Genomic DNA, 72,089 nt, shown 5'->3' on the forward strand with positions numbered 1-72,089 from the left:
TGAAAACATCTGGTAAACCTCATCCACATTATCTCATATTCATATTCGTAATCCCTAAATCAAAAATCATCCCAATAAATATCAGAAAAATAGCTCAACCAAAGACATGTAGTGAAGAAAACATGAAAAACATCCCAAAGATAAACATCAAACACAAACCAAAAATAGGCAAAAACAAAAAGCTGCCGAATTGGCAAGCCCCTAAATCAAAATAGGTTAGAAATTACCTAATTCGAAAAGCACAAAGAGAAAAGTAAGCAGAGTTCGAGAGAAGTTTGAGAAAGGGGAAACTTTGTCCGCCCAAAATTTTGGCCTCAGTACTATAAACATATCCCCGTGTCTGAGTGCTTTTTCATTAAATTTATTTATTTATTGTATAGTTTAAGTATAAGTAATGCAAAAGAAACACACTAACTAAGTTGGTGCAGTGGTTGAGAACATGTGTGGTGAGGTGGGAGGTCTTGGGTTCAATTCCCTTGGCTAGCAAATATTCTTGACAAATTTTTATTATTAATATTAAGTGAGGGAATGTGAAATTCACGTTATACGGTAGCGCCTCTGATAAATCAGAGAGTGCTTCTGACTCGTTAGAGAGCGCTTCCGTATAAAATGGGTATTCGCAGTTTCCTTTTTTTGAATTTTATATTTTAATTAAATGTAAATTTTTTTATATTTTAATTTAGTTTTTTGTTTAAGTCGAAGGTGTTGAGTTCGATTCTCTGGTCCCACAAATTAGGGTCTACCTGTGCATGGGTTCCACGATTCTCCTGGTCTTAATGTATGTGTAACGTATGTGGGACCGAAGTCCCCCTTTTTGCATTGGTCCCACAAAGTGGGGTCCACCTATGCATGGGTTCCACGATTTTCTTGGTCTGATAACGAATGTTGGACCAAAGTCCCCCTTTTTGCATTTATATATTTCAATAGAATATAAAAAATATTTTGCCTTTTATATTTTAGTTGAAAGTAAACAATATAAAAATATAAATTTATTAAATATAATATTATGAAATTTAAACCAAAAATTTAAAATTCAAATTAATACTCATATAGGATTTGGGGTTTTGGGGTTTTGGGGTTTAGGGTTTTGGAGTTGGGTTTGGGGTTTGGGGTTTAGACTTTTGACCGTTTTGACCATTATAAAAGTAATCACATTGTTGAAATTAATAGTTTTTAACCTCATTACAAAAATCGTCACAAAACAGGATTTAAAAAATAAAAAATTTCAATTGAGAGAAAAACTGTGATTTATGTAAGAAAAACTATGACTATTTAAAAATTACATCAAATAAAGCATATATATATTTTTTATATAAAAAATTATAATTATAATTAAAATAATTATAATATAATTTTATCTATTATGAATTTTCAAAAAATAAAATAAAAAATTGCTAAAGAATTTGTCTAATTTAAAGAAAATATAAATATTTGTAAGGGTTAATTATCAACTAGGTCACTTTTTACGCTAGAAAATATCAAGTGGATTACTAAGAAATTTTTGGTCTCATTTGAATCATTAAAGTCATAAAAAATATCAAATAGATACCTCTAGTATTTATGATAATATATTTAGATTTTAATAAATTTATTTAGTATTTATTTGATATAAATTAAACAAAATAATTATAAAACTAAAAATAAATAGTAAATAAATTTTTTAAAATCTGAATATATTATCATAAATACTATATTTTATGGCCTTTCATTTGGTTATACTAACAACCAAGAAAAATGTGTGGAACTCAATGAAAAATAAAGTTTACCTCTTGAAAATATATTAGAGGTATCTTTTTGATATTTTTTATGATTTTAATGATTCAAATGAGATCAAAAAATTTCGAGTGATCCACTTGATACTTTTGAGTGTAAAAAGTGATCTTCTTGATAATTAACCCATATTTGTAATCCTTCATGTACTAGTTATGCAATATAAAACACAAGTACAAGGTTGGTGTAGTGGTTGGAAGTATGATCTCACAAGTTAAAGGTCAAGGGTTCAATTCCCATGGGCAGCAAAAGTTTGTTGAAATTTTTAAAATCTCATTCAACATTGTCAGCACTGTGGGCCCCGCAGTGCCACGTCAGTATTTTCTGTCCATGTCAGCATTTTTAAATTTTTGTAAAATATCTAATGCAACACCAGTAACTCTAGTGTTGCTTGTTGCACAACACTATCAATAACTAGCAACAGTAACTTAACTATAATGCAACGCTTATTATACTCCGTTGCAAAAAATCAAAAATTTAATAGATAATGAAACGCTTTTGGTGCAACGCTTGCTAAAAGGGATTGCATATTGTTCGCACTAATTCACGCAAGCGTACGCGGTCACAAGTAATATAGATTTAGAAGTCGAGATCATTCCCACAGAGACAAGGTAATTCAATTATATGCACTTATGCAACAATGTATGGCTATTATTCACTGCTTAGACAAATCACAAATAGGGGTTTTGATTAACTAACTAACAAGAAACTAGATCTGAAACAATTAAACTAAGAAAACAGAAAACAAGAGAATTGAATTGATTTAACCTTATAATAAAAAAACATGGGATTCTAACTTCATTAATTACTTCCTTCAACGTCTTATGCCCTTAATCATCTACACATGCGATGTTCTTGATTACTGATCAGACAACACGAAACTGATACACGCCCTCTCTCAAGCGTACGTACACCATACTACTCTTGATCCACAATTAAGATAGAACGCAAGTAGACACCAATTTTTCTTAGACTCTGTATGTCTATAGAATTTGAAAATATAACGGTTGAAGAACAAGTCATCCATAAAGATCACATAAGGTAGTGTTCTACGGTTAGTGATACACCACGAAACATGTAAACATGAACATATGCTAGCATGGCAAGTTCTAAATCTCAAGATCCACTCTCGCTTCACAAGAGATTAACAAACGACTTAGATGTTGATGAGGCACCCAAGAAGAATAAGTACAACCATACTAGGTAATCAATTATACATCACACATAAGACTTTAAGGCAATCAACAATTGAAATCCATAAGAAAATTCGTTAGAATCCCATGACAGCGCTTAGTTCCTCATTGAACTATTCGCAACCATGGGATCTATGGAAAACAAGAAACAAGACATGATATAAAATAGATCTAAGAACAACAGATTGAATATATTAAAGAGAATATAAAACAAATCCGGAACAAGCATCCAAAGGTGTCACCAAGGTGAAGAATACAGAAAAACCGAACATAGATCTAGATCTTCTTCTCCTATCCTTCTCGTTCTCTATCCTTAGCTTATTACAAACTTGAAAGAGATATAAACTATGATAATTATGATAGATGATGTGTTTATGAATGTAATAACCCCAAAATTTTCAACTTTTTGTAACCCTTGTGAATAGTGTTTTAGCTGAATGAAGAAACTTTTCATGCCACACTATGTAGGGGTTCTGTTATGGATATTCTGGGATATTATTAGTACTCTATGAAGTATATAAGTGTATGTAAAGATCGTCAGAATCCAATTCCGAACACTTTGGTTTTTCCCGGAAATCCACAAGATACGGAGAGAATTGGGTATAAGGTAACAGGATAAAAAGGATTTAAATTAAAGGATTATAATAGAGGATCATAAAAAGGAATATAATGTATTGAGAAAGGTTAAGGGAACCTAAGTAATAAGATCCCGGGTATGATCCTTCAAACGATAAACGAGAACGAAAGTTAAGCAAACCGTATAACAGATCAGCGGTCATTAGGCAAACGATTAGGAAGTTAATCAAAGGGATTAGGGGGAATGATGTCATCCAACCAATAGAAAGAGGACAAGGAAGGGAGGATGACATCATGAGGATGACATAAGCATGACATGGGAAGGAAGGAGGTGTGGTAGCTTTGTAACCACACAATTTCAAGGGCAAGAAAGTAATTGACTAAATCAAATACAAAACAAGTCAACCAAGCCAAGTAAAAATCATTCTCATCAAAAATCAAAAGCAACCAAGGCTTTGTTCTTCATTGCTCACGGCTTTTCACTATTCAAAAGGCAAGAGAAATTCAAAATCCAAGATCCAAGCTTCCTAAATTGGTAAGATAATTCCCTAATCATCTTCATGCTTAGTTAGGACTATATCATGAGTTTAAGCCATTAATTCTTTCTCAATCTTCTTCATTTAATCAAAGAAGAAGACAATGAATAGTGTTTTCAAGTTTTTAACTTGAACTTTTTCTTGTTTTTCTTGAAGATCCAAGCATTCTTAAGACTTCTCAAAGCTTCTTAAGGCTTCCTAGCTCCACCCACCACTTCAAGGAAGGTATACCATCTCCAAACCCTAGATTCCTATATATTATAAGATGATTTTGATTAGTGGGTTGATATTGTAGTTTGTTGTTATGATTTAGAGTTTGGGATTTGGAATGGTAATGAAATGGAATGGTAATTGTTGTGGTTTTGATTTAAAGGAACTTAAGTATGATTAAAGTTAAGTTTAAGCATAAGTATGAATGATTAAATTGAATTGGTTGGGGTTGTTATGATGTGATAAGGATGGATGTTTGTTGTGTGTTGGATTTGAGGTTGGTTTGTGGTTGGTTTTGTATGGTTTAAAATTGGGAAATCGCGTAAACATAGCCGTCGTAACGTCCGATTTTCTTTGGACTGTTTTTGTGCATAGCATTAGGACCCGAGAACCCCCTGCTAGATTATGACCACTGCCATTTTTAGATAGCTCATGTTACGAGCTTCGTTTTGATATGTATTTCGTTCGATTCCGATGCACGGTTTAGGAGAAACGACCGTTTCAAGTAACGGCGTTTCGCGAACGAAACTTTTTCCCTCGCCTTACTTTGAAATGTAGGTTAAAGACCAAAAGGGTTAATTAATGTATGAAACATTTATGGTAAGTGTGTTAGCCAGTTGGTAAGACATTCGCGAAGGAATCGCTTTAAAACTCGTAAAGATTAAATTATAAAAAATGGTGGAGCCGAGGGTACCCGAGTGACTTAAGCAAATCAGTGAGCGCAAAACAAGCGTTAGAGTCTAAGTTAGTTAAAGTATAGATTTACAAGTGATTTTGGTTTAATTCCAACTTACTTGTTGTTTATAGGTTATCAGACTCGTCCCGAGCCTTTCTCACCCCCAAGTCGCTCAGGCAAGTATTCTATCCGTTATACTGTTGTTGTGATGTATACATTTGTATATGCATGATCTTGCGATAAATGCATATTGGTTATTTAGCAAATTCTTGCGATATATTGTAGCATGTGATATGGTATATATGCATGCCTGTTTCATATTCTTGAAATATATATCTGTTGGTTCAGTTGATAATACCTATGCTAGAGGATAGCGGTAACTTGCATATACCCTTAGTATAGGGACCCAAAGGTGAAAATATTTTCTAAAACCGGGAGTCGAGGATCCCGAGTAGATTTTTGTATATATGGATATGGATATATATATATATATATTTATATATATATATGGTTATAGTTTTTCCAAACTATTAACCGAATAAGGTTTATTCGATAACTTTATTTTATTTAATGAATATTATTACGAATATTCATTCGAGGACTTATGACTCCTTTTATTTATTATTTGAATATTATTCGAATATTCATTCGAGGACTTATGACTCCTTTTACATTATTTATTGAATATTAATTGAATATTCATTTGAGGATGTATGACTCCTTTATTTTATTTAATGAATATTATTTATAATATTCATTCGAGGTATTATGACTCAGCTTATTTTATTTATTGAATATTATTTGAATATTCATTTGAGGATCTATGACTCCGATTATTTGCTGAGATATATTCTTTATTGTATTAAAGAATAAGGTGTCAATAATCAAACTTATTTTTGATTATTCAAATAAAGATATTACTTTCGTATAAGTATATCTTTGATTATTTGCTATTCATTTCAAGTATAAGTTTTAATACTTCTACTTCAATTATTTTATAAAGATTATTTTTTTATGGGAATATTATTTAAATAATAATATTCAGACATTTTCTAAATATTCTGGGGACTGATTTACTTCATTAAATCAGTTTTACTCCAAACACTCTTTAAAGTGTTTTCGAGTCTTTAAAATGATTTTCAAAAGTTAGAGCGGATCCCAAAACTATTTTTATATTTAAGATCTTCCTTTTAAAAAGGGGATTTAAATACTCGCTCAAAACCTGGGGGATCCGGCTCGGTGGTGTGTTTTATATTCGCAACAAGGTTGCTGTCTTGGTAAAAGAGTTTTTGATTACTTACCCAATATTCGGGAAGTAAAATTCTTGGAACAAGTTAATCCATTAATAGGCATCGCCTGGGAAATATCGGTGAGTTTTCCTTTCCAACTAGGTACGACTTCTTGGTGGAGCCGTATCAACAAGTTTCTACTTGGGGAAAGGGGGAAACGAGCTTTACGTTTCAGAGTCATGGATTTCATCTGAACTAGGAGTGGCATAAGTGGCCGAGTAGCGCCGGCCCAGCCTTATTATATTGGCCCAAATGGCCTGGAAGTTCCGCTAAGGCGTTCCATTCCTTAGGAGTTCAGTGTTCGGTTGACAAGTAAATCCAACAGGTTCTCCTCTACATGTAGAAAATGGTGGGGTTGTACTACTACGACTGATCATCGTAAGTGGTCTTCCTGGCGCGGTAAACTCCCGTAATGAGTTCATCATCCATTTGGATAATTCTGCAACACTACCCGTAGCATTTCGATCGAAAGGCTACTAATAGGTGGTTGCCGAAGCATTGACAGGGTCAAACATTTTTATTGGGGTATCCATTGAATGAAGTATCTCGTAACTTCATCTCTTTTCAAAATATTTCAAAGATCAAATATTTTCAAGTTTTATTTGTGGTCTCATCTATGGGATGACCTCGTGAATCTTATCATACTTTGAACGGTGATAGTTCAAGCAGCTTTATAAATGATATAAGTGTGGGGAAGTATTGGTAACTTCATTCTTTGTTTTTACTTATATCTAGTAAGTAATTATCTTACACACGATAAAGATTCTAGTGAGTATCCATTTAGATACTTGTATTATTGTTATCACTACATATTATCTTGCGAGCTGTAAGGCTCACTCTTGCTTTATTTCTTCATCACACAACAACAGTTAGGAGAGATGGCCAGACTCCAGCAGACCCAGCGCAAGCGCGTGGGAAGCGTCCCGCGTCTTCCCGATGATGTTGTAGCTGCTATAGCTGCAGAGGTAGATCCATTGTAGTTCAGACCATCTACTTTTGATAATTAAATTATGTATAATTATAACTTGTGGCAGATAATGGCAATTAACTGTAAATTATCAAGTAATCATTTTGGGTTGTAATAATTTTAAATTGTGGATTCAAAGACTTGTACTTATTTCAATTTCATCTCTGAGACTATAACGGGTTGTGGTGTGTGTTAGTGTGGGGTCACAGCATGAGGTTATTTATTATTAATTAAGTGAAGTGATATTGTGGAAAGAAAGACCGTGACAACCCGGATCCCCGACCCCGTATCTGGGGGTGTTACAGAAATGGTATCAGAGCTAAGCGTTATAAACCTCAGAGATGATGCGACGATATAATAATAAACTCACAAAGATAATAAGAACTCTTGCCAAGTTCATGGTCGGACTACTTAAAGTAGTGCTGACAGTTAAAACCCTTACGGGAACCCTTATAAGTATCATGATAGTAACTTAGCTCGTTTAATGTGTAGGCGCCTGAGATAGAGGACCCAGAGATGTTCGAGCGTGAGCATGATGAGGCATTGCTAGATGTTGAGGATCAGGAGGAGCCTGAGACGGAGGTCATTGCTGTTTCAGATGAGGAGGACCCCTCAGAGGAGTCAGAGACAGAGGTTATTGCTATTCCAGATGAGGAGGACCCGGATGAGGTCCCAGTAGCTGAGGAGCGTGTTGGACCTATGGTAGTGTATGCTGGTATCCCTTTACCCACACTTCCGGTGGTCAGAGCCCCTACCCCTCCACCACTATCTTGGATTCCTGATGATGACAGCTCAGAGACCCATACTTCCGAGCCTAGGCAGACCGAGGAGGCACCCTCAGCGGCTCCGGATTCACCACCTCTTGACCCTGCCCACAGGCAGTCTTCGTTAGCTCATGGATATGTTCAGGATGTATTGAGGACCCGAGTGGCTATTGCCGAGGGCCGACTAGATGAGGCCAGGAGGGAGTTGGATGCAGAGAGGGCGGGTAGGCGTACCCGAGCTTATGAGACCAGGGCTTCTATACCCCGATCCTTGAGGAGGGAGCTTACGGGGATAGAGCTCACATCCCGAGCGAGGCTCAGAGCGCTCCAGGGGGACAGGCATGGTAGGATCTCCAGGCGGCAGGCCGACTATATCTTCCGTCGTGCGATGGAAAGGGTTTGGGAGCTGACCCGCTCCGGTGTGTGATTCAGGATTGATGATGGAATAGTCTAGTTGTCTAGTTAGCCGAGGCCTTAGTAAGAGCCAATTTTCCGGGATAGTTGACTTGTATATAGCATCCCTTTTTCTGACTAGACAGATAGACTCTTGTGTATCACTTTTGGGACAGATGACTGTAGCACTGTTGTACTTTTGACCAGATCAAACTATGTATTTCTCGCATTATGTATATATTTGTTTCCTTTCGGTTCAGCTCCATAGTGACGGAATCACTGTTTTTATCATTATTATTATTACTGCACTTCGTATTAGAACTTTCTTAAAATAATAGAATTGCGATATACGTTCTCCCCATTATAAGAGCTGTGCAAGGCACAATGTTGTATATGATTGTGACCTAACGTTGAATTTTCCCAATGATTGTTTTTATTATTATCAGAATCATGCCGCCAAGAAAGATTGGAACTAGGGCGAACCCTGGATCTGAGGACCAGGGAAGCCATAATCAGGACAATAGAAACCAAGAACACAGTGAAGAGGAAGATGAGGATTATGTGGAACAGGATGACTCCCTGTATGAAGAGGAAGAGGAAACATATGATGTTGAGGGATTTGAGATAGAGGCTGAAGAAGGAGAAACCGAGGTTGAGCAACCAGTACCAAACCCAGGCATGGATCCCATGAGCCAGTTCATGCAACTCCTAAGGCAGAATTTGGAACGTCAACCCAACCCACCCCCTCAAGGAAGTAACAATGCTGTGGCAAACTCTTTCAGGGCTTTTAAGTCCCTTAAGCCCCCTGAGTTCCACGGATCAGCCGACCCAGTTGAGGCAAGGGCATGGTTAAAGGAGATGGAGAAATCTTTTGAGATTTTGAGTATCGATGAGGCACAGAAAACTGTATTTGCTACCTACCTTCTGAAAGGAGAAGCTAACTACTGGTGGGAGGCCAAGAAAAACATGGAGACAGATGCTATTATAACCTGGGAGAGATTTAGTCAGTTGTTTCTGGGAAAGTATTTCCCGAGGTTTATGGAAAACCAGATGGAGCTCAAGTTCTTGGAGCTAAAGCAGAATAACTTGTCTGTAGCAGAGTACGAAGCGAAATTTACTGAGTTATCAAGGTTTGTGCCGGAGTTTGTGAGCACCGAGGAAAAGAAAGCTAGGAGGTTTCAGCAGGGACTGAAACCATAGATTCAGAATAGGGTGGCAATCCTTGAGCTTACGGACTATGCCACTCTGGTGCAAAAGGCAACGATTGTAGAAGTCGGAAGTGAACAGATGCAGAAGGAAAGAGAGAAGAAAGGAATAAAGAGGAAAAGTATGAGCATGGGTGGAGGTTCCGCAGGAAGGAGCTTCCCAACTAGATTTAATCGAGGAGCAGTGTCCCTGCCAGGAAGGAACACTGGGTTTAAGCGACCAATGAGTGTGAGTGTGAGCCAGGGCGGCCAGAAGTCAAGAATATCCTATTCCAACCAGTCTCGACCCCCATTGCCAGCCTGTAACATATGTGGAAGGAATCACACTGGGGAGTGTAAAGGAAAGCCAGTAACCTGCTTTAAGTGTGGGCAAGTGGGCCACTATTCTCATAAATGCCCTTCGTCAGCCCCTGCCGTCATTCCAACCACCACTTGTCATCAGTGCGGACGCCCAGGTCATTGGAAGAGAGAATGCCCAATGAACAAACCAGCAGCTTCGGGAGCAAGCAGGGCTGCTTCTAATAAGCCACCTACTGCGAGGACTTTCAACATGACAGTCCAGGATGCTATGAAAGATCAGATGTGATAGCAGGTACCCTTTCTCTAAATTCAGTCAGTGCAAATGTTTTATTTGATTCGGGAGCAACTAAATCCTTTATATCAAGGGACTTTGCGCGTAAGTTAAGACTTAAGGTTAAACCCTTGATAGAACCCTTACAAGTAGAAATAGCCAATCATGAAATTATTCCTGTTAACCAGATTCACCCCGCCTGTGAGATAGGCATAGGGGAGCAATCTTTCAGTGTTGATCTGATTCCTTTTAAATTAGGGGAGTTTGATGTGATTTTGGGAATGGACTGGCTATCTAGCAACGATGCTCAGATAGACTGTAAAGGGAAGAAAGTTAAGTTAAATGTCCCAGGGAAGAAAGAAGTTATATTTAGAGGAAAGAGGCAGACGCAGAAATTTTTGACTATGGCCCAGGCCAAAAGGATGCTACGAAAAGGAAGTGAGGCTTACCTAGCCTATGTGGTGGACACGCAGAAGGAGGTGCCCAACTTACAAGATATTCCAGTAGTCAACGAATTTGAAGATGTATTCCCACAAGACCTTCCGGGATTACCACCCGATAGAGTGATAGAATTTGCTATTGAGTTGGCCCCAGGGACGGCGCCAGTTTCAAAAGCACCTTATCGGTTAGCCCCGTTAGAAATGAAGGAATTAGCTATCCAATTACAAGAACTCTTGGATAAGGGTATGATAAGACCCAGTGTGTCTCCGTGGGGAGCACCAGTTTTATTTGTTAAGAAGAAAGATGGGAGCATGAGGTTGTGCATCGACTATAGAGAGTTGAACAAGCTAACCATAAAGAACAGGTACCCATTACCTAGAATAGACGATCTGTTCGACCAGCTAAAGGATGTTGTTTATTTTTCCAAGATCGACCTGAGAACTGGATATCACCAACTAAAGATTAAACCCGAAGATATTTCCAAGACAGCGTTCCGTACCAGGTATGGGCATTATGAGTTCTTGGTAATGTCCTTTGGATTAACCAACGCCCCAGCGGCTTTCATGGATTTAATGAATAGAGTATTTAAGAAGTACTTGGACAAGTGTGTGATAGTTTTTATTGATGATATTTTGATCTACTCAAGGACTGAGGCAGAACATGCAGAGCATTTGAGGATAGCTCTAGGAATACTCAGAGAGGAGCAGTTATATGCCAAATTCTCGAAGTGTGAATTCTGGCGGAATGAAGTACAGTTTTTAGGACATGTGATCAATAAAGAAGGAGTATTGGTCGACCCCTCCAAGATAGAGGCGGTCTCAAATTGGGAAAGGCCAACCACACCCACAGAGGTAAGGAGTTTCATAGGATTGGTCGGCTACTATCGTAGATTTGTACAGGACTTTGCGAAGATCGCAGCCCCTTTGACACGACTTACTCGTAAGACAGAGAAGTTTGAATGGACGGAGAAATGCGAGAACAGTTTTCAGGAATTAAAGAAAAGGTTGATAACGGCTCCGGTATTGGCATTGCCGGACGAAAAAGGAGATTTTGTGATATATAGTGACGCGTCGCACAAAGGATTAGGATGTGTGCTTATGCAGCACGGTAAAGTTATTGCGTATGCGTCGAGACAACTGAAGGAATACGAGGTTAGATATCCTACTCATGACCTTGAGCTCGCGGCAATAGTATTTGCTTTAAAAATTTGGAGGCACTACTTGTATGGAGAGAAGTGCGAGATTTTCACAGACCATAAGAGCCTCAAGTACATATTTACGCAGAAAGAGCTCAACATGCGCCAGAGGAGATGGTTAGAACTAATCAAGGACTATGATTGTGAGATTCTCTATCATCCAGGGAAAGCCAATGTGGTGGCTGATGCCCTTAGTAGAAAGGAAAGACTCAGAATGATAACGACTTCGGAAGAGTTGATAAGGGATTTTGAGAAAATGGAAATAGAAGTAAAGGTAACCGGAACCGGAACTGAAAAGCTTTTTGAGATCTCAATGCAGCCAGAGTTATTGGAAAAGATCAGATTGTGCCAGGAGAAAATAATGAATGAAGGCAGAGAGTCAATGACTGGAGAGGAGATCCATACTGAGAAAGATGATAAAGGGATAATGAGGTATTCCTACCGAATTTGGGTTCCGAATGTTCAAGAACTTAAAGATGAGATTTTGGATGAAAGCCATAGTTCAAGGTATTCCATTCACCCGGGAAGTACCAAGATGTATAGGGATTTGAAGGAATATTACTGGTGGCCCAACATGAAGAGGGACGTAGCAGAATGGGTAAACAAGTGTTTGACTTGCCAAAGAGTAAAGGCAGAGCACCAGAGACCCAGTGGACTTTTGCGACCCCTGGAGATTCCCGAATGGAAATGGGAACATATAGCGATGGATTTTGTTGTAGGCTTGCCAAGGACGAAAGCCAATCACGACGCCATTTGGGTAATTATAGACCGACTGACAAAGTCAGCTCATTTCATTCCTATCAATGAGAGATACACAGTCGATAGACTGGTGGACATTTACCTTAAGGAAATAGTGACGCGACATGGAGTCCCAGCGTCCATTGTCTCAGACCGAGACCCTAGGTTCAACTCCAGATTTTGGAGGAGCTTTCAGGAATGTGCGGGGACCAAGTTAAATATGAGTACCGCGTACCATCCCCAAACGGATGGACAGAGTGAAAGGACCATCCAGACACTAGAGGATATGTTGAGAGTCTGTGCAATAGACTTTAAAGGAAGTTGGGATGATCACTTGTCGTTGATCGAGTTTTCTTATAATAATAGCTTTCATGCTAGCATCGGAATGCCGCCTTATGAGGCCCTGTACGGAAGAAGGTGTCGATCTCCCTTATACTGGGATGAAGTAGGAGAGCGGAAGATGCTCGGACCCGAAGTGGTCCAAAGGACCAAAGATATAGTGGATCTTATCAGAGGGCGACTTGTAGCAGCCCAAGACAGACAAAAGAAATACGCAGACCTAGCCCGAAAGGACAAGGAATATGAAGTAGGGGACTTAGTACTGTTGAAAGTATCCCCTTGGAAGGGATTAATGAGGTTCGGAAAGAAAGGAAAACTAAGCCCAAGATACATTGGACCTTTTGAGATATTAAGACGGATTGGAAAGTTAGCTTACGAGCTAGCCCTACCCCCTAATTTGCAACAAGTTCATAATGTGTTCCATGTGTCAATGCTAAGGAGGTATCATCGGGATGCCAGGCACATAGTGGAGTACGAGCAGGTGGATATGCAGCCAGATCTAACTTACGTGGAGAAGCCAGTAAGGATTATGGATAAGAAGGAGCAGGTGCTTCGGAACAAAGTGATCAAGCTAGTCAGAGTACTATGGCAGAATCATAATGTGGAAGAATCAACTTGGGAACTAGAGAGCACAATGCTAGAAAAGTACCCCCATTTATTTTCTGTTTGATTCCGGGACGGAATCCTTTTAAGGAGGGGAGACTGTAATAACCCCAAAATTTTCAACTTTTTGTAACCCTTGTGAATAGTGTTTTAGCTGAATGAAGAAACTTTTCATGCCACACTATGTAGGGGTTCTGTTATGGATATTCTGGGATATTATTAGTACTCTATGAAGTATATAAGTGTATGTAAAGATCGTCAGAATCCAATTCCGAACACTTTGGTTTTTCCCGGAAATCCACAAGATACGGAGAGAATTGGGTATAAGGTAACAGGATAAAAAGGATTTAAATTAAAGGATTATAATAGAGGATCATAAAAAGGAATATAATGTATTGAGAAAGGTTAAGGGAACCTAAGTAATAAGATCCCGGGTATGATCCTTCAAACGATAAACGAGAACGAAAGTTAAGCAAACCGTATAACAGATCAGCGGTCATTAGGCAAACGATTAGGAAGTTAATCAAAGGGATTAGGGGGAATGATGTCATCCAACCAATAGAAAGAGGACAAGGAAGGGAGGATGACATCATGAGGATGACATAAGCATGACATGGGAAGGAAGGAGGTGTGGTAGCTTTGTAACCACACAATTTCAAGGGCAAGAAAGTAATTGACTAAATCAAATACAAAACAAGTCAACCAAGCCAAGTAAAAATCATTCTCATCAAAAATCAAAAGCAACCAAGGCTTTGTTCTTCATTGCTCACGGCTTTTCACTATTCAAAAGGCAAGAGAAATTCAAAATCCAAGATCCAAGCTTCCTAAATTGGTAAGATAATTCCCTAATCATCTTCATGCTTAGTTAGGACTATATCATGAGTTTAAGCCATTAATTCTTTCTCAATCTTCTTCATTTAATCAAAGAAGAAGACAATGAATAGTGTTTTCAAGTTTTTAACTTGAACTTTTTCTTGTTTTTCTTGAAGATCCAAGCATTCTTAAGACTTCTCAAAGCTTCTTAAGGCTTCCTAGCTCCACCCACCACTTCAAGGAAGGTATACCATCTCCAAACCCTAGATTCCTATATATTATAAGATGATTTTGATTAGTGGGTTGATATTGTAGTTTGTTGTTATGATTTAGAGTTTGGGATTTGGAATGGTAATGAAATGGAATGGTAATTGTTGTGGTTTTGATTTAAAGGAACTTAAGTATGATTAAAGTTAAGTTTAAGCATAAGTATGAATGATTAAATTGAATTGGTTGGGGTTGTTATGATGTGATAAGGATGGATGTTTGTTGTGTATTGGATTTGAGGTTGGTTTGTGGTTGGTTTTGTATGGTTTAAAATTGGGAAATCGCGTAAACATAGCCGTCGTAACGTCCGATTTTCTTTGGACTGTTTTTGTGCATAGCATTAGGACCCGAGAACCCCCTGCTAGATTATGACCACTGCCATTTTTAGATAGCTCATGTTACGAGCTTCGTTTTGATATGTATTTCGTTCGATTCCGATGCACGGTTTAGGAGAAACGACCGTTTCAAGTAACGGCGTTTCGCGAACGAAACTTTTTCCCTCGCCTTACTTTGAAATGTAGGTTAAAGACCAAAAGGGTTAATTAATGTATGAAACATTTATGGTAAGTGTGTTAGCCAGTTGGTAAGACATTCGCGAAGGAATCGCTTTAAAACTCGTAAAGATTAAATTATAAAAAATGGTGGAGCCGAGGGTACCCGAGTGACTTAAGCAAATCAGTGAGCGCAAAACAAGCGTTAGAGTCTAAGTTAGTTAAAGTATAGATTTACAAGTGATTTTGGTTTAATTCCAACTTACTTGTTGTTTATAGGTTATCAGACTCGTCCCGAGCCTTTCTCACCCCCAAGTCGCTCAGGCAAGTATTCTATCCGTTATACTGTTGTTGTGATGTATACATTTGTATATGCATGATCTTGCGATAAATGCATATTGGTTATTTAGCAAATTCTTGCGATATATTGTAGCATGTGATATGGTATATATGCATGCCTGTTTCATATTCTTGAAATATATATCTGTTGGTTCAGTTGATAATACCTATGCTAGAGGATAGCGGTAACTTGCATATACCCTTAGTATAGGGACCCAAAGGTGAAAATATTTTCTAAAACCGGGAGTCGAGGATCCCGAGTAGATTTTTGTATATATGGATATGGATATATATATATATATATATTTATATATATATATATATGGTTATAGTTTTTCCAAACTATTAACCGAATAAGGTTTATTCGATAACTTTATTTTATTTAATGAATATTATTACGAATATTCATTCGAGGACTTATGACTCCTTTTATTTATTATTTGAATATTATTCGAATATTCATTCGAGGACTTATGACTCCTTTTACATTATTTATTGAATATTAATTGAATATTCATTTGAGGATGTATGACTCCTTTATTTTATTTAATGAATATTATTTATAATATTCATTCGAGGTATTATGACTCAGCTTATTTTATTTATTGAATATTATTTGAATATTCATTTGAGGATCTATGACTCCGATTATTTGCTGAGATATATTCTTTATTGTATTAAAGAATAAGGTGTCAATAATCAAACTTATTTTTGATTATTCAAATAAAGATATTACTTTCGTATAAGTATATCTTTGATTATTTGCTATTCATTTCAAGTATAAGTTTTAATACTTCTACTTCAATTATTTTATAAAGATTATTTTTTTATGGGAATATTATTTAAATAATAATATTCAGACATTTTCTAAATATTCTGGGGACTGATTTACTTCATTAAATCAGTTTTACTCCAAACACTCTTTAAAGTGTTTTCGAGTCTTTAAAATGATTTTCAAAAGTTAGAGCGGATCCCAAAACTATTTTTATATTTAAGATCTTCCTTTTAAAAAGGGGATTTAAATACTCGCTCAAAACCTGGGGGATCCGGCTCGGTGGTGTGTTTTATATTCGCAACAAGGTTGCTGTCTTGGTAAAAGAGTTTTTGATTACTTACCCAATATTCGGGAAGTAAAATTCTTGGAACAAGTTAATCCATTAATAGGCATCGCCTGGGAAATATCGGTGAGTTTTCCTTTCCAACTAGGTACGACTTCTTGGTGGAGCCGTATCAACAAGTTTCTACTTGGGGAAAGGGGGAAACGAGCTTTACGTTTCAGAGTCATGGATTTCATCTGAACTAGGAGTGGCATAAGTGGCCGAGTAGCGCCGGCCCAGCCTTATTATATTGGCCCAAATGGCCTGGAAGTTCCGCTAAGGCGGTCCATTCCTTAGGAGTTCAGTGTTCGGTTGACAAGTAAATCCAACAGGTTCTCCTCTACATGTAGAAAATGGTGGGGTTGTACTACTACGACTGATCATCGTAAGTGGTCTTCCTGGCGCGGTAAACTCCCGTAATGAGTTCATCATCCATTTGGATAATTCTGCAACACTACCCGTAGCATTTCGATCGAAAGGCTACTAATAGGTGGTTGCCGAAGCATTGACAGGGTCAAACATTTTTATTGGGGTATCCATTGAATGAAGTATCTCGTAACTTCATCTCTTTTCAAAATATTTCAAAGATCAAATATTTTCAAGTTTTATTTGTGGTCTCATCTATGGGATGACCTCGTGAATCTTATCATACTTTGAACGGTGATAGTTCAAGCAGCTTTATAAATGATATAAGTGTGGGGAAGTATTGGTAACTTCATTCTTTGTTTTTACTTATATCTAGTAAGTAATTATCTTACACACGATAAAGATTCTAGTGAGTATCCATTTAGATACTTGTATTATTGTTATCACTACATATTATCTTGCGAGCTGTAAGGCTCACTCTTGCTTTATTTCTTCATCACACAACAACAGTTAGGAGAGATGGCCAGACTCCAGCAGACCCAGCGCAAGCGCGTGGGAAGCGTCCCGCGTCTTCCCGATGATGTTGTAGCTGCTATAGCTGCAGAGGTAGATCCATTGTAGTTCAGACCATCTACTTTTGATAATTAAATTATGTATAATTATAACTTGTGGCAGATAATGGCAATTAACTGTAAATTATCAAGTAATCATTTTGGGTTGTAATAATTTTAAATTGTGGATTCAAAGACTTGTACTTATTTCAATTTCATCTCTGAGACTATAACGGGTTGTGGTGTGTGTTAGTGTGGGGTCACAGCATGAGGTTATTTATTATTAATTAAGTGAAGTGATATTGTGGAAAGAAAGACCGTGACAACCCGGATCCCCGACCCCGTATCTGGGGGTGTTACAATGAAGGTTACATCCTTTATTTATACTAAAACGGTGGGCCGATGGTTCCGAATATCCAAAACAACATCAGAATTTGAGTTTCAGCCCAAACGAAGACCTCTAGTTGACTTTTCAACACCTAGAAATCGAGCCTGGGCAGGCCATGGGCGCGGGCGTGCCAGGTATGGGCGTGGGCGCCCCCAACCTCTGTCCCGGAGTTGCTCCGTTTCTTCGGTTGCTCGCCGTTTCGCCGTCCAAACTCCGAATTCGCTGAAACGAAGACCGTTGCGAATCTTATTTTGACGCGCACCTCAATTTATCCATTCTAACACTTAAATATATCATAAAGTACATGGAAATGGAATCCTTGATTCCACCTAGTAACCTTGCAAAACGCTCAAGAAACAGGTTAAAAATAACGGAAACTGGAGCACCGAGCGTCAACTTAAGCCGATTTGAAGCGTTATAAGTAGATATAAAATCCACTTATCACACCTCCAAACTTAAATCGATGCTAGTCCTCGAGCATCAAGAAAATAAATAGATAGAAAGATAGAGATAGATAAATGCAATGCAATGCATGAATGCAACTGAAATGAATGCAGTGATCCCCTTCAGAATAACCATAACCAATTCAACAAGCAAACGCCTCTAATCATGCAAAGACTCAAAACAGAGTTCGATCAAGATCCAGTGTACTAACTAAACATGCCAGAGTATACGTGTGTGCATGCTCATCAAATATACCTTCGAAACTAGACCAATACCATGACTCATTCTCGCCAAAACAATCACAAGTTTATAAACAGAATAAACTCTAAACTCAATATGACCTTAACCACTTCAACCGTATCACCAGAGTTAACTCAATGGAATCATGCTATAGCATAAAAAAAACAAATATATATGCTTATTTGACCGTGCAATGGATAAGGTCCCACAAGACTTATACAATAATACCCATGTAGCGAGCGTTAGGTTAGTGGATCCCAGATCGGCAAAGTCTTAGGTCACTAGGCACAAAGTCCCCTAGAACTTAGTAACTCGAGTATTAAAGAGCTCACCCATGGTCAATTATGCATAAACACATAGTAACACATTTTTTTTTCTTTTTCTTGATTTTTTCTTGATTTTTTCTTTTTTCTTTTATTTCTATAGGTGGAGAGTGCGTTTCGCTCCTTCTCAACCACCCCCTAGACTATTCACGAAGTGAGCGGCTACTAGCCATTGGACTTGACAAATCTGAATCTGGATGAGTGCAGTTTCGCTCCATCTCACCCAACCCTAGACTACTCATATGAATATGAGCGGCTACTAGCCTTTGACGCCTAAGTTTATTGATTAGCAATGAAATCCATGGTTACTCCAATTTAAGTTTTAGTGATTCTATGTCAAAAAGAGAATATCGAACATTCTAGACATAAACAAGTGATTAAACTTCAACAAACAACAAGCATGGCAATGAACTAGTCCAAAAGCAATCGACAAGACTAAGTGAAAAAAATTTCTAGCATGCAAGTCAATTTCTAAGAACTTAATCATCCCTCTATTCATCATCAAAACAATCAAATTAGCATAAGCCTATCAAAAGGAACAGCGCATCTTAAGGGAATCATGAAATATGCATGAACATGAAATATGCATCTACATGACAACATAACAAAAACATGGCAAAAATGACCTAAATGCATGAAACAGAATCAAATATGAACTAAACTAACATGATCATGCAACCTATATGAATGCAAAACAACTAATCCTTTCACCACCCCCAAACTTAAAATATTCAATGTCCTCATTGAAGGCGATAAAAAGGAAAAGAAGCGTACCTAATCATGCTCAGGAGAAGGAAAGTCTGGTGGTGGATAAGCAGGACCAGAATCAAAAGCAGGCCAATCCACATGAACACCATGAGCTCTGAAAGCAATGTCCATTGCCTGAGTCATGTTAGTAGCGAAGCGTCCCTGTGCGTGCCTTAAAAACAGAATCTATACGGCGAGTCATACACCGGAACTGGGAATCAATCATACCACCCCCAGCATGAGAACTAGACCCTCTCGCCGTACGTGTAGTCTGACTTGCCTGACCACCCTGTGCCTGAGTCTCTGAAATGTTAACCTGTGCATCGGTCCAGAGGATGAAACCTAAACCCTTAGGATGGGCATAAGAAAGATAAGTCGGGTCCACCCACTGATCAAACTGATCGATGACAAAAGTATCAATAGGAGTAGCAGGTGACTGCAAAGTCTCCTCCACTAACCATCTAACTCCAACATCCTTGCACAGTTGTGCCACCACTGAAGCATGAGGAATAGCACTCGTCCTGCCTCCTTCCATGAACTTAAGCATATTATGGTGGAACACATACCCCAAATCTATATACTGTCCCTTCAAGGAACCCCATAAAAGCAACACCCGCTCCACGGTCATATCATGTTGATGCGAACTAGGCAAGATATTAGCACAAATAAACAAGTTCCAAGCCTTCGCATACCTGTTTAGAGCAACATCACGGAAGTTAGTCGGCTCGAAAGATCCAGCACGACGCTTCCATTGCGTTCCCGGAGCCGTGAGCAATGTCATGATCTCCTCCAAATCAAAGTCTTATCTAGTCTTCATAGTCCAATCTTGTTGAGTTCTTTTCCTAGCCGGCAACCTCATAACCCTTCGAATAGCCTCGGGAGTGTAATCCACAGTCCTCCCGCGCACCAAAGAATACCCATCCATAGTAGTCTTCGCATTCGCGTAGAATTCCCCAACCACACCTACGGGAACCGCCTCGGGGGCCTCATAAATACTCTCCCAACCCAATTCGGAAACCAATTCTAAGAGTTCACCATCTCCACTAGTAGGAAGAAAACCTCTTTCTTTAGCTATGGGTTTAGAAAGTAACCTTTGATACTCTGTAAGTGCCTCCGGTTATGACCCGGAACCCCCCAAACTTGAATTTCCCATCGAAGCTTCGTTAAAACTACTACCATGGCTTATCCTTCCTCTCTTGGGCCATTTGCTCAAGAACAACTCAAACAAGAAGAATTAAAGCACAAAAGCACAAAGAAAGCAAAACAAGAACTAAAACTAACTAGACTTGAAAGAGATGAATATGTAAGGATATATATGTGTGTGTGTATGTATATATAGGTGGGTTTGTATGAATTTACGATAGAATTTGAGAACTAGGATTGATTTGATGTTTGAATTATGTTAGGAATTGATTTTGGGGTGTACTTTGACCTAGAAGGTATGAAAAAACACATAAGGGGCGGCCATATACAATTTTGGGGACTAAATAAACCACCTGACCAGGTGTTGGGCGCGGGCGCGCCGCCCCCTGCCCTGGCAGATTGGTTTCGTGCTGTTTTTGCAGTTTTTCGAGTTTTTCGTGTTTTTTTCTGAAACAAATAAACAATATAAGGACACAATTAAAGACTTACAAATGCTTGGGTTGCCTCCCAAGAAGTGCTTATTTAACGTCGTTAGCTCGACGTAGCTTCCGTTCGCTTCAAACGACGCCCAGAATGACACTCGTCATTTCCCGAATCACTGGTTCTCCCAAATACGGCTTCAATCTCTGACCATTTACCTTAAATGCCTCACTTGGTGAACTCAAGAAGATCTCTACGGCACCATGAGGGTACACCGTCTTGACGGTGAACGGCCCTGACCATCGGGATTTCAGTTTTCTAGGGAACAGTCGCAGACGGGAGTTGTAGAGAAGAACGTGTTGGCCTTGAACAAATTCCTTATGCACAATCCTCCTATCATGCCAACACTTTACCTTCTCTTTATAGAGCTTGTTGTTCTCGTACTCTTGGATTCGGAACTCGTCGAGTTCGTTGAGCTGAAGCATTCGCCGTTCGCCTGCCGCCATCATATCGACATTTAACTTCTTCAACACCCAATAAGCCTTATGTTCCAACTCATCCGGAAAATAGCACGCCTTCCCATAGACTAATTGAAATGGCGACATTCCTAACGGTGTCTTGAACGCAGTCCTATAAGCCCACACCGCTTCGTCCAACTTCAACGCCCAATCTTTCCTCGAGGGACTAACAACTTTCTCTAGGATTCTCTTGATTTCTCGATTCGCAACCTTCGCTTGACCATTAGTTTGTGGATGGTAAGCCATCGCAATGCGATGTTGAACATTGTAGTGTTGCATAAGAGTGGTGAACTTACGATTGCAGAAATGGCTTCCTCCGTCACTGATAATGACACGAGGTGTGCCAAAACGAGTAAAGATCTACTTACGGAGGAAGTTAAAAGGCAAGAAAGTACGATCAAAACTTCTCAAAAGCATATACCACAGCCAATAGCTCTTTTTCAGTAGTAGTGTAATTCAGTTGAGCCTCGTTGAGTGTTTTACTAGCATAGTAGGTCACATGAAAGATATTGTTAATTCTTTGACCTAGAACGGCTCCAACTGCATAATCACTGGCGTCGCACATCAACTCGAATGACTTGTTCCAATCTGGTGCAGTAATAACCGGTGCTGTAGTCAACTTCTTCTTTAAAATCTCGAATGCCTCCAAGCATTCTTCATCAAACTTGAATGGCACGTCCTTCTCCAATAGATTGCAAAGAGGTTTAGAGATCTTGGAGAAGTCTTTGATAAATCGTCTATAGAAACCCGCATGACCAAGAAAACTACGGATTCCCTTAACAGAAATAGGGGGAGGTAGATTCTCTATCGTCTCGATCTTCGCTTTATCCACCTCAAGACCTTTACTAGAAACCTTGTGCCCAAGAATGATTCCTTCTTGCACCATGAAGTGACATTTTTCCCAATTAAGCACCAAATTCGTCTCAACGCATCACTTTAACACCAATACCAGATTTTCTAAGCATTCATCATAAGAAGAACCAAAAACAGAGAAGTCATCCATGAACACCTCCACATTAATGCCAATCATGTCAGAGAATATGGCCATTATACATCGTTGAAAAGTGGTCGGTGCACTATATAGTCCAAAAGAAACATATCAAAAAGCAAAAGTACCAAATGGACATGTGAATGTGGTCTTCTCCTGATCTTCTGGAGCGATAAAGATCTGATTATAGCCTGAGTACCCATCAAGGAGGCAATAGTACTCATGGCCAGCCAATCTATCAAGCATCTGGTCAATGAAAGGAAGTGGGAAGTGGTCCTTCCTAGTAGCTTTATTCAACTTGCGATAATCCATGCACACTCTCCAAGTAAGCGTACGCGGTCACAAGTAATATAGATTTAGAAGTTGAGATCGTTCCCACAGAGACAATGTAATTCAATTATATGCACTTATGCAATAATGTATGGCTATTATTCACTGCTTAGAAAAATCACAAATAGGGGTTTTGATTAACTAACTAACAAGAAACTAGATCTGAAACAATTAAACTTAGAAAACAGAACACAAGAGAATTGAATTGATTTAAACTTATAATAAATAAAAATGGGATTCTAACTTCATTAATTACTTCCTTCAACATATTATGCCCTTAATCATCTATATATGCGATGTTCTTGATTACTGATCAGACAACACGAAACTGATACACGCCCTCTCTCGAGCGTACGTGCACCATACTACTCTTGATCCATAATTAAGATAGAACGCAAGTAGACACCAATTATGCTTAGACCCTATATGTCTATAGAATTTGCAAACATAACGGTTGAAGAACAAGTCATTCATAAAGATCACATAAGGTAGTGTTCTACGGTTAGTGATACACCACGAAACATGTAAATACGAACATATGCTAGCATGGCAAGTTCTAAACCTCAAGATCCACTCTCGCTTCACAAGAGATTAACAAACGACTTAGATGTTGATCAGGCACCCAAGAAGAATAAGCACAACCATACTAGGTAATCAATTATATATCACACATAAGACTTTAAGGCAATCAACAATTGAAATCCATACGAAAATCCGTTAGAATCCCATGACAGCGCTTAGTTCCTCATAGAACTATTCGCAGCCATGGGATCTATGGAAAATAAGAAACAAGACATGATATAAACTAGATCTTAGAACAACAGATTGAATATATTAAAGAGAATAGAAAACAAATCTGGAACAAGCATCCAAAGGTGTCACCAAGGTGAAGAATACATAAAAACCGAACGTAGATCTAGATCTTCTTCTCCTATCCTTCTCGTGCTCTATCCTTAGCTTATTACAAACTTGAAAGAGATATAAAACTATGATAATTATGATAGATGATGTGTTTGTGAAGGTTACATCCTTTATTTATACTAAAACGGTGGGCCGGTGGTTCCGAATATCCAAAACATCATCAAAATTTGAGTTTCAGCCCAAACAAAGACCTCCAGTTGACTATTCAACACCCATAAATCGACCATGGGCAGGCCATGGGCACGGGAGCGCCAGGTATGGGCGCGGGCGCCCCCAACCCCTATCCTGGAGTTGCTCCATTTCTTCGGTTGCTCGCCGTTTCGCCGTCCGAACCCCGAATTCGCTGAAACGAAGACCGTTGAGAAGCTTATTTCGACGCGCACCTCAATTTATCTATTCTAACACTTAAATATATCATTAAAGTACATGGAAATGGAATCCTTGCTTCCACCTAGTAACCTTGCAAAACGCTCAAGAAACGGGTTAAAAACAACGGAAACTCGAGCACCGAACGTCAACTTAAGCCGATTCGAAGCGTTCTAAGTGGATATTATCACATATGTGCACTTATGGCGTAGTGAGGACTTGTAAATAATACTATGATCACTGGAAGTATTCAAGTTGAAGATTTGGTATATATATGGATCAATACAGACTACAGTGATGAAATCCCTGACAAAGCACTGTAAGAAGTTCATTAATATGTTCAGGCTATTAGTGGAATAAATGGTTAAGGATATTCGAAGCAGTTTGTGTTGATACAGGTGAAGACCGAGATATTTTAGTGGTTTTCCAAGAAGAGCTCAGCTTAACAATGGTTTGTAGATTTGATAATACGAAGGCCTAAGAGCGGAACTAGTCATCTGTGAACCAGACCATTGCACTAGGCGTTAGTAATCCGTGAAGGGAAACAGAGTATCATTATTCGAAAGATTGTTAAGTGGTCAAGTGATATGAATTGGATTGCTGTATTTGGATGAAGGTTTTAAAAGAATTTAAATCTGATTAATTTAGTTAATTCAATTAGTTATTTGGCTTATGGAAAATAAATTAATTCATTTGAAATTAATTTATTTAGGTAAGTTAATTAATTGGTTAATTAGTTATGAGTTTCTAGAATTAATTTGGATCTCTACAGAAAATGAATCGAGTCAAAAGGACGTCCAGAACAAAAGTTATTTAGTTTTTAAGAAAATTATTCTTCAAAATAACTTGGCAAGACAATTGGAATTGTGTTACCGAAAGTCATTCTGACCTGGAAAGACAATCCAATTGTCTCACCGAATGTTATAGGGAGACAGATTGTCTTGCCAGCTCAAACAGATTGTCTTGCCAGCTCAATGATTGTCATACCGATTGTCTTGGTAGTTCATTCAGATTGTCTTGCTAGCACAGATTATCCTACCAAAAGTCTTACTGATGGATGAACTGTTAAAGACAACTGCTCTTGTAGCAAGCAGGCACAAAGAGCTTGATATCACTGCTGAGAAACCCAAGAGCAAAGCTGATATGCTTTTTGAAGCTGAAATGGATGATGGAAATTTGTCTGGTGATCCAAGTGAATATTATACTCTAGAAGAGCTGCAGAAGATGGAGGATCCTACGATGGCCAACCTAGCTGGTATGTTTAGCAACATCAGATTTAGAAGGAAGTTTGGTCAGAGGAGTTCCGGAAGCAGCAGCAAGGGAAGGAGAACTAGTACATCATCAGGGTCTTGTTACATGATAGGGATGGTTGATAGAAGCAAGTTCAAATGCTTGAACTGTGATGAGGTTGGGCACTTTGCCAGTGAATGCAGAAAGTCCCAACAAGCAAAGGACAAAGGCAAAAGTTATCAGAAGAAGGACTCAGGAAGCTCAAAGAAGTATCCAGTGAAGTCATACATAGCAGAAGGTAAAATATGGGATGACACGGATGACGAGGAAGAGGAGTTTGGAAACTTGGCATTTATGGCAGATTCTTCAACCACTACCTCTGCATCTAAGTCAAAGGTACAATTTCCAACTGTTCATGCTTTACCTGCTGAAAATCTATGTGAAAATGAACACTGTGTTGCTTTTAGACAAACTGTCTTACTATATGATCATGCTTATGCTTATGAGACTCTTAAAGTCCAATGTGGTGCTAAAGAATGCATAGATCAATATGTTAAGATCAGAGAAGTCTATAGAAACTGTTGTACTACTCCAAGGTGTTCTACGATGACCGTAGCAGACTTAGAAGAAGAACTTAAGAAACTTAAAGCTAAAAATGATAAGCTAGTTCTTACTAATGTTGCTATTGAGGATCTTAGGAAAAGAAATCAATATCTGGAACTTAGAGACAAACAACATATCGAAACTAAAAATGGGCTTGAGGAGCAGATTCAGGATTTAGAAAAGAAATTACATGCTTTTTCTAGTTCTACAAACTTAACTAAAGAACTCATAGCTAGTCAAGTTGTTGGAGGCAAATATGGAATAGGAATAGACTATGAAGAGCTTAAGAAATCTGGTAAGAAACATGTGGTTGAGGATGAACCTGTTAAGAAAGTTGTTAATCCTGAAGGAACGCTAAGAAACCTCTGTTCAAGAAAGCTACTGTTTAGTCTTTTGATGAAGATAACCTGTTTATTCATCATGAAATGCTTGTTGAGGACCTTGAGGCTTTAAAGAGTAAAAAGGAAAAGGAACCTAGTAGATCAAAATCCACTGATAATGAAACATCTAACGCTGGCCTAAGTTTTAAGTCAGAGACTAAGAGAATCAGGAACATGAATGGCAGAGAAGGAGGTAATGGCCCTAGAAAGTTATGTAATAATTGTGGATCTGCTGGACATCTTACTTATGCTTGTAAGAAGGATAAAGTAGATAGTGCTAAAAATGTTCACATGCATAACATGTCTAAAATGCATGTATCTCCTAAGTGCAATAATTTTGTTTGCATGCCATGTGTTGTTAGTTTCACGAACACTTATCTTGATTCCATACACACACAGATCATATCTAATCATCATGATAAGCATGTTCCTAAGAACACTGGTAGGTCTAAGACTTTGAGCCCTCCCAAAGCTAGGAAGATGGCACCTGTCACTAAGCCCAAAAGTAAATCTGTTGGGGCTTCTGAAAGTGATAAACATACAGTCAAGGACAATGCAAAGAATGTTAAGCCTGTTAATCATGTGAAGAAAAATGTTATGTACTCAAATGCTTCTAAGTCCCCTGGACCGAACTTGGTTTGGGTACCAAAGAAAACTTAATCTCCTTTGTTTACAGGGTATAAAGCAAAAGAAGGTCACGTGGATTCTGGACAATGGATGTTCAAGGCATATGACTGGAGATAAAGCCCTGCTATCAAAGGTGGTTGAGAGAGCTGGCCCTGAAGTTACCTTTGGAGATGACAACAAAGGTTATACAACGGGATATGGCTGTTTGGAAATTGGCAATGTCATTATTGATGAAATCTCTCTGGTTGAAGGTCTTAAGCACAATCTTCTCAATATCAGTCAATTCTGTGACAAAGGATGTGAAGTCTTGTTCAAGAAGGAGAAGTGTTTGATCTCTAATCAGAAAAATGAGAAGCTTGCTCTTAATGGAGTGAGAAAGGGTGATTTGTTCATAGCTGAATTGAATTCTACAAAGGATGGACAAACAATGTGTTTCTAGAGTAAAGCTTCTGCAGATGAGAGTTGGTTATGGTATAAGAAGCTCTCCCACTTAAACTTCAAGACCATGAATTCTTTGGTTAAGAGGGAACTGGTGAGAGGCTTTCCCGAGATGGATTTCAGTCCTGATGGACTATATGAAGCATGTGAGAAGAGAAAGTCAAAGAGAGCATCACACAGGAGGAAGACTATGACTGACATCACTGAACCACTGCAACTCTTGCATATGGATTTATTTGGTCCAGTCAATGTCATGTCTATGTCTAGAAAGAAATACTGCCTGGTGATTGTCGATGACTATTCCAAATACACGGGGGTGTTATTCTTACATTCAAAGGATAAAGCAGCTGATCTGATCATCGATCACATCAACAAGATTGAATTAGAAGCTGGAGTGCTTGTATGATGTATAAGGTCAGACAATGGTACAGAATTCAGAAATGCTAAGCTTGTTGACTTCTATACTGAGAAGGGTATCTCAAGACAGTATTCAGCACCAAGGACTCCTCAGCAGAATGAAGTAGTTGAGAGGAAGAATCGTACATTGGTTGAAGCTGCAAGGACTGTGCTAAATGAAGTCAATCTTCCTACTTACTTTTGGGCTAAAGTAGTTAGTACAACTTGCTATACTCAAAATAGGACTCTGATAAACAAAACGTATGAGAAGACACCATATGAGCTTATGGCCAACAAGAAACCATCCGTGAAGTACTTTCATGTGTTTGGGGGAAAATGCTACATTTTTAAAGATGATGAGAATCTTGGAAAGTTTGATGCTAAAGATGAAGAAAGTATTTTCCTTGGCTATTCATTGGAGTCTAAGGCTTACAGGGTGTATGTGGTTGTTGACAGAAAAGTTGTGGAAAGCCTTAATGTAACTTTTGATGACGCCAAGCTCCCTAGTATTCAGAAGGAAGACAGTTCAGATTCTCTAGATGTAGAAGATCTTTCTGATGATAAATAAGAACCTGATGTTGGTCCCAATACAGATGGAAATGGAAATGATAATGGGAATGATCAAGACAATGGACATTATCCTGACTCTGATTCAGATTCTGGAGGTGATGATAGAAATGGTCCAGATTCTAGTGGTGACAGTGAAAATGTAGAGGAGCACATTCAAACTATTTCTGAGACTAGTCCTCAAGTAACATATTCTGGAGAACAAGATGCCAACAACTCAGGGGGAGCAGAACAAGAAACAGAACAGGGATCGACTAATCAAACTTAACATAAGGTAAATGTTGAATCATCAGGAGCCAATCTGCCCAAAGCAACAAAGTGGAATAGATCTCATACTTCAGATCTAATCATTGGCAATGCAGATACAAGAGTTCAGACTAGAAGAGCTAATGCAAATGAATGTTTATATTCTGGGTTTCTTTCTCAAATGGAACCAAAAAAGTAAATGAAGCTCTTAGAGATCCAGATTGGGTGATTGCAAAGCAAGATGAGCTCAATCAATATGAGAGACAAAAAGTGTGAAAGCTTGTACCCAGACCAAAAGATAAATCTGTTATTGGCACTAAGTGGATATTCAGAAACAAGCTTGATGAAGATGGGATAGTAACAAGGAACAAGGCGAGACTGGTTGCTAAAGGATATTCTCAAGAAGAAGGAATTGACTATGATGAGACCTTTGCACCAGTGGCTTGACTCGAAGCCATCAGAATGTTCTTAGCTTTTGCTGCACATTCAAACTTTAAGGTTTATCAGATGGATGTGAAAAGTGCTTTTCTGAATGGCGAGCTTGAAGAAGAGGTCTATGTGGAGCAATCTCCTGGTTTCACAGACCCTGAACATGAAGACTTTGTGTATTTTCTCTTCACGGCTCTTTATGGTCTAAAGTAAGTGCCTAGAATATGGTATGACACTTTCTCTGAATTTCTACTTGAGAATGGTTTTACTCGAGGTGTCATAGATAAGACTTTGTTTCATAAAAAGCATAAAAATGATATCATACTTGTGCAAGTTTATGTTGATGATATTATATTTGGGTCTACGAACGATGCACTTTGTGCAATGTTTGCTAAGCTTATACAGAGTAAGTATAAGATGAACATGATGGGTGAGTTGAATTTATTCCTTGGATTTCAAGTGAGTCAGAAGTTAGATGGTATCTTCATTTGTCAGATGAAGTACATCAGGGATCTTCTGAAGAAATATCAGATGGAAGATTCAACACCTGCCAAGACTCCAATGGCTACTGCCACAAAACTTGATCAAGATGAGTCTGGTAAAAAGGTGGACATCACTCATTATCGAGGCATGATTGGATCTCTTCTCTACTTGACTGCAAGTCATCCAGATATAATGTTTGCAACATGCTTGTGTGCGAGGTTCCAAGCTGATCCGAAGAAGTCACATCTGATAGGTGTCAAGAGGATCTTTAGGTATTTGAAGGGTACACTGAATCTGGGTATCTGGTATCCTAAAGACACAGGTTTTGATCTCATTGTCTATACGGATTTTGACTTTGCTGGTTGTAAGATTGATCGGAAGAGTACTTCAGGAAGCTGTCAATTTCTCGGAAGAAGATTGATTTCATGGTTTAGCGAGAAGCAGCATTCAATTTCTACATCTACTGCTGAGGCTGAATACAATGCTGCTGGAAGTTGCTGTTCTCAAATTCTGTGGATGCGAAACCAACTCCGAGACTATGGACTTGATTTGAAATATATTCCTATCTACTGCGACAACACAAGTGCCATAGCAATCTCAAACAATCCTGTTCAGCACTCGAGGACCAAACATATTGATATAAGGTATCATTTTATAAGAGAGAACATAATGAATGGTACTGTGGAATTATTTTTGTTCCCACAGCTGATCAAATTACAGACATTTTCACAAAGCCACTTGATGAAGCTACCTTCAGCAAGCTGGTTAGTGAACTTGGCATGTTAAACTTGTCCACTTAGTTGGAAGTTAACATATGTAATTTGATTAGGATAAATTTTACAAACCCTAGGATGATGCTTTGAGGCCTTGTAAAGTTTATTTACCTATGGATTGAAGCAAATTAATTATCACATGTGTTGTATGATTGTATGCTAATTGATAATTGAGTTTGAGATTTTGAAGCAAATTGATTATCACATGTTTTGTATGCTTGTATGCTTAGTGATAATTGGATTTGAGATTTGGATGCTATTTGATTACCATGATATTGTATGTTAAATGCTATATGGTGATTGAGTTAAAGTATCTGGGGCTATGTATGTACTTTAGATAGATTAGTACCCCTCCTCTGTATTGGACTAACAATTTCACTATATTAAGTACATATATCTTCAGATAAATAAATGTTTACATATTGATGCAATATATAAGTGTTTGATTGCATGTATGATCTTGTGTGATTATATGCTTTGATTGATACAAATGCTTATGATATTGATATTTTCTTGGGATAGAGTTGTTATTAATATTCACTCCCTCTCTGTCTCAAGTAAACTTATTTCTAGCATAATTTGTGTTTAATTGTCAAGTCACATTCCCTATGGTTTGTATGTATGCATGATTCTGCTCTGATACTTAATATACTTGCATGTGCATATATGAACCACAATATATGTATGCTAGAGAATTCTTCATATTGGTTTAGGACTAAAGTGAGTATCGAATAACTTCTCCATCTTTGTCACATGATTTATCCATGTGGCTCTGATATATTTTCTAAAAAGAATTATTCTATTTACTCAATCCTAAATCAATAAATTATCAAATATTTACCATTGCTACTAACCCTGTTGCTATTTAAAGTCTTGCGCTACATATCCAAGCACAGAAAGCAGCTAAGGTAAAGTTCAGGTATCACCATTCTATCAGAAAGTACTTTAAGTTGAAACACTACACAATCACACACTGAATGATCTCTGATAGTTAATCATGTCCTGTGTTCTATGTGATTACTTCTAAGGTATCATTCCTTGATCCTTAAGCATTCTGAAACTTTGTGGTTTATTCCTAAGGCTCAGTCCTAGTATTCTGAAACTTATCGGTGCCCCCAGTGGCTTAGGAAGCTGACTATGAGCCTATCAAACCAATAGGTTCTGACGAAAGTCATAGAACCATACACTCCTCAAACAAAATTTATCCAAAGCTTTTGCTCTGATACATGAAAACCACATGATTAGTTGCATTCTGAACCGTAATGATTGGAGTTGAGTTGAGTGAGGGAGATAGTGCCAAGCAGCACCACATAAGGAAGGAAAGGTCAACCCTACAACTATGTCTCTTTCTCAAAGTAGTGGAGTATTCAAACCTAGAGACAACTGTAAAGCCCATTTGTATTCTCTCAAAAGAATATGAAGCTGAAAAAGGCACTAAAACTGTTACTAGAAACATTCTCTCGACAGGATGTATTTCTATTGAAAATTCGCCTGTCAGCCAGGGCATCTGAATGAGAGTCATCACCTTGCCTCAAATAAAGGAAGGTTTTGACGTTGCAAGTTTATCAAACCATTTCAAGGTCACTGATAGAACTTGAGATCACTTCTTCCTAGGAAGTTGAGGGATATCAGGAATTCTGACACTATATAGAATCCTCATTTCCCCACTCAGAAGGAACATTTCTGAATCCCTTGACTGAGAGTTTTCATCCTTGAAGATGAAATGTAACTTTTCTATGAAAAGGATTTTCTTGCAGGTACATTCATAGTTGGACTTTTGGAGCTCTGAGTGGAGTGAAACACTTGTGAGGATGAGTTCAAACACTTGAGTGTAGAGTGGAGTGAAACACATTGTGAGATCACTAAACAGAAATCACACACTTGCACTGTGAGGAAATTTGGTTACTTGATGCATATCTCTTCACTTCAGTTGGTTAATATGGTTTTAGCACTGACACATTTTGAAGGATTACTCAACTAAGGGGGAGAGATTGGTACAAAAATAGTACTCTGTTCTTCTTTATCTTTCTTGTTATACTAAGGGGGAGAGATCTTTCGTGGTACACTAAGGGGAGAAAATCTTCATCAATGAGAGGATCTTCATCTTAGGGGGAGAGATCAAAGGTAAAAGTTTACTATTGGTTCACATTTGAAGTTCAAAATACTATCTTGTTATGGTATAGGAAGATCTGAAGACTGAAGTAGTATTTTGAAGATCTAAAGTTCATATCTACTGCATTCTTACTAAAGGGAGAGAAGAAGTTGTTCTATGCTGGACCTGAAGGATGTATAAAGATGTGGGAGATATAAAATAGCATTATTTACAAGTCCAGTGCTTAAAAGTTGGAAGCTGATTGAAGATCTATTTTTGGGGTTAGTTGAGTTATCCTCCAAACTGTTGCTTTTCCATTGAATTTGACTGTCAGGTGTAACAACCAAATTGGGGGAGATTTTTGAGAAAGTTTGAAGCTGTATATGTTATCTCAACAATGCCTGGAATGATAACTCAACATAGAACAGGACTTGTAAATAATACTATGATCACTGAAAGTATTCAAGTTGAAGATTTGGTATATATATGTATCAATATAGACTACAGTGAAGAAATCCCTGACACAGCACTGTAAGAAGTTCATTAATATGTTCAGGCTATCAGTGGAATAAATGGTTAAGGATATTCGAAGAAGTTTGTGTTGATACAGGTGAAGATCGGGATATTTCAGTGGTTTTGCCAAGAAGAGCTCAGCTTAACAATGGTTTGTAAATTTGATAATACGAAGGCCTGAGAACGGAACTAGTCATCTGTGAACCAGACCATTGTACTAGGCGTCAGTGATCCGTGAAGGGAAACAGAGTATCATTATTTGAAAGATTGTTAAGTGGTCAAGTGATATGAATTGGATTGCTGCATTTGGATGATGGTTTTAAAAGAATTTAGTTCTGATTCTTTTAGTTAATTCAACTAGTTTTTTGGCTTATGGAAAATAAATTAATTCATTTGAAATTAATTTATTTAAGTAAGTTAATTAATTGGTTAATTAATTATAAGTTTCTAGAATTAATTTGGATCGCTACAGAAAAAGAATCGAGTCAAAAGGACGTCCAGAACGAAAGTTATTTAGTTTTTGAGGAAATTATTATTCAAAATAACTGGGCAAGACAATTGGAATTGTCTTACCGAAAGTCATTCTGACCAGGTAAGACAATCTAATTGTCTCACTGAATATCATAGGGATACAGATTGTCTCACCAGCTCAAATATATTGTCTTACCAGCTCAATGATTGTCATACCGATTGTCTTGGTAGTTCATTCAGATTGTATTGCTAGCACAAATTGTCCTACCGAAAGTCTTACTGATGGAGGATTGTCATACCGATTGTCACGCCAGGTCATTTGATTGTCATACCAAGTCATTTCCAGCCTTCATTCAATTGTTTTTAGCAGATAGGGTTATAAATCAAATGCAGCAGCCACCCATTTCAAGTGTGATGTGACTATACATACAAGGAGAGCATATACACACACTCCAGGAAGCAAAGAGTGAGAGGAATTTTTCAGGATCTATAATTAATATACTACCTAGAGATTAATTCTTCTTCATCTTGTATTTCTACTAGTGAATCTTAATTCCTAGTTCATATCACGACTTGCTCTTGGCAATCGTAGCATAATCTTTTGATTCTCTGGATTTAATCCATAAATCAAGCGGGTTGAATAATTGTGTTCTACACCAACCAAGTCTTGCAAATTTTAACTCCTTGATTTATAAAAGGAGAGATTTAAGCACTCGTTTTTCTTATTTCATTCAAAAAGTGTTTAGATCTAGGAGCAACAAATAGTTTGTTATTTGTTGATATTTAGTAAGCACCCTTCGAGGTTTAATTTCTTAATCAAAGAATTATACCCCGGATCTCGCTTGTGTTTGTGTTTTCGTTTATTTTTTCATATTTTGCTGCTTAGATTTTTATAACAGACACAAATACATTCTCCCCCCTCTCTTTATTTTCTAAATGGACCTAACAACATATATGAAAGGTATTGACCGCGGTAGTAGGGGAATTTGGGAATATGATCAAGTCACGGGGCCAGGAGACGTAGGAGCCAATAGCTTGGTTAACTGTCTCAATTTCACCAACTACATGAATAGAAATTTTGGCTTGTCCTTGAATTGGCCCATCGACTGACACACGAGTACAACAAGGCTGCATCGACACTCCATGTATAGACTAGTTCATATCATCATCATCATCATAATCAAAAAGCAAGCCAAATGTCATCTTGTTTTCAATGGTGCCTACTGCCAACTCACACTTTCGTGGACCCTACGCACATTCGTATTAAATAAATATTTATGTATTTACCCGGGATTCACTACAGTGGAATAAAGAAGCAATAGCTCAACTGACATAAAATAGTTATTTTACCCTGTTCTCTGATGGAATAGGGACCAGGTCACCATCAGCAACCATAAGTGGTTCCAGGTCTTTCACAGACGTAGGCTTAGCTTTCTGCATATAATCTTTTGTTTCACTGCAACTTGCTTTCTCAAAAATAGAAGATGAAATATTTTCTTTACTCAGCAACACCTTAAACTCATCCACTTCTTCAATGATCTGCTGCTTTGTCTTCTCCAATTCTGCGGTAATCTCCCACTTGGCTTTCTCCAACGCTGCGTCCCTCTCCCGATCACGGGCCAATAACTTAGCTTTTGTTATTCGACATCTTTTCCCACTTGGCAAGTTGAATAAAATATTCGGGCTCACAAAACCTCCAACTCCTCGAACCCTACCTGAATGTTCGGGAGTTTGCAAGGCCGTAGTCAAGACATCGTCACTTCCAGAAGGAATAAATTCCCCCTTACTTTAAAGGTCCAGTAAGGTCTCCTGTTAAAAATATATTAACATTAGAATCAGAATTGAATGGACAGTGTGTTTGTACTACTTACTTTTAAAATACTCACAATTCTTTTTCCTATTTTTACAAGCTCTGGATCAAGCTCCTCGTCATGAAATTTTTCCTTACGAACCTTATGCCACATAACAGCACGATCAGGTCTTTCATATGGAGCCAAAGTTCCTATTTTTTGCTGATTAAAATCAAGAACTATTTTCTGAAAATTTGAGATAGGTAGAATTAAGCTAATTAAGTTCAATGCATAATTGGTTCTTAAATCTTCGTCCAGTAATCCAACTTAACCCTTTCTAGAGGTAAGGTAAGGGTATTTACGATTCCCCACTCTATCTCTTTGTTTTTCCCTAAATGACTACAACAATCAGTAAAATATTATTTACATTCTATATTCCCCAAATCTCTTTACTAAACAAAACTACACTACAAACCATAACATATAAAATATAAAAATTTCCCAATTAATATACAAATTTTACAAGTATACCTTCCACGTCGAGGTAGTCCTCTCGGCAACAAATTTCTTCCAAGCCTCCTTAACGACAAAAGTATACTAATTTGGAGGCTTACGTAATTCCTTCTGTCCAAGATATGGCCTCACATAAACCTTCGCTAAAGTCACTTTAAAATTCTCCACTTTGCAGCTGTCGACCTGAGCAGCCCCTTCTGAAGTTACTTGGGAACTTTGAATGTCTCTTGAAAATAATTATATACAGTTTAATGAAGACACGACTTATACCAATAATATAGACATAATTTCTGCACCTTAATATTTTAAAATGTTTAATGCAAAATGTATTTATATACTTTAACATTAAGTCATAATTTCTCTTTTAATTCAAGAGGTACCCTTGACCACAGTTCGGATAATCAATCGGAATCATCGTCCTAGCTAACATTCTAGTGTAGGATTGTATAATGTGCCTCGTATTCCCGATAGAAACTCCATGTCCATTGCATCTAACCTTTTCTTTTTTACCTTGAGCCTTCCTCACCATAACTTTGTACATAGTAGAAACACCTCGTGCAACTCTATACATTTTTTGGGTAGTTTCGGAAGTAGTAACTTTCACCTCTGTTGCTTCCTTAGAATCATAATTTTCATCTTGAGGTTCTGTTGCGCCGGCACCACTTCTTTATTTAATGCCTCATCTGCCTTCTTAGGGTCTTCTTTGAAACTGGTTTTACCTATTTACTTTCTAGGTGACATTTATATACTTCAGTCTGAAAATAAAACATTATATTATCAGTATCACACATATATACAATAAGATGGTAACAGCTCAGAATAAATTAATATAAACGATAATCAACAGATAAATATACAAGTAGATTAAACAATAAATTCAAATAATGAATGAAAATATACAAGTAAATTAATTCAAACTAATGTAAACAGTGAATTGATTAATGGGATTCAAACTAAAAGAAAATTCAAATAATATTACAACGCTACAGTAAGATGCTAGCATTACAGAATTTAAGAGATACATGACTAAACATATAAATCATTTCTTAACCCAAGTGCCCTTAATATTTTCTCTGATATTTTTCTCAATATCATTGCTAACATCATACGTAGGGATTTGGAAACAGAAAAGGGGATTTTCCATGGTCGTGTCTCCTAAATCATCCTCTTTATAAACCTCTTTATAGTCTCGAGTTGTAGAGGTTAAAAGAACAGACCACTTGGCATCGACCGTATCTTCATATTGTAAACTTTCTTTACTTGGTCTACAGACACATATTTATTCTTTTGTGTCATGGTCGACATAGATCGACAAGTGTGAATCCAAGATCATCCAACTTTATGCCCTTGTCATTGTCGGTCCGATTACACAAAAATAATGGGCCTTTGAATGCATGATAATCTAGCTCCCATATTTCTAGGATAACACCGTAAAACATCATCTCACTCTCCACGGGATTCAAATTTTTTGCACTAGACACTTGGACTGTATTAGCAACTAAAAACACGTCGTTGTTTTGAACAACCCTCACCTCATCTCGCTCTTTTGTGAAGTACCAGATACCGTCTACTAGATAACTTTAGTAAGTCAGAACGGAAAATGATGTTTTTCTGTCTATCCATCTTATTGTGTCTGAAACACTTCCAGGATTCTCCATCATTTCATTACTAACCTACACATATTCATGAAAAAATTTACAAATACATTTTATTTTAGTATGGAGCCAAGAAAGTAAGAGACGAATGAAACACTGAGAAAACTAAATTTTTCTAGAAACCAATCAGCAAAAAGTCAATTGTGCTCTCTCAAGAGCCAGTGAACGCTTTTCTTTTTCCTTTGATGGATTTTCTCTAAATACTCTTTATGCATTCTGTAAAAAATTATATATATATATATATATGAACAACCAGTAAATAAAAAATTTAAATATTATTTAAACAGCCACAAAAGTATGAATTTCTTATAAATATATGGTTGCACTTAAGGATTATTTAGAAGGACATGTTAATGAGCCTCATCTCACTCTTTTTTTTCGATTGATTTCATTGTCACAACTGATAATGCACCACATAACTTGCATGCTTTACGAAGATCGGCAATAGTGCAGCTTTGCTTGACAAACTCTTGGCAGAATTCTACCAATTCTTCTCCAAGATAACATTCCTCTATACAACCTTCAAGGTAGTAACGGTTTCTTACATAACTTTTCAATACATTATTAAACCTCTCAAATGCATACATCCATCTGTAGAACACTGGCCCACATAACCGTAATTCACGAATTAAGTGGACTATCATATGTATCATAATATCAAAAAATGATGCAGGAAAGATTTTTTCCTGCTCACATAGAGTTATTATGACATGTGCCTGCAATTTATCTAGTTTTAATACGTCTACAATTTTATTGCACAATGCATTAAAAAAGAAACACAATCTAATTATAGTGACCCTGACTTTCTTTGGAAGAACCGCACGAATTGCAACATGAAGTAATTGTTGGAGTAGGATGTGGCAGTCATGGGACTTTATCCCAAACATTTTTAATTCTTCTACGGATACAGAGGATTTATATTTGACGCATGCCGATACGGAAGTTTCATGTGCATTAATGATGACAACATTTTCTTCTTTTATTCCCTTAACAAATTAAATGCCAAAGGGGGTAAGTAGGTTTTCTTTTCTCCTTTTATAGAGCTAGATCAGCCCTAACACCCATGTCAATCATGTCAAGGCAAGAAGCTTCACTATCTTTAGGCTTATGTTTCATATTTAGTAATGTGCTGATCAAGCTATCACACACGTTCTTCTTGACGTGCATAACATCAAGACAATGATGGACATGGTGAAACATCCAATATTCTAACTCATAGAAAACCGACTTCTTCTTCCACGGACAGTGAATCTTCTTCGACTTCCTTATTTCCTTCCTAAATTGAAATTCGATCTGTTTTTGCTGTGATAACACCTCTTCTCCAGAAAGAGGTTCATGTGCATGCCTTAATTCTTGGTTGTCCATTAAAAGCTACCTTTTGCTTTCTATATGGACGATTTCTAGCCAAATAACGCCGATGACCTTGGTAACACATCTTCTTGCCATGACTTGAATACTTTGCAATGGTATCATCACCGCATATTGGACAAAATATATAACTGTTATTAATGCATCCAGACAGATTTCCATATGCGGGAAAGTCATTTAATGTCCACAATAAAATTGCTTTTAGAGTGAAATATGACTTAGTACATGCATCATGCATATTTGGTTCACCTTCTTCCCACAACTTCTTTATATCATCAATTAAAAGGTTGTAAATATGCAACAAGATCATTGTCAGGCTTATGTGGACCGAAAACCAAAATTGTTAGCATCATAAACTTCCTCTTCATGCGTAATCACGGAGGAAGATTATAAGTCAACAATACTACCGGCCAACATGAGTATATATTGGTTAGACCATTATTATGTGGGTTTATACCATCTGCAGCCAACACCAAACTATTATTTCGTGCCTCACTACCGAAGACAGGCCTCTCTATTTCTCCAAGAAGGAGAGTCAGCTGAATGCCGCATCTTTCCATCTTGTATTCGATGGTTTGCATGCCAAGTCATTAGTTTATATGTTGAACGAGATTTAAACATCCGTTTAAATCTTGAAATAATTGGAAAATATCACATTACTTTAACGGGAATGTTAATCCTTATTTTATCATCCTTTCTCAACTTCCAGCGAGATAGATGACACTTTGGACACTCAGAAGCATCCACATTTTCACCCTGATACAATATGTAATTGTTTGGACAATACTCTAGACCTAGGTTGGACAATGTTTTCATGGTTTCATATGCATTAGGTGGCATCAAATTATCTTTAAGAAGGAGTGAGCCAACGATAGACAATAAATCAATAAAGGGACTATCACTAATTCCAAACCTAGCTTTCCAATTATGCAATTTTAGCATCAACTCCAACTTGGTAAATTCACTACCTTTATACAAAGGTTGTTCAACATCGGCCACAAATCTCCTAAACTCATACGTCTCGTTATTGTAGGTGCAGGGTCTGAAACACAGATTTAAATGATGACCAAGTTCCAAATCCTTGTGTATGCCAAATCCAATCAAGGTATCTTAAACTAAAACCATTTTCATATTGATGACCCCAGATAATTTTTACTGAATTTTTTTTGAAGTTAACGAATCGTTTACAAGGGCAGGGAATTCTTTTAAGGTCACGAGCATTCTCCTCGGAAAATATCTAAAACATTTCGACCCCGATTTCATATTCAAAGGTATCCCTATGTTTGAAATCCAAGTCTTGTCCATGTTATTATCAAACTACCTGATTGTCAAATAAAATATTAGCTAATACGGTATCAGAAGACTAGTATACAATCACTCTATATATACATACATACACACACACGCACACACACACACACGCACACACACACACAAATATATATATATATATATAATTAGTCTACATATACAATGATAGATAACCTAACAAAGAATATATATAATATAATATTGTCAGTACTAAGTCCTTACAAACCATATACATTTACACTAATTCTAGGATGGTAATTAAAACTATGATCCTAAATAACACACAATACTTCACAATTTCATTTACTTGTAATTGTCACATAATCCCCATTGTTTAACTAAATTTAAAAGTAATTTATAATGATTTCATTTACTACTATATGTTAATGTTGTTAATCGGAGAGTTCTTTATTGATAATCATCATGCACCAGCTTATATTTATGAGTAAGAACTCACTCATAATTTCTATCTACTAGTACAATAATCAAAAGCAAGCAAGTACTATTGAATCTATTTAAATGTACTCTAATTTACAATATTCTAATACATTTACTACCTAAGATAGGTAAACTATTCCTATATTTAATCTAATTACGCAAGACATATAGAAACAATGCAGAAGCCTAAACATTCATCCAATATATTAAAATACATTATTACATACTAGGTAGTAAACCAGGGCACTAATTTAATACCTAAAAGACTATATACAAACAAATTATATGTACAAGCACTCATTATTATATATAATCAGCCACATATTATTTCCAGAGGGCCCTATAGAATATAAAAATAACAAAAATTTCTAAGAGGACAATATACAAATAGTTTTAGCATACAACTACACATACAACTACTACACATTTTAATTTTACATGCATACATACAACTTCATATAGATATACATGCAGGTCAAAAAAGGTATATACAAATCGTGAAGAAGAATATACCAAAACAAGCAAGCTCCAATCGATGCACATAACCCATAACCCCAAATCGAACACACTCCCCTGCTTAACTCTAAGCTCTAAGATTACCGATGCACGTCTCCTTCTCTGAACACTCGTAGAGCTTTGAATCTTTAAGCTTTAAACAAACTCCAGTCCTTGATTAAACTCTGAATCTTTTGAAAAAATCAAACAAATGAGAAATTAGAACACTTAAAAGAAACAAAGTAAGAAATTAAGGTGTGATTTGAACAAAAAATGAGAAGTAATTGAAGATTGAAAGTGAAAGTAAGAGATTAGGGTTCCTACGTTTCAGAGAAAGGGAAAACGGGAGAGTTCATATGATGATAGTGAAAGTGTTGGTTTTGTTTTTTAATCTTATGTTTATGTTTTTTTATGTTTTTTATGTTTATATTTTATTTTTTGCTGAGAGTGTAAGCTGAAGGGGGAATATATCTGATGGGGGATATACACTAAGGGGGAAAACCAGAATTTTGGTTAAGGGGCGGAGAGCAAAAGAGGGAAGTAATGGGTTCTAATTTTTTTTAAAAAAGGCTTAAACATCGTTTTAACAATTGACGGATGTACAAATATTGGAAAGACATCAATTTTTTATTCGATGATGTAAAAAGGCTTTTAACATGAGTGGTTTTTCGAAATGATGTCTAATGTGCAATTTTTAATGATGTTTTTCTAGTGATGAGTCTTTGGTTTTTATGCAATCTATGTATAATACACTTTTTTCTAATAACAAATTTAAGCTAAAAGATGATTTTGCGACCCACAATTTTGACATTTCAAAGTCAAATTCAAATTTTAACCAAAAACTAAATACAAATTTATTTATAATTTTACTAGTTGTAATGTAATTGTTAAATTAGACTAAACAAAGTGGTGTAATTAGTGTGTATATTTTTTACAAACAGTATTTATACTTGTTTGTTAAGATTGATCAATTTTGTTTCTCAAAATTCTAAAGTTATGCCGAAGAACACCAAGGAGTACACTCAAAATATGAAAATATGACTATTTTTACAATTTTATATACTTTCTTCTACCTCTAAAAACTGTATTAGAGAAAATGTGTCTGTGATCTTGTAAGAGTCAGTTTATAAATCATACTAAGAGGTATTATAGACTTGTGTTTGTTGTAGTACTTCTATTACTCTTTTTGTTTTAAATAAGTACTTCTATTGATATTAGTACCTAATTAAATTATATTCTACCCATGAACTAATGATTAGTAATAGGGAATTCATATACATTTAATTAGATTAAAGGTAAACTTTTGAAAAAAAATGTCATTTTTAAGAAAATAATTTTTGTACAAAGGCTTACCATATGATTTATAAAATTACACAAATTAGTGAAAATTGTTTGCATACAATATTTCTTGTTCGTGATTCAATAATATAGAGTTTGATTTATAAATCCTAATTTCTAAAATAGAAGAGCATTTTTGAAATTTATTATAAGAAACTCATACTCAATTAAAAATAGGAAAATGAGTGGAACTATACTCGCCCATAGTGTTTCAAACCCATAAACACTAATAGGGCCTTCCAAAACGGGTTATATTTGTTATCTGATATCTAGAATAAACAATACGAAAAACTCTAATTCACATAGCCCCCTTATAAATAAGAAACATCTTAAAATGAAATGCTCCATAAGGATATTTAAGTTGACAAAAATCTGGTCATTTATCATAAACAGATGTTCATCAACAAGGTTAAGGTATAAGAATTTTCACTACTACATCTCTCTTTCTTGTATATTTGTGTTTATGCTACCATTGTTAAAATTAGAACATTAGGAACCAACTATCTTGTGTGTATATATATACTCCCTCCGTCCCTCTCAATTTTTTACATATTGTTTTCAATGCTTGACACGCATTTTAAGGTACGTATAAAATATGACTTCTCAACTTTTTTTCAAAATTTTATTTTTCTGTATAAAAATTTAAACATTAAATTTTTTCTCAAAAAAAAAATTAAATTTTTTTTATAAAACTACACTTTTACGGAGCCTTAAAGTGCGTGCCGGCTCCCCGTCCCCCAATGTAAAAAATTGAGGGGGACGGAGGGAGTATATATATATATATATATATATATATATATATATATATATATGGATGAAGTGCTAGTCAAGCCTCAATACATCTTAAACATTGTGTTTTTTTCATAATCAACCATATGCATTTTATGTGGTTTCCAACAAAATTCATTTTGTTTGATTTGCATTTTGATTGATTTTTAGTATTATATTTGTTTTTTGTTCCCTGCTGATCTAATTTACACAAACTTACTTCACAGTGTAGGCATTATAATTTTGTGGTTATTCTATGCAAGTTCAGTACACAATGAAGATAACGCTCCAACACCTTTCTATTCTTATATTCTACTCAGTTATTTATCCTAGAGGTTAAGTTTCTTCTCTCGTCTTTTTTAATCTTCACTATAAACATGTATGACATTAAATTAAATACATATATACAGTTTCAAGTTATGGATCTATTATGGCTGTGATAGGATGCTATATATATATATATATACATACATAACCTTCTCCCCCACTCTCCCTTCCTCTTCCCTTTGCATAATTATATTTTGGATTAAGCAACCCAGTCTTTCCCTTTGATCAAAAGTTCTCAAAACTTTAGTCATTCTGAACCTAATTGTTCTAATGTTTATTGAGGAGTGTAATGTTTTTTGCTCTAATCACTCTGCTAAATCATCTTTAAGGGTACATTTAGATAAAACTCCAATGTTCTTGATAGTTATAAGAACTTCATGTTGAAATCTAATAGGTATGTAAACAACTGACATGGTCAATTGTTTTTCAACCTACATGCATGCCAAACTCCAATGGCAAACAATAGGTTTTTGTGTGATTGCAAAATGTGCTTTGGAATGTTGTAGAACTTACAACTGCACATAAAAACACATAGACATTTTTAAGAGCGGAAGACAAAACTAAATAATTATGGAAGGAAAAAGGTTTTTATTTTCACAGAACTGTTAACTTATAAGCTAAACTTAAGATAATATTTTAATAATTTAGAATGTTCTTGGAAGTATATATAATAGACTTTTAAGTTTCAAAGACTTTTAAGTTAATAGACCATTGAGTTCATAGTCTTTTGAGTTCATGACTTTTAGCATTTCTAAATGATTCATGTACTTGGAGTTACATGTACTAGAAGCTTTCTTGGAGTCCTATAAATAGAACAATCTACCAAGCTTTGTAATAATCAATTTTTATCAATTCATTTGAATGAAATACAAGTGCGAGTTTTATATCTTCTTTGTGTGTGTATGTTATGTGGATATAGAGAACAAGTTTCTTCTTTTTAATCTCCAACTAGTTATTTACTTATATTCCAGCAAAGTGGTATCAAGAGCAAGGTTAAAAGATGGCTTTCAACAACAATATGTTGCAACCTCAAATTCTTCGTTTGACGGGGTGGAATTACACCCAATGGAGCATCCAAATGAAGTGTTATATGGCTCTCAAGATCTTTGGGAGATTGTAGAAAATGGTTATAAAGAACCGGAGAATCAAAAAAATCTTTCACCACAACAATTCAGCACTTTGAAAGACATCGGAAGAAGGACAAAAAGGCTCTTTACTTCATTTATCAAGTGGTGGATGAAGTTATTTTTGAGAGGATTTAAACGGCATCAACATCAAAGAAGGCATGTGACATCCTCAACAAGGCCTACAAAGGTGGAGAAAAGGTTAAAATGGTAAGACTTCAAGCTCTAAGAGGTGAATTTGATTTACTTGAGATGAAGGAAAGTGAAACGATGGAGGAATTCTATAATCGAAAATTTTTGGTTGTTAATCAACTTCGTGTCAATAGAGAAGAAATTTCGGATAAAAGAGCCTTGGAAAAAATTCTTCATAGCATGACTCAAAAATATGAGCATATTATTGTAGATATTGAAGAATCGAAAGATTTAAATACTTTATATCTTGAAGATTTGTCGGGCTCACTACAATCTCATGAACTACGCATTAAACAATTTGACTTCTCTCCTTCCGAGCAAGCTTTTCAAGTTCAAGACACTCATCGTGGCAGCTTTAGAGGAAGAGGTGGAAGAGGATCATTTCGTGGTCGAGGACAAGAAAGTGGAGAGGTAAAAAGTGAAAATTTAAGATCATATCAAAGAGGAAGAGGAAGAGCTCGTGGATTTTTTAATAGAAGAGGAAGAGGTAATTCTTTAAATTTTCAATGCCATTATTGTCATAAATTTGGGCATATGAAAAAAGATTGTTACAAAAGATTTAATGATGAAAAAGATGATTTGAATTTTTTAGGTAAGAATGTTGAGAAGAAGGATGAAAGTATGTTTCTTGTTAGCAATGTTTAAGAAGAATCACTTGATGATGTTTGGTATATCGATAGTGGTTGTAGCAACCACATGACCGGAAATAAAAATTATTTCGTGAACTTTGATGAAAGAGTCCAACGAGAAGTCCAGACGGGTGACAACAAAAGGCTCATTGTCAGAGGTTGTGGAGATGTTCCAATCCAAATAAAGCAAGGTACAAATTATATCTCTAGTGTTTATTATGTTTCCGATCTTAAGCATAATCTCTTAAGTGTTGGGAAACTCTTAAGGAAGGGACATCATGTGAATTTTAAAGATGATTTTTGTGAAATTCAAGATAAAAATGATCCTCTAATTTCAAGAGTCAAGATGACCTCAACTAAAATATTTCCGTTGAAAATTCAAAGTGAGTCACTTTCATGCTTTGCTAATATTGTGAATGATAAGTCTTGGCTTTGGCATCTTCATTATAATCACTTGAGTTTTAGCACTCTATCCAAGATGTGTAAATGTCATATGGTGAGAGACATCCCAAATATTCAAAGACAAGATCAAGTATGTGAACATTGTGTCTTTGAAAAGCATCACCGATATCCATTTCCAAAAGACAAAGCATGGCGAGCTAAAAAAACATTGGAGTTGGTACATTCAGACTTGTGTGGGTCTATGCGCACAAACTCTATTGGAGGTAGTCATTATTTCCTCACTTATATTGATGATTATAGTCACAAGATGTGGATTTTTTTTCTTAAAAAAAGTCTCACGTATTTGAAATATTTAAAGAATTTAAAGCATTTGTGGAGAAAGAAAGTGGGCGTTCTTTGAAGACACTATAATCCGATCGTGGTGTTGAATATATGTTCGAAGAGTTTGGAAGCTTCTTAAAGAAACATGGAATTCATCATCAACTAACAGTTTGTTCAACCCCTCAACAAAATGGGGAGGTCGAGGGGAAGAACCGTATAATGATAGAGCTTGTTCGAAGTACGTTATAAACAAAAGGGTTTCCTAAGATGTTTTGGGCCGAAGCGGTGACATGTGCATATTATGTTCTTAATCGTGTACCTACTAAAAGTGCACAAGGGAAGACTCCACAAGAAGTTTAGATCCGCAAGAAGCCATGTGTCTCTCACTTTCGAATTTTTGGAAATATTTTTTACTCTCGTGTGCCCGATGAAAAGAGAGGGACGCTTGATGATAAATCTGAAAAATGCATCTTTGTTAGTTATAGTGAAGCCTCTAAGGCATACAAATTATACAATCCCATCACAAAGAAGGTTATAATTAGTCGTGATGTTATTTTCAGTGAGGAGACTTCGTGATAATGGAAGAATACAAAAGCAAGTTGAAGTATTTTCTTGATGATGATGTTTTTGATCCAATTGAAGAAGAAGGCTTCACTCCATTTACTCCACCATCTAATTCTCCGCCAAGTTTATCATCATCATCCTCAAGTTCTGAATCACCACCTAGAAAGACAAGATCTATGGTGGATCTTTATGGAGCAACAAGAAGAATGTTAGAAGACGAGTTTATTGATTTTGCCTTGTATACAAATGTGGATCTGGTCACTTTTGAAGATACCAATAAAGATTATAAATGGAGGAAATCCATGGATCAAAAAATTGATGCGATTGAAAGAAATCAAACATGGGAGTTAATTGAAGCTCCTAAAGAAAAGAAACTCATTGGAGTCAAGTGGGTATACAAGACAAAGATGAATGCACAAGGTGAAGCTGAAAAATATAAGGCACGTTTGGTGGTAAAAGGCTACAAGCAAAAATATGGTGTTGATTACAAAGAAGTCTTTGCTCCCGTGGCACGCCTTGAACTAATCCGTTTAATACTATCTTTGGCCACACAAAATAAGTGGAAAGTTCACCAAATGGATGTCAAATCTGCTTTCTTGAATGGAGTGTTGCAAGAAGATGTGTATATTGATCAACCACCGGGCTACGTGAAGAAGAATTAGGAGAATAAAGATATATTGAATAAGGCTTTGTATGGCCTAAAGCAAGCCCCGCGTGTGTGGTATAGCCGTACAGATGATTATTTTATGAAGATGGGATTCAAAAGGTGTCCATTTGAGCATACACTTTACATCAAGGAGAATAAAGGTAAAAGTTTTATCATCGGCCTATATGTGGATGATTTGATCTTTACGGAAAATAATCATGATGGTATTCAAGAATTCAAGAAGAATATGATGCAAGAATTTGAGATGACCAATTTCGGACTACTTTATTGTTTTCTTGGTATTGAAGTAAACCAAGATGATGGTGAAATTTTTATCTCACAAGAGAAGTATGCAAAAGATTTAATGACGAAATTTTGAATGAAAGAGGCAAAACCATCAAGTACTCCCGTTGAAGTTGGTTTGAAGCTAAGTAAGGATGATGAATCTAAATAGGTTGATCCTACATTATATAGAAGTCTTGTTGGGAGTTTGATGTACTTGACCGCCACTCGACCGAATATCACATATGGTCTAAGTTTGATTTTTAGGTTCATGGAGCAACCAAAGAAGACACATTGGGAAGCCGAAAAAAGTATATTGAGGTATGTTCGTGGAACACTTGGTGATGGAATATATTATCAAAAGACAAATAACTCTAAGGTGTTTGGATATTGCGATAGTGATTGGGCTGGAAGTGTTAATGATAGTAAAAGTACTTCGGGGAATGTTTTCTTTATTGGTTCTAGTGCAATCATGTGGATGTCAAAGAAGCACAAGTTGTGGCTCTCTCAATAGCGGGGGCATAATATATTTCTTTATCATTAGCTAGTTGTCAAGCTTCAAGCTTAATGGATTACATGGGTGTTGAAGGATCTCAGGCATGTTGCGAAAGAAAGTCCTGTTATATATTGTGATAGCAAATCCGCTATAGAGCACTCACGGAAAATCCAGTGTTTCATGGAAAGAGCAAGCACATAAGAATCAAATATCATTTCATTCGAGATTTGGTGAAGAAAGGAGAAGTTATGATTACACATTGCAAGTCACAAGACCAAGTTGGTGATATCTTCACGAAGAGGCCCCACATTTTCAAGGAGTTGAAGAAGAAACTCGGGATGAGGAAAAGTTTAGCTTAAGGGGGGCTGTTAAATTATAAGCTAAACTTAAAATAATATTTTAATAATTTAGAATGTTCTTGGAAGTATCTAGAATAGACTTTTAAGTTTCAAAGACTTTTGAGTTAATAGACCATTGGGTTCATAGTGCTTTGAGTTCATGACTTTTAGCATTTCTAAATGGTCCATGTACTTGACATTACATGTACTAGAAGTTTTTTAGTAGGTTTTATGGAGTCCTATAAATAGGACAATCTACCAAGTTTTATAATCAAGTTTTATCAAATCATTTGAGTGAAATACACGTGTGAGTTTTACATCATTTTTGTCTGTGTAAGTTGTGTGGATTATAGAGAACATGTTTTTTATATTTAATCTCCAACAAGTTATTTACTTATAATCCTACAAGAACTTGGTTCTATGACATCAGAAACGGTCAAGGTCTCTTGGAAACTTACGGGGAATGAATACGCATTTATGTAGAAAATATAGTGGGAAAAAAATTCATCTCGGTGTAACAAGAAGTATGGTGTCATAAACGGTCTGCATCACTATCTATAATTGGATATCTATCTGGAATAACAAGGCATTTCTATGAAAAATATGGTAAAAAAATTTATTTGTGTATGTATTTTTGGGTTATGTATTACTTAAATGTAATTGTAAAATTGATTACCTTAAAACAAGGCACCAAAATCTCTCTCCCGCTGGATACAAGAGCCTCAACCACAAATAAAATCATTATTTGAAGGGGGTAGGAAAAGCCACTATGTGATAGGAAATACTAGGTTCATAATGGTAAACACATTACAAATGAAAATTCACAAGTGTTACTCTGTATTTTAATTTGCACAATAAAGTCATTATATAAACTATAAATATACACAACCATAACCAAGAATCTGACGTTGGTCATAGATCTAAAGGTTCAAAAGTTAAACTAAAATCAAACCAAGCGAAACATACATTTATCCTACTTAGCAGTGTCTGGAAAGAGTAAGATGTAATAAAAATGGAAGGGACAAACCTGTTACATTTATCCTACTTAGCAGTGTCTGGAAAGAGTAAGATGTAATAAAAATGGAAGGGACAAACCTGAGCCCATGACTGTTCAAAAGTTAAACTATCATCTTCAAAATAATTATTTATTAATTTACTAAAATGACAATCATAAGAAAACTTAAGAAATATTTTAAGAGTTTAAACTGATAATCCTCAAAGTTGTTGTTAGATATATTTGATAATGTCATGGCTAATATAATTTATTTTTAGATTTCAGATCTTACTTAACAGGACAAGTCAGTACTTAGCCATTAATCAGTACTTATACTGGAAGTCAGGACTTAAGGATATCAGTACTTATATTATCAGGAGATAATCATCAGAAGTTAGATATCAGAACTTAAGTGCTGAAGGACGTTCAGATAAGGACAGTAGCTGATTAAAGGAAAGAAGATCGAGATAAACATAAGAAGAGATATGCATGAAGAAGGAGTTCCGTTAAGAATGGAATTCTTGGAAGAAAAGATATCTGATTGATATATTTTAGGAAGCAGAATTATATTCCATATCAATTAGCGATTATCTTGTAACTGTGTAGTATATAAACACAGACATAGGGTTTACACTATAAGTGTTATCATATTCGAGAAGATTATTTATTGTAACCCTAGCAGCTCTCGTGATATCTGTTCATCACTGAGAGGTAACAGTTCCATACTGTAACAGAGTTTATTGTTTCAATAAAGTTTGTTTTCTGTTACTTAATATATTAAAGTTCGATTTGATTGTATTATACACTGTATTCACCCCCCTCTACAGTGTGTGTGACCTAACAAGTGGTATCAGAGCTAATCTGTTAACACACATACAGTTAAAGATCCAAACACAATCATGTCTGACACAGAAACTCCAACTAAGCCTACCAAAACTGAAGAACCTCCAAAGATACAAATTCAAAGTCGGTATGAGACTATCAGAGTTCCCATACTGAGACCATCTGAATATCCCATATGGAAGGTAAGGATGACCATGTTCCTGGAAGCAACAGATCCAGAATACCTTGATAGAATCAAGGAAGGGCCTCACAAACCAACCAAGCTCGTTGTTGCAGTTGCAGGTAAAGCAGCAAAGACCGTACCAAAGGAGAAGAGTGATTATACTGCTGAAGATATAGCATCAATTGCTAAGGATGCTAAGGTACAACACTTACTGCATAGTGCCATTGATAATGTAATGTCAAAAAGGGTAATCAACTGCAAGACTGCTAAGGAGATATGGGATGCTCTGGAAACAAGGTGTCAGGGAACTGACACAATTAAGAAGAACAGGAAGACAATACTCACTCAAGAGTATGAACATTTTGACTCAAAGACTAATGAGTCATTGAATGATTTATATGATAGATTTGTCAAACTTTTGAATGATTTGTCATTGGTTGATAAAGAGTGTGATCTTGAAGATTCAAACCTTAAATTCCTGTTAGCTCTTCCTGAATGCTGGGATTTGAAGGCAACGACAATAAGAGACAACTACAATCTTGATGAAACAACTCTTGATGAAATCTATGGAATGCTCAAGACTCATGAACTTGAGATGGAACAAAGAAGCAAGAGGAAAGGAGGAAAGTCAAGGACAGTTGCTCTTAAGGCTGAAGAAGAATCCCCCAAAGCAGCTTCCTCAAGGAAAGACAAGGGTAAAGCTCTTTTCATAAAGTCTAAAACTGAGTCATCAAGTTCTGAAAGTGATGATGACTCAGATTCTGAAAGCTTGCCTGAGACTTATGCTGATGAGGAGATGATGAAGTTGTGTGCTCTTATGGTGAAAGGAATCACAAAGATTGCATACAGGAAGTTCAGAAAGGGAAAGAAATTTTCCAGGAAAGGCATAAGTTCTGAAAAGAAGAATTTCAGAAGATCTGAAGGGAGAGGAGGAAAGTCTGACAGAGGAGATTATACCAATGTTAAATGCTATAACTGTGGTGAGAAAGGCCACATATCTCCTGATTGCAAGAAGGCAAAGGGTGACAAAGGCAAGGCTCTTGTCACAAAGCAGAAAAGCTGGACAGACACCTCAGACTCTGAAAGTGAGGAGAACTATGCATTGATGGCAAATGCTGATAAAGAAAGTGCTGAGAGCAGTTCTGAAGCTGCTGAAACAAAGGTACCTCAGACTACTTATGCTTTTCATACTGATGATATTAATGAGTTGAGAAGATATCTTAAAACCATGTTTGTTAGTTATAGAGATCAAACTTTAACATGTGAAAGATTAACTTCTGAAAATCTTGCTTTTAGGAAAAGAAATGATTTCTTAGAAAAAGAGTTAGTCATGTTCCATCAAACTCAGAAGGATAGAGATGATGCTTTTTATGTTAGGGATGAAGTGCTAAAAATGAATGAATCTCTAAAAACTGAGTTAGAAAAGGAAAGAGAGATTATCAGGACTTGGACTAACTCTGGCAAAACAACTCAAAATTTGCTAAGTAGTGGAAACTGGAAAGAGGGCTTAGGTTATGGAGAAGATAAGAATGATAAAGGAACTGAAGAAATTAAGCCTGTTGTTAAGCAAAAGCCAAAGTTAAAACCTGTTAAGTTTGTAACTGTAAAGTCTGAAAATGAGAAATCAGAAGTTAAAGAGGAATTAACTTCTGACAAACTAAAACAGAAAAAGACAGCTGAAGTGAACATAGGCTTAATGACAAAGAAGCAGCTTAAGCATAAGCTGAAAGATGTTAAGAATGCAAACAAGGTAAAATCACCTAGGAAAAATAGGAATGGAAAGGAAGGTGTGAATAAAAGCAATGATTATAAACCTGTTCCTGATGCTCCTAGGAAAATATGTCATAAATGTGGAAGTTCTAACCATCTGGCTTTTTTTTACAGGAAGAATAAAAATATTAACTCCTTACCTTCCAAATCAGGAGTTAAGAGTCAGTCTGTTAGATACAAACCACAAAATCCTTGTTTTCACTGTGGTAGTTTATGGCATTCCATTTATACTTGTAAGGAATATCATAGTTTGTACTATGATTATTATCAAATAAAACCTTCTTTGAAGAAAGTTTCCATTGTTCCTTCTAGTGTAAATTCTGATTCAAAGTCTGATAGTGTAAGTTCTGATAAGAAAAATGTTAACATAAACTCTGATGTTAAATCCGCTGCAAATGTTAACAAACTTAATAAGACCAAAGGATCCAAGCAAGTCTGGGTCCTTAAAACTAATAATTAGTGGTCTTTGTGATTGCAGGGCAACAGGAAAAATATTCTAGTTCTGGACAGTGGATGTTCAGGACATATGACTAGAAATAAGGCCCTACTATCAGACTTTGTGGAGAAAGCTGGCCCAAGTGTTTCCTATGGAGATGACAATATTGGAAAAACATTGGGATATGGCAATATCAATCTTGGAAATGTCATAATTAAAGAAGTAGCTCTGGTCTCAGGACTTAAACACAATCTGCTGAGTATAAGTCAAATCTGTGACAGAGGTTATCATGTTGATTTCTTTGAAGAACACTGTGAAATTGTGAGTAAATCTAAAGGCAAAGTTGTTCTGAAAGGATACAGGCGTGGTAACATTTATGAAGCTAAGCTTTCAACAAGTACTGATGGTTCTGCAATCTGTCTGATGAGTAGAGCATCAATTGAAGAAAGCTGGAATTGGCACAAGAAACTCTCTCATTTAAATTTCAACAATATAAATGAACTGGTCAAGAAAGATCTAGTGAGAGGATTGCCAAAGTCAGTATTTGCTCCTGATGGTCTTTGTGATTCATGTCAGAAGGCCAAACAAAGAAAATCTTCATTCAAGAGCAAGACTGAATCATCAATTTTTGAGCCTTATCATCTACTACATGTTGATCTATTTGGTCCAGTGAATGTCATGTCTATTGTAAAGAAGAAGTATGCGTTGGTCATAGTGGATGAGTTCACCAGATACACATGGGTGTATTTCTTGCACACAAAAAGTGAAACTGCATCTATCTTGATTGAACATGTCAAACATCTGGATAAATTGGTCAAAGATTCTGTGAAAATCTTAAGGAGTGATAATGGCACTGAGTTCAAGAATTTGATGATGGAAGAGTTCTGCAAAAACCATGGAATAAAGCAGGAATTTTCTGCTCCTGGAACTCCACAGCAAAATGGAGTTGTTGAAAGGAAGAATAGAACTCTCATTGAAGCCGCACGTACAATGCTTGAAGAAGCAAAGCTTCCAATCTATTTCTGGGCTGAAGCTGTGCAGACTGCTTGTTTTACTCAAAATGCAACAATTATTAACAAGCATGGAAAAACACCATATGAGATGGTGAAGAAAAAGAAGCCAAATATGAAGTACTTTCATGTATTTGGATGCAAGTGTTTTGTTCTCAAGACTCATCCTGAACAGCTATCCAAGTTTGATCTAAAAGCTGATGAAGGAATCTTTGTTGGATATCCACTTTCCACAAAAGCCTTCAGAGTCTATAATTTGAGAACAAAAGTGGTCATGGAATCTATCAATGTCTCTTTTGATGACAAGAAGATTACTGGTCTTGAAGATTTCATTGACCATGATCAGCTGAGATTTGAAAATGAAGACTCAAATTCTGATACTGAAAATCCTGACAGTCTAAGTCCTGATACTGTAAACTCTGATGGATTAGACTCTGATGTTATTGAAACTATGGTGACTACGTCAAAGGAAGATACACCTATGCAGGGGGAGCATACTCAAGATCCTACCACATATCAAGAAACATCAGAACATACATCTGGCTCTTCAAGTTCTGATTCGTCAAGTTCTGATAAGCCAAATTCTGATAGTGCTGAAAATCTAAATTCTGAAGAATCCAACTCAGAGAGCATAGTTTCAGGGGGAGCATCAGAAAATGAAGATGAAGACAGCATGGATCATGGGGGAGCATCCAGTTCTAGAGAAAACCTTCCATCTGCAAGGAAGTGAACAAAGTCACATACACCTGATTTGATAATTGGAAATCCTGATGCAGGTGTAAGAACTAGAACAGGTACTTCAAATGAATGTCTTTACAATTCTTTTCTTTCTCAGACTGAGCCAAAGAAAGTGGAAGAAGCTCTTCAAGATGCTGATTGGGTGCAAGCAATGCAGAAAGAGTTAAATGAATTTGAAAGAAACAAAGTCTGGACCCTAGTGCCAAGACCAAAGAATAGATCTGTTGTTGGTACAAAGTGGGTGTTCAGAAACAAAACTGACAGTGATGGCATAATTACAAGGAATAAGGCAAGGCTGGTTGCAAAAGGATATTCTCAACAGGAGGGAATTGATTATGATGAAACATTTGCACCAGTTGCTAGGTTAGAAGCCATAAGGATATTTTTGGCTTATGCTGCTCACAAAAAGTTTACTGTCTTTCAAATGGATGTGAAAAGTGCTTTTCTCAATGGAGAATTGGAGGAGGAAGTATATGTTGAACAACCTCCAGGCTTTGTAAATTCCAAACATCCAGATTATGTCTACATGCTTGATAAAGCACTTTATGGACTTAAGCAAGCTCCTAGAGCATGGTATGAGACTTTAGCTCAGTTTCTTCTGGAAAGTGGATTCAACAGAGGAACAATAGACAAAACACTGTTCTACCTCAACCACGGAAAAGACTTACTTCTCGTCCAGATTTATGTTGATGATATCATTTTTGGGTCTACAAATGACAGACTTTGCAAGAAGTTTGCCAAACTGATGCAGTCAAGATATCAGATGAGTATGATGGGGGAACTTAGCTATTTTCTGGGCCTTCAAGTCAAGCAGAATGAAGAAGGCACTTTTATTTGTCAAACTAAGTACACCAGAAACTTGCTAAAGAAATTCGGAATGCAAGATTGTTTAAGTGCATCCACTCCCATGGCCACTGCAACAAAACTGGATAAGGATACTGGTAAATCAGTAGATATTACTGATTACAGAGGTATGATTGGCTCTCTACTCTATCTAACTGCTAGTAGACCTGATATCATGTATGCTACCTGTCTTTGTGCAAGATTTCAAGCAGATCCAAGAGAACCTCACTTAACAGCTGTGAAAAGAATCTTTAAGTATCTTAAAGGAACAACTGATCTGGGAATATGGTATCCTAGAGAATCAGATTTTAAACTAATAGGTTACTCAGATACAGATTTTGCAGGTTGCAAAATTGACAGGAAAAACACAAGTGGAAGCTGCCAATTCCTTGGAGGCAGATTGGTTTCTTGGTTCAGCAAGAAACAAAAGTCAATTTCCACATCAATTGCAGAAGTAGAGTATATTGCTGCAGGAAGCTGTTATGCACAGATTCTTTGGATGAAGAATCAGTTACTGGATTATGGGTTAACATATTTCAAAATCCCTATTTACTGTGATAATCAAAGTGCTATTGCTATGATAGGTAATCCAGTTCAACACTCTATGACAAAGCACATCAACATCAGGTACCACTTCATAAGGGAACATGTGGATGAAGGTACAGTGGAATTGTACTTTGTTCCAACAGATCAACAACTAGCAGATATCTTCACAAAACCACTGTGTGAAGCCATTTTTACAAGATTGGTAAATGAACTTGGAATGATTTCAGGTTCTTTCTCTAAATCTGCTTAGTCTTGTTCTGTATTATCAGACTTTATGATCAGTATTTACAGAATTTAATCTCTTTGTGTATTCTGTGATTAATTGATACATGTTTTTAAGTACTGACTGTTGTCTGATATATGTTTCTAAACTCTGATAAGTGATATGTCTGTCTAAGTAACCATTCAATCCTATGAGGATAATTGTGTTAGATACTGACCTAATAGTCTTCAATAAACAAATGATCCCATGTAAGAAGTAATTATTTCTGTGGAAATTTTATGACACAAGCAAATTCTGATAATTGAGCTTAGTTGAGTTTACTTTGTTTATCTTATTACTAAGTCACAAATTAGAATAATGCTACTCATCTGTTAAGTTCTGATACTAGTAAAACTGCTGAATGTACTAAGTGCTGATAAACCTCACTTATAAAAAGAAAATCAAAAGGATCAAAGAATAAAATCAGGTACTCCTTTGAGATCTAGAGTAAAAATGTGGAAGGGAAGACCAAGTGCATTGCTGGTATTAAGTAAATATGCATTAGAAAAGCAAAATATTTTCTTGGTGACTTTTCACACTCTATGATTACTGGAGAAATACTCTGATAATAGCATAAATTCTGATAAGCAGTCGTGACTCACTTACACTGAGGAGCCACTGTAAAATAGAATTTAAAAAGATGCATAAAATTAGCACAAATCAGTTGAGGTGGACTCAAGAATGAACTCATTCATCAATAGGTTTCAGGATAATGACAGCTCTTTAGCAAAATTTTAGTTATGCCTTATTTCTAAGATGCACTGAAGTGAATCAGACTTTACTCTTTGTCTGCTATTTAGCTTGATGCAAACACTAATCACTCCATCTGAATGATGAAAATTACTGTGGTGGTCTATGTTGTTTTAGATAAACAGTCATTGTGTCACCTTGCACTAATTCTGAGGACAAGTTCTGGTTGTATATTCTGAAGATTAAGTTCTGAAGAGTATAACTTAGAACCTGTATGAGGATTTACTCAGATAAGCATTTTTTTTCAAGTTAAGAAATTATGTTCTGATGACTGTTAAGTTCTGAAATAAGTGTAAGTTCTGATATTACAGTCTAAATTCTTTACTTGACTTATCTGTGAATAAAATTTGATAACAGTCTTGGTACAAACTAGAACATATGAAGTGGAAGATTAATACTCACTATGGTTAGGATTAATGGTACTCGTACTTGAACAGTCAACTTTTACTTGTGTCTTGTGCGCATTCAACCATGTTTTCTCTTTCCAATGAATGTTATTCTTTTTTCCAAGTCTGGGGAGCGAGGTAGAATTAATTCTACCTGTCAGCATTAAAAACCTTTACGTCTCCTAGCATTCTCTTGCCTATATAAACAGCCTCTTCACATCAGCCTTCCCATCAAATTCTTTCTCACAAACTTACCTTCATACTTTTTCTTTCAAAAACACAATGGTCAGATACAACATGTTTTTGAACTACCAAAACTTCAATATGAAGCTAAGCTGTGCCGACTGGCAGCAGGAATGGCACGTCACGGCCATTCCTGAGGAGATATGGGACTCTGTCCCACAGGAGGTATTGACCCACCTCCTGTTCTTCTATATGGACTACCGTCGCCATCTGGAACGATTGGAGGAGGAAAGGCTGGAAGCTCTCCGCCAGCAAGAGCGTATCATCCGACTCGCCATTCTGTTTGTCGAGAGTAGGAAGAAGAAATGATTTAATCTCATCTTCTTCCTATTTTTCTTCATCATCAGCCTTGCCCTGCTTCTTGAGCAAGGACTAAGGCTGTTGATGTTAGGTTTAGTAGCTTAGGGAAATCTTGTATAAGTACTGATGTAATTTCCATTTCATGAATGTATTCTCTTGATATATTAATGAAATTTGTTTTTGTTTCAAGATTTTGTCTCTAAGTTATTTTGTAATGCATTGATAAATCCTGATAATTATTTATATTCTGATGACCATATAAATTCTGATTTAATTTAAGTTCTGATTTTCCTTTATCAGTACTTACTCATATAATTTATCTTGGTCACTTTCACTTGATTTCTTTTCAGAATATTAATGTTGCAATGAAAATTAATTAAATCAGTGGGAACGGTTTTAATTTTGAATTAAAACTGTTTCACCTTGATTAATGGAATATCTGGGTAAGTGGAACGGTTTTTCCTTGAAAACAGGCAAGTGGGCAAGTAATAATTACTGTTTTCTCGCGCCCAGTAACTATCCGTTATTACTGCATGTCTGACAGGTGTCCAACGGTAACATTTTTTTTCAGAGTATAAGTACGACAGAGAAAGGATTTCTTTAATCTTTTATTTCCTTCATACTTTTTCTCTCTACTTGCTTTTACTCTCTCTTTCTCTCACGTTGGTTTTTTATACAGACATTTTATCAAACACCTAACAGGCACTTTTAAATCTCAATTTTTCACATGGCACCTAAGGATTTAATCATTGATGGAGCTAAGTTTGTTCCAAACAACTATGCTGCAATTCTTGATCATGCTGAAGCTCCATCTGAATTGCATTTTGTGCAAGATCTTCTTGCACACAGTGAGATTGGGTATGCACTGACCCAGCCTTCAGTCTTTTCGAGCCAACAAGTTCTGACGTTTTGGTGGACTGGGCACTTTGATGATGGTGGTAAATATGGCACTCCTAGTATTGTTTTCGAAGTGGGTGATTCTTCTTATGCAGTCACTCCTGGTACAATACGCAAGGCTCTACATCTTCCAGAAGGTTGTATTTTTTCAATTCCAGAAGAATCAGCTCTTCAGGATTTAATGGCAAATTTGGGGTATGAACGGAGTTTGGCAAAACTTGGGCAGTTGAAACGGGCTCATATCAGAAGAGAATGGAGCTTCTTCTTCGACTGCATCACCAAAGCTTTTGGGAACAAATGTTCGAATTTTGATGCTATCCCAATTCTGAGTCAGCATATCTGGTATGCTATTATCAATCAAACTCATTTTGATTTTGCAACTGATATAATTGGTTTTATTGGGGATAGGATGACAGAGGATAGGAATGTTGTCTATTTTGCTAGATTCTGTCAACTTATTTATACTTTTTGTACTGATGAACCTCAATTAGTCAGTTCCTCAACCCCACCTTTTAAAGTTGCAAAACGCTACTTTAATGACCTGGTAAATGCTGACACTAAGAAATCAGTGGTTAGACCATTACAGATTCCTCAGTCTGTAAAACAGATCCTAGTAAATGCTAATCCTGATACTTATAGATCTGTTTACTCTGATGTCCAACCAACAACAAACACCCAAAAACCATCATCCTCAGCACCTACCACTCATTCTACTCAACCTACCCTTAGGACATATCTCAAATCCTATCTCTCCACTTCACAGACTGTTCAACCCTCATCCTCAGCACCTACTGTGAAGCTTTCATCCTCCAAGCCAAAGAGGACAAAGACTGTTCCTCAAACACCTCAAAAGAGAAGGAGGATTGCCTTGAGAGATGAATCTGATACTGAGGAACAGGTTCCTTCTTCAGAACCTATTGTAGGTGAAGCTGAGAAAGAGACTTCTCAGAAGGATTCTGGAATTGGGGGATCTAGGCTTCTCAAAAGGCTTAGAAGAATGACAGTTCCTGAAACTCCCAAGGAATCCAAATCAACAAAGAGATACAAGAAATAGAGGGCAAAAAGGCCAGTTTCAGAAGATGAAGAGGAAGCAACTAAGGAAGGGGATCAGGAATCTCTGATCTCACAAGATAAGGAATTTGCTCCAGTCACTTCTTCTCCATCAACTCCATCTCAGGAAGCTGTTTCTGAAAAGGATAACACACCATCTGTGTCTCCTGTTGATCCAGGCACAAGTGCTGATATTGATGTTCAAAACTTGGTTGTGCCTGAAGTAATTCTCTTAGAAGCTCCAATAGCAAATAATCCTTCCACAACACCTGTTACTGATGTTGTTCAAACTCCAGAGTTATCAACAACACCTACTCTGCATCAAGATGCTGATGATCAGACTTTAGGTGAGCATCAGGATATGGCTGTTGATCAGAACTTAGAACAAGATCAGTAATTAGAGGATGCTGAAGCCTCCATTGCTACTCACACTGTTATTTTATCAGAGGATACTGATTCTGTAAGTTCTGATGCTGCAAATGCTGGAGATACTGGTGATGCTGCTCCAACTGCAGATGCTGATATAGCAGGTCCTTCAGGACATGCTCCTCAACAGACTATTCTAAAGTCTGAACTGGTTAAGAAGTTTGTTACCAGAGAAGCACCAGTACCTTGGAGTGAAACTCCTGCAGGTCAGGAGTGGACTAAGGAATGGAACTCAGTTTCATGTGTTCCAACTGAAAAGCATCTTGCTGAGCACTTGACTAAAGCTGATGAAATGTTAAATTCTGATGATTTCAAAACCCAGCTTAGAGTCACTGCATTGAGTACTAAACATCTACAAGGTCTTCACTCAACTACTCATGCAGAGCTACACAAGATTCAGGAAAACTTTATCAAACAGGAACAAGTTTGGAAAATTGATAAGAAAAAGTTCTTCCAACCTACCATTGACAGGATTGCTTATATCGAGAAGACTCAAGATCATCAACAAGCTCAGATTGATGATATTCTGAAAAATCAAGCTTCTCAGCAATCACAACTGACTGAAATCCAATCCCCAGTGGAATTGCTTATCTCTCTTCTACTACCTGCTGATGCCAAAAAGGGGGAGAAAGTAATTAAGTCCAAATGCAAGACTGACAGGACACTGACAGGAAAGGATGATGAAAAAGATGATCAAGGAAACCCTGGAATGGGTAGAGGTCATAGTCAAGGTAGAGGATTCACATCAAGACAAGCTAGTCAAAGGACAAGTTCTGATACTGGGAAAAGAATAAGTTCTGCTACTGGTAAAAGGATAAGTTCTGATGAACTTTTAGATCTTGATGAGGAAATGTCAAGACAGTTATTTCTTCAGGAAAATCCAGGAATGGACTTGGAGAGTTTAATGAAAGAAGAAGCCAGGCTTAAATCAGAGAAAGTCACATCTAAATCTGAAGCTTCTGGTAAAAAGTCATTTCCAAAACTCAAAGGCATTGTGATCAAAGAAAGGACACATACTGAAGCAACATTGGCTAGATCACAACCGCAGATAGATCCAAGATCCAAGGGTAAAGAAAAGATTGGTGAACCTATCAAGGTTTATGTGCCTCCTGATGATGAAGAAATTACTGATGAAAAAGATGATCTTGCTCTGACTTCAAGAAAAGTTCTTAAAACAACCTCTGACATGGCTCAAGTTGTTCAGAGTCAAGAAATTATAAGTTCTGATATTCAGAAGAAGCAAGTAACCTCTGACATAGCTCAAGTTAACTTGATATCAGAAGATAGACCAAAAACACTCCTACCAGGATTCACTAAAGCAAAACAGACTCAACCTTTGAAGACTACTACAAGTGGTTTTGAAGCAAGAGTAGTTACTGGAAAGGAAGCAAGAGTTAAAACTGGATTGGGAAGTGCTGATGAAAGAAGAATACATAACACTACCAATGATCCAACTTCCTTGAGTGAACCAGGTATTGGAGCAACTCCTGAGAGATTGAATCAACTAGAATCTGTACAAATGGTTTACCATACCTACTTGAAAAAATACATCTTGTTGTATTTCATGACAGATGGTAGGGTTTATCATATAAGACAAAATGCCATTCCATTGAAGTATTTTGAAGAATTGGAGCATGTACTATTCTTACTTCAAGTGGATGACAGAATAACAGGAACTGCTGCAAACTATTTGAAAGAACAGATTCAGAGACAGAAAAGGCTTTATTCTGTTAAGTCTGACAGCACATACGTTCCAAAGTACAGAGATCACAATGGTGATATAGTTGAAATGAAGCCCAACACTGCTAAGTTTATAACTACCTTTCTGGGGTACAGGGCTGTTGAATTCAATCTTGAGTCTGATAAAGCTTATTTGATCAGGATATAAGAAAAGCAAAGATCAATGATCTCAGAGCTGCAATCTTTCAAATTGGTGAAGATACTGCAGAGCTTAAAGATGCCAAAAGGAGAATGATTGATGAACTCAGATATGCTGAGAAATGTTTGTTGAAGAACTATCTCAGAACAACTCCTGACATCAGAGAGATCAGATGATGAAGCCAAGTCAAAGATCTACAACTGCTTAAATTCTGATATTTGTACAGACTGAAGTTGTTATCAGAAGTTGAATATTGGTAAAGCTTTAAGGACTGTAAGTTGTAGTTATCTAGTCTAATTCTCATGCATTTGTACTTAATATTTTTGACATCATCAAATATCTGTTAAACTTGTATATTATGTTATTTTACAAGTTGGGGGAGATTGTTAGATATATTTGATAATGTCATGGCTAATATAATTTATGTTTAGATTTCAGATCTTACTTAACAGGACAAGTCAGTACTTAACCATTAATCAGTACTTATACTGGAAGTCAGGACTTAAGGATATCAGTACTTATATTATCAGGAGATAATCATCAGAAGTTAGATATCAGAACTTAAGTGCTGAAGGACGTTCAGATTAGGACAGTAGCTGATTAAAGGAAAAAAGATCGAGATAAACATAAGAAGAGATATGCATGAAGAAGGAGTTCCGTGAAGAATGGAATATTTGGAAGAAAAGATATCTGATTGATATATTTTAGGAAGCAGAATTATATTCCATATCAATTAGCGATTATCTTGTAACTGTGTAGTATATAAACACAGACATAGGGTTTACACTATAAGTGTTATCATATTCGAGAAGATTATTTATTGTAACCCTAGCAGCTCTCGTGATATCTGTTCATCACTGAGAGGTAACAGTTCCATACTGTAACAGAGTTTATTGTTTCAATAAAGTTTGTTTTCTGTTACTTAATATATTAAAGTTCGATTTGATTGTATTATACACTGTATTCACCCCCTCTACAGTGTGTGTGACCTAACAGTTGTCATCACCATTTAGTCATTCATGTTTATTTTACCAATTATCTTGGTAATTTTGTCTTTGTCATGATTGTTTGTTTATTTTCAAAATAGGATTCATCGTGAAGTTACAATATTCAGCATAAGTGTGAAATTTTAGTAGTATCAATTTTATAGAAATAAACTTGAAGAGGTAATTATGAATAAGAAAAAATTTAAGAATAAATACAGACTAACAAATAGTTCACATGTACGGAAGTATATATCTTACATACATATTAAAGATAAATCAAATTCACACATTTATATGACACATTATATTTGTACCTAAATAATTGATATGATTAAAGTGAATGAGATGAATGGAATGTATAGTAAAATTTCAAAATTATCATTGATTGTTAATATTATAATAAATTATTATATTAAAAGTGAATTTGATATTATACCAAAATTTCACTTCTATCCTGTATGATAAAGATGCCAATGTATTTAATAGATATAGATAGAGAATAAGAAAATGGTGCAATGTGATGGTAAATATCTAAGTCTCCATGTACATTAGCGTTGCACTCAAAGTTCTCCTATAATTTTATTTTTGAAGAAAAATTCACCGAAAATTTTTAGGGTACAAACTGCAATTAACAATGATAAAGGGGGAAGCTGGACACTTGTAGTGCCTGTACAATGATTCAACTCATTCAACTGGACCTTGTGAGTCTTAACCTTTTTCAGATTTTAGAGGACTTTGAACAAGAAGATGCAAATATGCCAAATTTGGACCCGAGATAGGTGCAGGGGTAACAAAAATGAGGGTTTAGTAAAGGAAATAACCGGAAAGATAGCGATTTGGCCTGTAAAAGTAAGAATTTGAAAGAAATGGTTAATAGTGGAGCAACTATGAGAGGGCGACTTGTGCTCTAATAAACCAATAACTTCAAATAAGAACCTCATGAAGCCAATCTAATTAAGGCAAGAAGTGAACCACCACCTACGTTGGCAGTCCCAAAGGCACATCTCTTTTTTCATGAGAATTTGTTGGATGTTAAACAAATTGATATGCACAAGCCTGGTATGTGCCATTTTTTGCTTGAATATTCTTAGTGCGAGGTTGGGATATTTTTCATTTGTAAATTACAATGGACACCTTACACAATGTGAATTTTAATATGAACGAAAATATAGTATTTGTGATATATTTTATGAATTATATTTAAAAATTTAAAAATTTAAAAATTATATTATTGTACATTATTACATTCTTGAGTATCCTAGATTTGTTTTAGATTGAGATTATAAAAAAAAGTACTTTTATATTTGAATTTAAAAATATTGATATTGGTAATATCTATATTTGGACTCACAGTCAATAAAATAATTATAGCATGTATATAATATATCACTACAATTTTCTTACAAAAGTACTAGTAGGTCACTCTTAGGGGTGCTTATATTGTTGGCCGATCTTGTTGGCCTTTTTATTTTATAAAATTTTTGAAATAATTTCATGATTTATCTAAAAAAGATTAAAAGTTATATTGTTTTACATTACTGTATTTTTTGTTGTAATTTTTTTTTGCAGAGACTAGTAATATTTAATTTAAAAATTACCGACATTGGTGATGAAATCCATATATTAAGCTTGACACTAAATAAAATAGGAGTTACTTAGTACTTAACCTTAAATTTATGTCACTTGTGACTTTGTATATTTATTTTCTAGAAGAAGGTAGTTGTTTGAGGTACCAGAGTCTTAATTTGCTTGCTACTACGAGAATCTTGGGACCTTTTTACTTTATACCTACAATAATATCCGGAAAAATTTATCTTTTTCAAAATTTAAATTTTGATTTACAAAGGCCAATCCTTTTTCACGGTATATATACACGACCAGGGCGAATGCCTATAGAACATCCAAATCCAAAAAGAAAGGTAATCTACAAATCAATTAATAGAATCATATTTTTTAACTATTTCTATTTAGTGGGAACGATTACCACACATTTTCTTTGAAGGAATAAATTTGTTATATATTTTTTTTAATTTGATTTGGGAACCGGTCACCTCAAGATGAGTATATTTTGATACCACTGATTTTCCATATGTACATTCAATATTAATAATGCCACTCGTAATATTGGAACCAATTTTCTGCATGTACAGTCTTCAGCCAGACCTGCAAGAAGAAAAATGTGAGGGTTTATCCCCCCGATTTATATCTGGTGTGAGAATCAGTAATTGGTCCTTCATGGGTAAAATATGAACGTACAAGTGATTGTGTAAGATGTAATTATGTGTATGGGATTATGTGTCTTAATGGACAAACCTGGACCGCTACTTATAGTTCTTCTCCACTCTTTGTTGGTTGAGAGAAACCAAGGTTGTGGATGTTCCGTGCCTTCTTTTCCTCCCCAAGCTTCAAGGTCGTGAGGTTTATTCGGACTAAATGCTTTACTAGGCCTGTTTCGGGTTGAATCTCCTCTTTAGGCTTTTTTCTACCCCCAATGGGTTATATATCTTCGGACCATGTAGCAAATAAATTTATCTAGACGGGTCTTCAAAATGTCCCCAGACTTCGGTCGAAAGTTTTTCGGACGAAGTGTGTTTCTTCGGCTTGTCTTCAAGATTTTCCTAGGGGCTTAATTCTTCGGGACGACTCAACTTTGGTCAGCTAAAAAGCCATGAAAAATTCAAAGTAGCCTCCTGAAGACCGCTGTTCAGTTTCTTCTTCAGAAGAAAACCAATACGGAGGCCATGGCAACGGTGGAGATGGCCAGGGGTAGTGGAATGGTGAGGAGTGATCCCGGCAGACTCTGGATGGCATCTGTGGCCCTTAATGAATTATTTACTTATGTTTTTTAAGCCTTGTTGATAAGAGACCTAATCTTAAGATCCTTCAGGATCTCAGCATGTATGCCCACCGGGGCCTTTATATTAATGCATTTCGTTTGTGTTCCTATCTTGTTTTGTTTTTCTACTTAGTACTTAGCTTTTAATTCATGTCATACATTCAAGCATGAGTACATAGAAAGAACTAAAGTCAAGATATAAGAAGCAACTTGCATTAATAGTCTTGAAATGGGTTTTAACCCTTACATCGATAGATATGTCCTACTACGGGCTAAATGTCCTGAATTGATTTCGTCGAACCTTAGGTCTACTCAAAATAAATACTAAGTTCTATATTTAAGAAGGATTAATTAAACATAATAAACTTTGAGATTGAGGGCATGCCAGGTACGAGGGACGTCAATGTCGTCCAAGGTCTCAATCTTGTAAGAACCTCGACTGAAAGTCTTCTTATCTCTGTAGGGGCCTTCCCAGTTGGGCATCAATTTTCCCCTTTCTCCTATGCCAGATGCTTCTACTTTTCTAAGTACGAGATCTCCTTTCTTGAAGAACCTTCCATTAACTCTTTGGTCGTAGTGGAAAGAGGCTCGCTTCTTATGCTCCGTGATTTCGGCATTAGCCTCATCCTTAACCTCATCAATTAGATCAAGGGCCAGCCTCGTTCCTTCTTTGTTGGTTTCGGGCTCAAAGGCCTGAACCCTAAGAGATACATGAAAATTTTCCAGGGGTACGACTGCTTCAGCCCCGTAAGCGAGCATGAACGGGATTTCTCCTGTTGTCACCTTACAAGTGGTTTGTGTTAACGGAGGAATTTGGTTAACAAAGATTCGAGGTTTGTCAATAGAATCGAGATCGTCAATGGTGGCCGGTGATCGAAAGAGTCATCGGAGAGTGGTGATTTCTGTTGAAAGGGTGGCTGAGATCGTTGAGGTCGGTGTGTGTACCTCTTGGAGCCTGTTCACCATTTGCCCAACAATGTGCCTACGTACCTCCTTTTGTAGGGAAGGATCAAGATGTACGTAGTTCTTTGAGGAGTATAAGACCATCTTAGAGTTGGTTTTTAACTACCAAGGGTGATAGAAGTCGTCAAGCATACTACTATCTTTTAATAGCTTTAAGAGTGCCTAGTCATAGAGCCCCATGGCTCGATTACGACGTTCAGAACTTCACGGATGAAGCAACTCCCTGCTACCGCTATCTTCCTAGTTCGTAATCACAGGTATTGCCCTGTCTTACCACATATGCTAAGGCGCATCATTGCCCCCCGATGAGGCTAACCCACCAGACTCAAGGACGAGTGATCCCCAGTGTGGAGCGCAAAGTGCAAGACACCCTAAAAGCTTCCCAACAAGGACAACCCGTTGAATGCAGAAGCGAGACTCCCAAAAGTACACGCTAGATGTCAAGTAATCATCCCCCTACGAAGACAACCTGTAGAACTACAGAATGGCACATTCTGTTGGACATAGGGGAAGATTGTTGATCAAGTAATATGCAGATCATCTATGTCAGCAATGTATGGTTAGAGAGATTGTTTGATACATGAGGAGAATGTTGATCAAGGTATTATGAAGATCATCTGTGTCAGCGTCACTCTGTATGATAACTCAATATAGAACAGGACTTGTAAATATTCCTATATCCACTGGAATCAGTACAAGATAGAAGATATGATATATACACAGGGATCTGGAAAGCTACAGTGAAGAAGTCGTCAACAGAAGTTCGAGTGTAGTTCATTTATATATTTATGCATCGAAGGAATAAGGTTGAAGACATTCGAAGTTGTAATCTGGATTAGTGTGAAGATCATAAGGGTTTCAGTGAAGCTGTTTTGATAGGGTTGAAGACTTGACAGTGGTTTATAAAGGTTATAGTACGAAGGCCTGAGAGCGGAACTAGTCGTCTGTGAACCAGACCATTGCACTAGGCGTCAGTGATCCGTGAAAGGAAACTAAGTATTATCATTCGAAAGACTGTTAAGTGATATTCGTATTCGAGAAGAACGTTCGAAGTTTAAATACGAATATCAGAAGACGAGAAGACAATCAGTGGTACAGTTCATGAATTGCAGGATTGAAACTAAGAGAATGAAACTTAGGGCATGTTCAAAGGGGAGAAACAAGATCATTAATATGTGAATTTGAAAAGTTCTAAGTATAAAGAATATGCAGGGTGCAAGTCATGACAGCTAGGAACAAAGAAGCAAGTGTATAGCAACTAGGAAGCAACCAAGAAATACTCTAAGGCAAAAGCTTTTAAAATCGACTTCTAGAAGTGAAAAATCGACCAGTGGTGTTTCCTAATCCAAATTGGAAGTGCACTAGTCGATTCTTGCTTGATCACTAGTCGATTGGCTATTAGTTGACTTGTTTTCAAATTCATTCTAAGGCAATGGTGAAAAATCGACTACCTAAATCTACTAGTCGATTTTGGCTTCTTTGAAATCGACTAGTAGGTACTTAAGCCCTTGAATTCAAGTTGAACTTGTATCTTGACATATAAATCGACTCTTGGCTATTCCTGGTTGAGATTGGAAAACTACTAGTCGACTACTTCATGTATACAAGTCGATTTCCATCCTTCTTCTTTGGTTGAACTTTCTTTAAGGCATGGAAATCACACAGGGAGAATTCATTCGACTACTGGCTTCTCCAATCGACTACTGCAGTCTTTTGTTTAATTCAACACTTGGTTCTGAAGCAGCCACGTCTCCTAGTCGAAAACCAACCTCTATATCATTACAGATCTGCAGCAAATCGACTAACACTTCTACTGAGTTCTCTCAAGTTGTCTCTCTCGTTTTGTAAGGCGAAGCTCCGGTGAATTCATTGCTCGAGAATTATTTAGTGAGAAAACAAGGGGAAACTATGTTCGATTTGTTCCACACCAAAGTCTTACAAGAAGCACACCATTACTACAGATTCAGTTTTGTATTGAGAATCATTTGTATTGAATAGTAGTTAATGTGTGTGGGATTTAGTTCTAGAACCGTATTGAACATTCATTGTAATAGAACTTATCCGTGTTGCTCCGATTGTTTAACATCGGAGTTGTAAGCAAAACCTCGTGGTTATATTCTTAATGAAATAAGATTTAACCCCGGAAGCAAATATGTTTTTAGTTTTGGTACTTTGGTAGTTGAACATAATTATCCACTGCGAAGAAAGTCGAAAAACGAGTAAAATACATTCACCCCCTCTGTATTTAACCTACCGGACCTAACAATTGGTATCAGAGTTTGTTGATCGATATACAGATCAGATCCTATAGGTTAGCAAGTTTTGTGATTGATTTTGGTTGAACGGAGACTGGGAGTGCTTTCGTTGGTGTGAACTGATTTTGAGCATTGGTCGTAGTGTTCTTGGTTGTTGTTGATTGAAGAAGTGTTTGGGTTGATATCCTTGACTGTTTGGGTAGTTGTATTTTCAGACGGTATATTGCAGAAATTTTTCACAACTGAAATTATGAGTACTTGGATGGTTGACGGTATCGAGGTTCTTAAGTTCAATGCGAACAACTATAAGATTTAGAAGTTCAAGATCAATCTCTACATGAAAGTAATGGATAGAAAATCATTAGAAATTTTAGAGAATAGTCCGTTTGTACCAAGGAAAGAAAATCCCGTACCTACAGATAAAGATAGTGGAAATCCTTAAGAGTTAATCCCAAAGGATTTATCCGACTATACTGATAGGGACAAGAGGTTAATTTCTTTGGATGCAGATCTTCGATCTCTTTTAGTTGAGTCAATGGATTCCAACATGCGCCATCGAATTAAAGATTGTGTTAGTGCCAAACACATGTGGGAAACCATTACAGCTATAGTGGAAGGAATAGATGATAAGAATAGATTGAACGTTTTAATATCTGAGTACAAGGAGTTCAAAATTCTTCCAAGTGAAAGCATCAGTCAGTTATTTGGAAGATATAGCCAACTTCTGGATGAAATGAGTACCCTTGGGAAGAATTATTCACAGAAACAGATAAACAGGAAATTAATTTTTACCTTACCCAACAAATTGAGAAATAAAGTGTCATCCAACAGAAAAGGATTGGACTTCAATACAATGTCACTGGATGAACTTTATACACACTTGAGGACTTATGATGTTGAGTCAGAACAAGCAAACGTCAGAAATAAGTCTAATATAGTGGACAACAAGAACAAGACCAGGCAGCAATCAACATGTCCTACAGCAGAGGAATATGCTAATCCTGAAGAAGAAGATGAAGGACCACTGACTACAGAAGCTTCTACAAGTGGTACAGATTTGACTGGAAATGAAGAAGCTACAGATGTTGTTAAGTATTATACTTTGGATGAGCTTGAACAGTTAGAAGATTCGTCTATGCTTAAGATGGCTTCTATGTACAGTCAACTTAGATTTAGAAAGAAGTCCAAAGATAGTCTGAATTCATCAGGTAGAACCAGCTCAAATGATGAAGACAAGAAGTCTGCTAAGTCAGGGTCCAGTAAAGGTTGTGAGGAACAGTTGGTTGAAAGAAGCACACATAAATTGTATGAAAGTGAAGAAGTGGGACACTCTAACAGTGACACAGAAGAGTCCTCACAGGCAAAGGCAAAAGAAGCTCATCTGAGAAAGGATGAAGTGGGACAGAAGGAGCATCTGGAAGCTGTTACAAGCTCCAGTGGAAGAAACTGGGAATATACAGATGAAGAAAAAGGAAAATGCAATAATGCTCCAATCAGGGAAACTTCTCCATCGCAGGTATATTCCGAGACCACTACAGATCTATCTGTGATTAAATGCAATATTTGTGATAGAGATAGAGATGTAGAGTTAGCTCAACTTCATGCTAGCATGTCTAATTTGATTGCTGAATTTGTTAGAGTAAAATCTAAGAATATGATTTTGCATGCTAGGTAGGAAGAGATAGATACCATGTTTGTTCAGTTAGAATATCTTAAGAAACAAAATGAGTATCTGTTGAGTAAGGTTGAAGCCAGTTCTTCATCTGATGTTGTTCTCAGGAGTAGAATAGCTGAGTTAGAGTCTAATTTATTAGATAATGAAAACTCTGCTATTTTTGCTAAGAAAATTATTGATGATCAAGTCAGTGATTCCAAAGTCGACATTGGATTCAATGACAAGAGAGTCAATGATTAACTAAGCAAAGTAGCTACTCCTGATTCTTTCAATGAAGATGTAGTGGTTGTTGAGGATTGTACTTCAATTGAGGAGGAGTCAACTGTAGAGTCATCTAAGGAGTCAGTATGCAGTGGTAAATCTAAAACTGGCTTAGGTGATAAAGATGATCACAAGGCTAAAAGAAAAATCAGACGCAATAAAACTGGAAAGTTAGGAGTTAGTTCTATAAATGAGGATTCTTATAACTCTAACTCTTCTAGGAAGTTGTGTTTCAAATGTAATTCTGCTTTTCATTTGTCATATGCATGTGATAAGAGTAAAGTAGATAGTGCTAAAGTTCATAAAAAGCATAACAAGCCTAGTTCTCATGCATGCAATAATTGTGAATATATGCCATGTTTTTCCAATACCATGCCTTCTTATCTGAACTTGACGCATTTATCATCCATATCTTGTGAGTTTAGTGATAAGAACATGAGTAGTAAGCATAATAGGGCAAAGACTGCTAGTCCTCCTAGAGTTAGGAAGGAAACTCCATCTTGGAAGCCTAAAGGCAATCTTGAGGTTTCTGAAGAAAAGAAGGAGTCAGTCAATGAGAAACAAAAGCATGTCATAATTACATCTGATATTATTGAAAATGTGAAAATCTCTAAGTCTCAAGGACCCAACCAAGCGTGGGTACCAAAGAAAACTTGATCCATAATGCAGACAGGGCAAGAAAGTGTGAAACGAACAATGTGGATTATCATCTGTGATGCTTGATACATAAGTGTTCGAGGATAGAGCCCTGCTATCAGAAGTGGACAAGTAAGCTGGCCCGCTAGTAACCCTTCGGAGATGACAACAAAGGAATTATTGCGGGATATGGCAAGAAAATGGAATGTCATCATGAATTCATTGGAAGCATCGTTCTGGTGAAGGATTCAATACATAAATCTTCTTATCAGACAGTTCTTCATCAAAGGACAGTTTATCAATTCAATGAAGGAGTAGTATTATATCTCAAGCAGAATTGGTGAGAAGCTTGCTCTTCACGGAGTAAGATAAATATGCTCGTAGCTAACCTGGAATCTCAGGAAAGATGAAGTCAAAGGTTTTCACTTTAAAGCTTCATTAGAAAAGAGTTGGCTATGACAAAAGAAGCTCTCACACC

At 36.6% G+C, this 72,089-nt stretch overlaps 2 protein-coding genes across 2 annotated transcripts; both read right to left on the minus strand.

Moving 5' to 3' along the window:
* Nucleotides 1–20,334: 20,334 nt before the first annotated feature.
* On the minus strand, nucleotides 20,335–21,859 carry LOC141660674 (uncharacterized). The gene is made up of 2 exons (XM_074467660.1): nucleotides 21,307–21,859; nucleotides 20,335–20,603 (listed from the first exon to the last, which is right to left on the minus strand). The coding sequence occupies exons 1-2, from the start codon at nucleotides 21,857–21,859 to the stop codon at nucleotides 20,335–20,337; spliced, it is 822 nt and encodes a 273-aa protein (XP_074323761.1).
* Nucleotides 21,860–66,172: 44,313 nt separating this feature from the next.
* LOC141660676 (uncharacterized) lies at nucleotides 66,173–66,580 on the minus strand. The gene has a single exon (XM_074467661.1). The coding sequence runs from the start codon at nucleotides 66,578–66,580 to the stop codon at nucleotides 66,173–66,175; it is 408 nt and encodes a 135-aa protein (XP_074323762.1).
* Between the last annotated feature and the right edge of the window lie 5,509 nt (nucleotides 66,581–72,089).

This window comes from Apium graveolens, chromosome 5 (assembly GCF_009905375.1).
Source record: "Apium graveolens cultivar Ventura chromosome 5, ASM990537v1, whole genome shotgun sequence".
In the NCBI taxonomy this organism is placed as follows: Eukaryota; Viridiplantae; Streptophyta; class Magnoliopsida; order Apiales; family Apiaceae; genus Apium; species Apium graveolens.

Excerpts from the sequence above, each read along its gene's own strand:
- LOC141660676 (XM_074467661.1), bottom strand. The coding sequence starts at position 66,580 with ATGCTCGCTTACGGGGCTGAAGCAGTCGTACCCCTGGAAAATTTTCAT.
- LOC141660674 (XM_074467660.1), bottom strand. The coding sequence starts at position 21,859 with ATGGCTTACCATCCACAAACTAATGGTCAAGCGAAGGTTGCGAATCGA. Across the intron at positions 20,604-21,306 it reads TGAGGCATTTAAGGTAAATG|CTAAAGAAAGAGGTTTTCTT; the intron begins GTCAGAGATTGA and ends CTAAACCCATAG.